This window comes from Miscanthus floridulus, chromosome 2 (assembly GCF_019320115.1).
Source record: "Miscanthus floridulus cultivar M001 chromosome 2, ASM1932011v1, whole genome shotgun sequence".
NCBI classification, from domain to species: Eukaryota; Viridiplantae; Streptophyta; class Magnoliopsida; order Poales; family Poaceae; genus Miscanthus; species Miscanthus floridulus.
Window position 1 is genome coordinate 18,528,286 of NC_089581.1, and position 69,575 is coordinate 18,597,860.

The 69,575-nt window shown below is 50.1% G+C and overlaps 6 protein-coding genes across 8 annotated transcripts; 3 read left to right on the forward strand and 3 right to left on the reverse strand.

Annotated features, from left to right (window-relative positions):
- Positions 1-1,360: 1,360 nt before the first annotated feature.
- On the forward strand, positions 1,361-6,321 carry LOC136518932 (CBS domain-containing protein CBSX3, mitochondrial-like). Of its 3 annotated transcripts, none has more exons than XM_066512625.1 (6): positions 1,361-1,553; positions 3,770-4,030; positions 4,136-4,217; positions 5,528-5,601; positions 5,758-5,818; positions 5,904-6,321. In XM_066512625.1, the coding sequence occupies exons 2-6, from the start codon at positions 3,773-3,775 to the stop codon at positions 6,044-6,046; spliced, it is 618 nt and encodes a 205-aa protein (XP_066368722.1). In that variant the 5' UTR covers positions 1,361-1,553; positions 3,770-3,772; the 3' UTR covers positions 6,047-6,321. The 3 variants fall into 3 exon arrangements, with proteins under 3 accessions (XP_066368722.1, XP_066368717.1, XP_066368727.1); XM_066512620.1 differs by having other exon boundaries at positions 1,362-1,553; positions 3,767-4,030; XM_066512630.1 differs by lacking the exon at positions 1,361-1,553 and adding an exon at positions 1,575-2,772 and having other exon boundaries at positions 3,767-4,030.
- A 1,403-nt stretch (positions 6,322-7,724) lies between these two features.
- On the reverse strand, positions 7,725-8,863 carry LOC136538084 (uncharacterized). The gene has a single exon (XM_066530076.1). The coding sequence runs from the start codon at positions 8,750-8,752 to the stop codon at positions 8,024-8,026; it is 729 nt and encodes a 242-aa protein (XP_066386173.1). The 5' UTR covers positions 8,753-8,863; the 3' UTR covers positions 7,725-8,023.
- A 19,506-nt stretch (positions 8,864-28,369) lies between these two features.
- On the forward strand, positions 28,370-30,337 carry LOC136518964 (GEM-like protein 1). The gene is made up of 4 exons (XM_066512643.1): positions 28,370-29,289; positions 29,396-29,485; positions 29,606-29,883; positions 30,022-30,337. Exons 1-4 carry the CDS (start codon positions 29,040-29,042, stop codon positions 30,217-30,219), a joined length of 816 nt encoding a protein of 271 aa, XP_066368740.1. The 5' UTR covers positions 28,370-29,039; the 3' UTR covers positions 30,220-30,337.
- A 317-nt stretch (positions 30,338-30,654) lies between these two features.
- Positions 30,655-32,089, reverse strand: LOC136518975 (uncharacterized). The gene is made up of 2 exons (XM_066512651.1): positions 31,771-32,089; positions 30,655-31,474 (listed from the first exon to the last, which is right to left on the reverse strand). The coding sequence occupies exon 2, from the start codon at positions 31,465-31,467 to the stop codon at positions 30,817-30,819; it is 651 nt and encodes a 216-aa protein (XP_066368748.1). The 5' UTR covers positions 31,468-31,474; positions 31,771-32,089; the 3' UTR covers positions 30,655-30,816.
- Positions 32,090-34,581: 2,492 nt separating this feature from the next.
- LOC136518956 (syntaxin-111-like) lies at positions 34,582-35,905 on the reverse strand. The gene has a single exon (XM_066512637.1). It carries the CDS (start codon positions 35,807-35,809, stop codon positions 34,865-34,867), a length of 945 nt encoding a protein of 314 aa, XP_066368734.1. The 5' UTR covers positions 35,810-35,905; the 3' UTR covers positions 34,582-34,864.
- Positions 35,906-36,396: 491 nt separating this feature from the next.
- On the forward strand, positions 36,397-43,246 carry LOC136538085 (uncharacterized). Its single transcript, XM_066530077.1, has 9 exons — positions 36,397-36,712; positions 36,798-36,914; positions 39,677-39,781; positions 39,865-39,969; positions 41,248-41,386; positions 41,907-42,022; positions 42,096-42,152; positions 42,278-42,391; positions 42,501-43,246. Exons 1-8 carry the CDS (start codon positions 36,476-36,478, stop codon positions 42,362-42,364), a joined length of 963 nt encoding a protein of 320 aa, XP_066386174.1. The 5' UTR covers positions 36,397-36,475; the 3' UTR covers positions 42,365-42,391; positions 42,501-43,246.
- Positions 43,247-69,575: the final 26,329 nt, after the last annotated feature.

Genomic DNA, 69,575 nt, shown 5'->3' on the forward strand with positions numbered 1-69,575 from the left:
GGTCTAGCGTTGGGTCCTTCGGTTGGCACGGCCGGCGGCCATGCATGTTCTTCGTCACCCGGGACCGGGACTCCTCCCTACATGCAATCGCGCAACAAACAATATTTCCAGTAACAAACCAAAAAATAGATGGATAATAATCGAGCGCTGGCCTGGCCTGTCGTGCTGCTCATAACAAACAATATTTCCAGTTTCTCGAAAAAAATATTTCCATTCTTTAAAAAGACAATATCTCTCATAACAAACAACTTGCATTATAAAGCAAAAAATAAAACAGAAATGCTACAGACCGGGGCCGCTAGATGCACCGTTCTACAGACCGCTCTGTACACACACTTCACTTCCCCCACTCCGCCCGTTGCCTCCACTCGCTCTCTCCTGCACTCACTCCGCCCGCTCCCCCACACTCGATCTCTCCTGCGCCGCTCCTCCGCCCGCTTTCATGACGGCTCTCCGGGCCGTCCTCAGGACGGGGACACCGCGCCCTCTGCGACCTCCATGCACCCCACTCTCCCTGCGACCCCGCTCCCGCACCCCCACCGTAGACGAGGATGATAGCGGCGGCTCCGACGAGGTAGCTCACGGAGGGATCTGGATCTGAGGCCTGCTCCTCCTCCTCTAGATATGGATCTGAGCCCCCCTCCTCTCTCTCTAGATCTGAGCCCTCTTCCTCCTCCTCCTCCACTGGATCTAAGGGATGCGGCGGTGGCTTGGGTTCTGGTGAGCTCTTGGGGTTAGATTTCGTCGTGTTACACTGGTTTTTTGATGTTGCAACAGATGATTTCGAATGTCGTAATAGGATTTTTGTTGTTGTTGCAACAGATATTTTTGCGATGTTGCAGTACTACTGCTTGAGATGTTGCAACACATTTTTTTTTAATGTTGCAGCATAATTTTTTGATGTTGCAGTACACATTTTTTCGATGTTGCAGTATATGTTTTTTCGATGTTGCAGTATATGTTTTTCAATATTACAGTACACATTTTTTCGTCGTTGCAGTAGATATTTTTCATTGTTGCATCAGATTTTTTTTAGATGTTGCAGTGCATGTTTTTCAATGTTGCAGTAGATATTTTTTATTATTGTAGTAGATATTTTTCGATATTGTAGTGTATGTTTATCAATATTACACTACATATTTTTTCCGATGTTACAGCTAGAGAAGAGGTGCGTTGGGGAAGAAGAGACAGGAGCGTGTTGGGGAGCGGAGCATGGGGGATCAGAATGGCGATGGAGATGGGGACGAGGTGCGGATGTGTCGGGCGTCCGCGGGGACATCCGATGGAAGCGGGCTCGGTTAGGACTTAGGAGCGATGGGGATAAAAGCAAAAGAGCGGGCCGTGTGGATAAGACCGACGGCACATGACTTCACCACTCCCGATCCCCACCCGCAGAGAGACGTCGCTTTAATTAGCGCTCATCACCCTCGCCTCCCAGCGTAACAAGTGTCCTTCCTCCTTCGTCCTCCTCTGACCTCCTCCACTCCCACCACCCCCAACTCCGTCTTCAGTTCACTGCGGCGCGGGGCTTCGCTTCGGATCGGCTCGAGCAGGTAAAGCAGCGGCCGAACCCACCCCACTTTGCTTAAGCCTAGGCTAATCGGATCGATGCCCCAACCGTGAACTGCCTGCTCTGCAAGCAGCAAGCCTAGAGGCGTCATGATAGGTGTTTCTTATGGAACTAGTGTTACATCGCTTTGGATCGGTAAAGCTAGCCGTGCGTTCTTTCTTGTTCTAGATTTCTACACACGGGCTGATCTGTTCCTCTTAAGCTGTAAAGGAATGCAAGCATCTCTGCTCGCCCGTTTCGTACCAAAAGAAAAAAAAGAGAGGAGTTTTTGGGCAAGTAAAGCTAGCTCGACGTTTACTGTGGTCTCACTTTGTGAGAAGACAGAAGAGTATTCTCTTCTTTTTGTTCCTCCCCTTGATTTCTGCACGATCTGCTCTGTTCCTCTGCAAGCAACTCTGCTCGTGGTTAATATAGCAAAAGGTGATAGTTTTTTTTAGGCAAAGAAAATAAGTGGTTTATATAGCAAAAGGTGATAGTTTTTTTTAGGCAAAGAAAAGAAGAGAACACCGCTCTCTAGCAAATGGGATGAAAGACTACGGAAGAGCTTGTTTTACTTCGTTTATCTGGCTATTCAGTGCCTGATATGTCCCTTCTCTGCTACGGGTTTCCAGGTTTTCATTTGTTAGGCTATTTATAGGTGAGGCACCGTATCTATGCCTTCCATTTGTTATTTTATCGGTGCACATAGACTGCTTATTCGTTTTTAACTTTTTACCCCTTGCAGTAGATATAGTTCGAGTTTTTATCTAAAGCCTCTCATGGAGAGATGGAGTTTACCTTCTTTCTTTTGTTTTTCGTTGGTTCTGTTTAGTTCTTGTCGTTTCGAGATTTCAGCTTTGTATCGATGAGGCCTGCTGCATTAATTATTTTTTAACCTTTTTTTCTTCTGTACAAGTTAAAACGAAAAAACTCTACTTGGCTCAGTTTTTTTTTTTCCCGAGGCGGGCATGGCACCTAGATTTTCACTTTATGATTCGATTGTTCGTTTGATTCTTGTATCTGCAATGATTTCATAAACCCGAATTAAATGTCATGGAGGCAGTCGAGTGCATGGGAGGAGTTCAGTGTCCTGAGTGGAGACGCCATTATTCGGATTCTCTGTTTGGTGGTGATTCCTTATTGGTTTGATTGTGACATAAAACCGAATCCAATGTCATGGTGGGCTCAATTATCAGAAATCCAGAATACAGGCCTGCCAAAAGGTGTCTACGCATACTACCTCTCTGCGCCCAAGCTGAATATATATAGTTTTTCTGAGTGGCACTGTGGCTGGCTGAATATCGCTAACATATTCCTAATAGTATTTCAGCACAGATGCTGATTTATAGATAGAATATGGCATGTCGTCATGTTGCTAGCAAGATGAAGTATTTGTTCTGTTCTCTACTAGTGGTGTGTGTAAATGTTTTCTTCTTCCACTATTTATTGGTCAGAAAACAAAGTGATATGCTAGACATCCCTTTCATGGTGGCAGCAACTTGAAAAACTAACTGCCTTTAGTATTGTGTTCCCAATAAGATCAGGATAGGATTTTCCACTCTGATTAAGATAGGATTTGTTTGTTTATGCAGAACAGTACAATGACTGCATTATTGATGAAATGCTTTCAATTATCCAATCATTGTTGTTGCTTCCTTCCCAATTCTTAGTCTAGACCAGCTCATGGCAACAACCTTATTTTAACCAAGCTCACCTCATCGTTGTTAAATTGAGATCAAGCAATAAGTATTTGCTCATTTCCCTGTCTCTGTTTTCCTTTGTACCGGACTCCCCCTACTTCTGATAAGGTGAATTATTTGGCGCAAATTAATCAATGACCTTGACTGCCTGCTTGCTCCTTAATGATATATGTTGGTAAAAACTTACATTAATATATATGACATGCTAATATCTCTCCATTTGTTTTACTTCTACTATGAAATGTTTAGAGTTGGTTGTAGTTTTGAGGCTGATGTCTCCAAGTTCTAATATTCTTGGAAAGCAGTTTGTGGCATTGTCTTGTAGTTTTGAGGATAATGTTGTTTGTCACGGATTCTACGCTGAACATCTGTTGTCTGAGATTTGGTTTAGCGCACTATTCATAAGTTGAGCATTTAAGGCAGGAAGCAAATTGATATGATGCATAAAAATCATATTTGAAATCATTTATAGTTCAAAATGAAGTGATTGCTGCTTTTGATTTATGATATGACACAGAAGAAAATGCAACGGGCAGTGCAAGCCGTCAGGTCACATGGCAATGTGCTTAAATATGCTGTTCTACAACACATCAGCGCTCCCAAACCAGCAATGCTTCCTGCTGTCTTTTCTCGTTTCATGTCAGTTTCATCTGCTCGCCTAGAGAATAGTGGATTTGAAACTGCCACTGTATCAGATGTCTTGAAGTCTAAAGGGAAGAGTGCTGATGGATCTTGGCTCTGGTGCACCACAGAGGATACTGTCTATGATGCTGTCAAATCGGTATGTGTTCACTTCCTGATGGTCATATTAACTCCTTTATAGTCAATGGTTATGCATCAAAGATAAACAACCTACCTTTTGGTACCTTACTTAAACCTTTTACAGATGACGCAGCACAACGTGGGAGCTTTGGTGGTTGTCCAACCTGGAGAGGATAAATCAATTGCTGGCATTGTCACTGAGAGAGGTAATGAACAAATTTCTGTACTCTTGGCATCTAACTCGTGACCTGTGGGTATGATGGGAAAATACAAAATCATATACAACTGCCTGCATTTTCAATTAACTGGCACCCTTGACCAAAATTTTCTGTTTATAAATACTTGATTTACTATTTTCAATGCATATCTTCAAAGAGTGTCCCTTAACTTTTACCTCATTGTGCTTTAGATGGTAGAGGTGCACTGTAGTAGTATTCTGTGAAAATTATGACCGCCAAGAGTCAATTATCAGAAACTTGAGGAGAAAATTATTGTACTAATAAGATAGAGCTAGTCAGCTAGTGCTTGTAGCTTGCTATTTGAAACAATGGCGTAAGGTGTTTCCCAATTCTTTCTCTCTGTCTACATATTGAGAGGTGTTGCCTTTTCCTGTTCTTTTTATTGGAAAATAACATTAGATGCAAAGCCTTATTACTGCCCCTTTATGGTGATATAACATATAAGAAATTAACACATTGGAAAGGAAAGTATTAAAAGTTCTACTGGTAGGTTGTGAATGTATAACTGCACTTTGTTTTTGCTTCAGCAGTGCATCATAGTCCTTTTGGCATTCAAAGAGTCTTAAGTCTTAACTCTTCAGAGCACTTTATAGTTGATACAACAGAAAATACAGCAAGTTAAAACATATGTGGTAAGTAACATAGGATTTTATTCACATGGCACAACAATAGCCGCCACTTTACACTGAATTTCCTATTAGAGATGTATAAATAACTACCCTGAATTGTTGTATTCTTGTATCACAAGATGTACTCGGCTATATATATGAAGCTCACCGCCCACTGTGGGCGTGAGGGTGTTTCCCGATTCTCCTGTCTACATTTCCGTCAGAAAGTTATGCATGGCGATTTAGTTTCATGTGCAGAGAAATTTCAGGGGTAAAAACTAATAAGAAAGTGTAAACTTCAAGCCATTTATTTGCATGCCATAAACTTCTGATCCTTGACTTCTATATACCATTGGAAATCATTGTGAAGTTCTTTGCATATGATTTTCAAACTGAGCCAACTTCAGGCACACCACATGATGCTTTCTTTTTCATGTACACTATGCCTTACTAGTTACTGCACTGTTCACCACATTACATCTTGGACGTGAATGTAACCAAATGGTATCCATATACAGTCGATCAGCATACATAGATGGTGTTTTTGAGGATAGAACCAGTACTTGACAGATTTTACATTCTGAAAACGGAAATGGAAGCATGGCAATCTTTTAAGACATGCATAAGATCATAACCATGAGACTAACATCTGAAACCTCGTGTTTTCAGATTACCTCCGGAAAATCATAGTGCAGGGAAGATCTTCCAAGTCAACTAAGGTTGGCGACATCATGACTGAAGAGGTATTATCCCTTGTGATACGCTAATCTTGTTTTTTGTGGTTTGCATGATACCTAGAATCCGATTAGCACAGGACCTATACTTGGTGACCATTTGACTATATAAGTACTGAAAGGGTGTTTGGACACAACTTAACTGATGAACCATTATGATGCCAGAACAAACTGATCACAGTGAATCCCAACACCAAAGTCCTGCAAGCAATGCAGCTCATGACAGGTAACCAGCATGTGTTCTTCTGTCAGAAAATACTACTAGAATCGTGACAGCACTGGAATTGATTACGATCCATTGCGTCGTGCAGACAACCGCATCAGACACATCCCGGTGATTGACGGCACAGGGATGTTGGGGATGGTCTCCATCGGCGACGTCGTGCGCGCGGTGGTCGCCGAGTACAGGGAGGAGCTGAACCGGCTCAACGACTACATCCAGGGAGGCTACTAGGACGACGAGTGCAGCGACACTCCCCCAGTGAAGTCCGCCTTTGTGAAATCCAATAACTCGGAACAATGACGATGACGAAATAGGCCGTGTTTTCGTGGACAATGCTGTTAAGTTGGGCACGATTTTCCTTTCTTTTTTTCCCCGCGTGTTCTATGTGTATAATATTGCCAAAGGCATGCGTGAGCAATGCGCCCGGTGCTGTGCTGGGGCGCAAAGACGATCTGATGGTGGAAACACCGGAAATAAAAAGCGTGCCGCCGTGTGCTTCCCTCCAAGGAATGAAGGATGTTCGTGTTGTGAATTGTTTATTTTTTTAAGCCTCTTTTCTGGGTAGAGTTGTAGTATCATGTCCATACACGAACGTACGCTCATACTACCCACGCATACTACACACTTACACCCACCACGCGTGTACAGGCTGTAGAAGAAAACGGGGAGAAAATCTCCGAGGTGCGGCCCCTGGTCGATTCTGAGAATCGAACCCCGGACCGGTTGTTCCGACCACAGGGAACGACCGAACCGAGCTACTCTCGGTCTTCGTGAATTGTTTATTGTTGTATATGTTGTCTGCGCGCTGCAGTTGTTGCGGAGTCCGTAAAGGCGTCTGGTATGGATTTCTGGAGACTGAATTGATGGTACATAGTCACGCCGACGAAGACAGAAGGTGAAACGGAATTGGAGTAGCCTTTGCGTCAGTTCCTCCCTTGGGGAGACGGTCGTCCTAGCCTCGTAGGCGTTCTGCGCGTGCCAATGTTTGCCTGGTTGACCCTCAAGTTGAATAGTTCAGCTTGTTCAGGGCTTTGCCTGGTTGACCCTCAAGTTGAATAGTTCAGGGCTTCAGGCGTTTGATGACTTGTTTTGCTGTTGCAATTAGTCTATAAAAGTTGATGGGTCTTCGTAGCCAAGTTTATTTGTTCGTGGTCTAAACCGACGCCTGATGGGAGGTGCCGAAAATTCATCGTGTTCGTCAAATTGGCTTCTCCAGTGTCTCAGTCTCAGGATGCGAGCAAGTCATCGCAACGACACTGTCAGCTGTCAAAAGGCATTGTTCATGCATCCCACACGTGTGCAGAGCAACACGTGACCAGAGCTGATTAGTACAAGGCAACTTCGTTGGTGCACTTGTTCTAACATCGTACAGCTGCTAGCACTTCAGGCGGCCAGAGCTGATTTTGCTGTCAATTGACAGCCTCATTGTCATGTCATCAAGGGGAAAAAAAACATCCCTTAAATGCTTGGGTCATGCTGATGCCGAACTGGATCGCAAATTAGGGATGGTATTAAATGGCCGAAACTGATAGGCAACAGGCCACTAGCTGCTGTTCTGCTGCAAACGCTGGAGCCACAAAAAAGATCTCGCAGAGCAATGGGGCCGACAAGTACTGTTAGCCCACGTTCTTGCCACTGATTATGTCTCCAAGTCATTATCTTACACTCAAAACGATTTGTTAAATAAAATCACACTAAGTCTCACACAAGTCAAAAAGAGGAGGAAAAAAACTACAGTAATAAAGAACTAAGTCAAAAAGAGGAGGGAAAAAAACCAATAAAGAACTAAAGAGGCGTAATCCCGTAACTTTACGGCGCGATCCAAATCGATGGAATCGTAACCATGTCGTCACTTGCCGTGCAACGAAAGCAAGAGGTTGCAATAATAGATCAAGTGCTCGGAAAAAATTGACTAGCAATTAGCCAATGAATTGTAATTTGCCTCGATGAATCGCTTCTTGATTGAATAAGCAAGAAAGCTAGCAAGAATTACAACCAATAATCTGTACAATTTATATCCAATTCAGGGAGAAACCGAACTGAACGAAAAGATTTGATGGATTCTGTTCGCCTCCCCTGCTCCCAATCTGCATGCTTCTCTTCCTCGTTCTTGCCAGCGAAGAGGAGGCATCATTGCATTTGGTCCTTGGCGCATCGAATCGAATACTATTAGTAGTAGAATCAGTAGTAGCAGCGGCCAACGGGCGGCTATCGGCGGCCGGCGAGGCGGTTGAGCCAGGCGTTGCGGAGCTGGAGCTCGACGGGGTCGCCGAAGCACTGCACCCGCGCGAGGCAGAAGTGCGTACAGAACCCGGCCGGCGAGCGGACGCGGCAGGTGTCGAGCACGTAGCAAGACGCGCACTCCATGCCGCGCGCCTGCACAGCCAGCCCCCACACCTGCCGCGCCGCCTGCGAGGCGGAGGCACCGCCGTCCGAGGCGGCGGCGGCGGCCACCTGCTCGACCAGGATGATCCCGTCGGGCCTCCGCTGCCCGCCCGGTCCCCACCGGCGCCGCACGTCCGGCCAGCTCTCCGGCACCGCGGGCTCCCGCCGCACCGTAATGCGCTCGCCCTCGCCGTCGTCGCTGCTGAACAGGTGCACCAGGAACGGCGCCTCCCCGATGTGCCGCACGATCTCCGCGATCGACGCCCGCATCCACCCCTCCACCTTCTCCTCCCCGACCTTCTCCAACACCTCGTCCTCCTCTCCTCTGCCGAACACGGTCCCCGACAGCCCCTCCTCCTCCTCCCGCCGCTGGAGCTGCAGGCCGCCGCGGGGCGCGTCCGCGACCGCCGCGCGCAGGCGCACCGACGACGACGCCCGCCGCGTCGTCACGGGCGCGAGCGACGCAGGCGACCGCGATCGCGGCCGAGGCCGAGCCACCGACGACGACGGCGACGCTGGCCCGTAGCCCCGCACGGTAGCCGCCGCCGCCATCGCGCGCTGCACCACCGATCGGACCGCCCGCGCCGGTGTATGGGTGGAGAGACCGGTGGGCAATTCCGAAGTAGAAGTAGCACAAGCCGAGACGAGTCACCGGCGACGAACGGGTGGTGCGCGTAGAAATAGGTTGGGCGGGGGGAGCGATGCGGATTGGGGGAGCCGGCACGGCAGAGGTCTCCGACGCGCAACCGCCCTGTTGCTTCCTGGAACGGCTCTGCAGCGCGCGTGGCGTCCTACGTGGAAGCAATTTCGAGATCCCGTGCGGGCGAGGAGGGCCTGTGGGGTGGGGTTGTGGCCGGTCGGTGGGCTGCGATTGATGCGGATCCGTGCGCGGTGTGATGCGGGGGCGAGGGCGCGGCACGCTCCGGCACGCAGCGGGCGGGAGGCGGGAAGGGGTTTGCTCCAGCCACGGTGGACGGGGCGGACAGGTCAGCGCGCCGCGACACGGACACGTCGGACGGGTTGCGGGGTTTCGGCGTTCCGCTTTGCACCACCGACCCGTGTGGGCCTGAACCGGCCAGCGAGCGAACGCGCGCGGCGTGGGGATCTCGTTTTGCTCGTGATCCTGATTCCTGGCGCGCCCGCGGCGTGAGACACACGGGCCCTCTGGCGTGGGGTTTTGGTCCCCGTGGCCGTGGTGACTGGTGACCGGGTTGTGATACGAAGTAGTCGAGTATGATTCTTCTGTTCCAAATCTTTTTCTAGGGTTGCGTTGGAAAACATCTTCTTCCAAGGCAATCGGTGATACACAAACTCCATACCATCTCAAGTACTATTTTTAACGTGTGTTTATAGCAGTATGGACCATACTGTATGGTGCACGTTTGCGCTAGTATGCATGCCATGACAAACAATTTGAAATGAAGTCAGACCCGCGAACACATACTCATACTAGTATGAAGTTTGGAGTGATGTCACCTAGTTTCACTGGTACACGAAGCTAGAAAAAAATTTAGGAGAGACTGAACAAAGGAATAGAGGGTTTTTTTTATCTTTTTTTAACCTTAGTTCATCCTACCTGATACATATATGTATAAAATTTTAAGAGATGGCTTAGAGGAGCTCCACGTGACCAGGATCGGTAGGGGGGCTACGTCACTGTGGATGCATCCAGACAATAACAAAGTTAGAACAAATTAGAAGAGTGTGCTCTTCCTTTGTGAATGCATAGGCATGTGCCAAAGAAGGTAAGTATATATAGTAAAAACTTAGTTACGATATTTGATTTAACATTTTTAGGAGGTTGCATTTGCACCTCATAGTTACAACGTAGCTTTGCCTCTGTGTCCAGATCTTCAAAATGCCAAATGTCGGGTACCTTAGAACGGGGTACCCCGAGCGAACAATCAAAGGGGTCACTTAAGTCCCATCAAAAAACAAAGCTAGAAGGTAAGCCATGGGCCCCTCACCCGCCACGTCCGAGCCCACTAGGCCCTCCGCCTCGCCTCGAGCCTCGCGCAGGAGGTGTCGGCGTCCTGACGCAATCTCCGCCTCGCGCGAAGGCCTCGGCAGGGAACACGATCTCCGCTTCGCGCGAGGCTCTCCACGGAAGGCCTCGGCAGGGGGTGCCCTCTCCGTATCGCGCGAGGCTTCTCACGAAAGGCCTCAGCAAGGAGTCCGATCTCCGTCCCGCGCGAGGCTCCGCCCTCTGTCTCGCGCGAGGCCTCATTCCCCGTATTGCGCGAGACCAGCTTATCCATAGTCCATCGCCCCCGCCTCGGCCGGTCTTCCCAACAGCACGTCATGTCTCATTAATACTTCAACCACTCCCGCAATCTCAGTCGGACGATGGCTCGACGCCACAGAATGGCCGACGGGACCTGAGGTCGCATCAACGCCATACCGGCTAGGACAGGGCACGGCAGGGATTACCGGCCACTGTGTTCTGACGCTGTGTCCACGATCAGCGCCCACACTACACTGTGCCCCGCGATCCCCGCCTCGAAAACAACGCGACATGGACAACTTGGCCTGGGTTATCATCGCCTCCAAGCCGGCGCACCAGGTCAGCCGCCTACTCGGGGCCTCGGCACTGTGCACCAAGGTCTTGGCTATCTCGGGGTTTGTGCCTGTCGAGACCCCCCACTGCGGTGCAGCCTCGGCACCGACCAAGCCTCGGCCTCGCGCACAGTCCGTCCACACCGGCTTGCACGTCCACCGCCGCACCCACTCCGATGCAGTCCCAGGGCTCTCACGACGCGGAGGATCAGATGGGACTGGCACGCCGCCCTAGTGCTCCAAGGATGGACCACTCCGACGACCATGCTGCCATAGGAACAGGCCACAGGGTTCGGACATACCGCCCCTATTGGCACGACGTCGCATAGTTAATATATGTACTGTCCTTGTCTTCCCTTCAACTATAAAGGAGAGGACTTGGGCCACTTAGAGACGGGGGAACACATTGTAACACACACACACATCCTAGCCGCCTGAGAGCAATGTCTCAGACGACCCACACGACACCTTGCCGAGACCTGGGACTAGCTCCCTCTCTCCCCTAGCTTATAACCCCCTACTACGAGCACTTCGGTGTAAGGAATACAAGATCGATCTCTCAGACTGGACGTAGGGCATCGATTGCCTGAACCAGTATAAACCTTGTGTCTCTTTGCATCACCATCCGGAATCGGGAGCACGCAGTTCAAATTCACTAGTTAGTTGAGGACCCCCCGGTCCGAAACACCGACAGTTGGCGCGCCAGGTAGGGGCCTCTGCGTGTCAGTTTAGTCATCCCAACATGTTCCGGATGGCAGACCCCATACGACCATTGCGTCTCGGCACGGTGGTTTGGTTTGGGAGCCTAGAGTTCATGTCCCTAGGGCATGAGTATGACATGGTACTCCTCACTCCTCGAGCCCCACCAACCGACGATGAAGCCGCACACCGGCAGCCCAGGCGCAGGCGGTGTCTGGGCGGCCGCTCTCGCCGCGCCCGCCAGGCACGACGCGAGCAAGACCACCTTGACACTACGCGAATTCAGGACGGCACGCCGCTCCCCGCCGATATCCTACGACCAGCTGTTGGCACGAGGTCCCTGGCTGGGGACCTGTCTAGCCTGAGCTTGGACAAAGGAAAATCGTCGATGGCACACGGCGATGCCCCATCATCAAGCCTCGCTCCACCGCTCCCTGAGGAGCTGATCCCGGTGGCGCAGAGTCTGGCGATGGCACCATCCCCATACCCCTTTGGGTTGAGAAATGCCGTTGCCTCCTATGCCTACGCTTACACTGCCGCTCACGAGGATCCCTCAGAACGCCGCTAGTGCTTCATTCTCGACCTAAGCACCCACACCGACTCCTCGGAGGAGGACGAGGCATGGCCTGGAGTGGATTTCTCCGAACTCCATGACCCTGGGGCTATGCACCAGTTCTTGGCCGTAAGCGACTACTGCTTAGGCTACTCCAACTCCGACGACGAAGGCACCTACGACCCCACTCGTGAGTGTTTTCACGTCGGGCTCGGGATGCCGAGAGCGGGCGAGGAGGACGAGGGGGCAGGTAGCCATTCCCCGCTTCACCCAGGTACAGGCACTGCCACACCTCCATGCATTGTCCTACCGGCTGCACGAAACGAGCCCCCCGCCCTTGCGCGACCTCAACGCCCAGACCTGGAACAACTCCGTGAGCTCCAGGCCAAGGTCAAACAAGACCAACTCCTCCTGCAGCAGCTTTAAGATACTCTCGAACAGGAATAGCGAGGTCGCGGCGAAGGCGGGGGAGCCCGACGGAGGGCCCACGATGTGCACCACCGCATCCATGACGACGAAGGGAGTGAGCAGCCCCTAGTCTTCAATCACGCTAGCTAGAATGTTGTGGCTGCGGCAATGCTGGTCCGCACAATGCCTGAGCCTTCTACCACGGAGGGACGGCGGGTCCACGGCGAGCTCCGGGATCTCCTAGAGACCACCGCGGTTCAGTAGGCTGAGAGTTCCGCCTCCCGACAGCATGGGGGTGTCTCGAACCTGCCCGCGACACCGCCTCGGTAGGACAGGGAAGCCTCGGCTCGTCTCGAACCTACTTGAGCGCCGATAGCCCACAGGGTTCCCATGCTTCTAGACTGCCTCGGCAATCGACGCGAGGTGCAGGGAGACCATGAGGTGGTCAGCAGGCGACGACGACACGACAATGAGGGGCCCGCTCGGGGCTACCACCCATACCGAGGCGGTCGCTACGACAGCGAGGAGGACCACAGTCCTTCTCCTAAACCACCAGGCCCTTGGGTCTTCAGCAGGGCCATCCGCGCTGCCCTTTTCCCGACCCGGTTTTGGCAACCAGCCAATCTCGCAAAATATAGCAGCGAGACCAACCCCGAACTCTGGCTTACCGATTACCGCCTGGCCTACCAGCTAGGTGGCATGAATGATGACCTGCTCATCATCCGCAACCTCCCCTTGCTCTTGTCTGACTCAGCGCGAGCCTGGCTCGAGCACCTTCCTCCCTCACAAATCCATGACTAGCGCGACTTGGTTAGGATCTTTGTCGGGAACTTCCAAGGCACATACGTGTGCCCTAGGAATTCCTGGGACCTTAAAAGCTGTCGTCAGAAGCCGAACGAGTCTCTCCGAGACTTCATCCGACGCTTCTCCAAACAGTGCACCGAGTTGCCCAGCGTCGGCGACTCGGAGATCGTCCAGGCTTTCCTCTCTGGCACCACCTGCCGAGACCTAGATCGGGAGTTAGGTCAGAACATGCCGCGCACCGCTGCTGCGCTCCTCGACATCGCCACCAACTTCGCCTCGAGCGAGGAGGCTGTCGGAGCCATCTTCCCCGACAGCAACACCAAGGGAAAATGGAGGGACGAGGCCCCTGAGGCCTCGGCCTCCTACCTCCCCAAGAGAAAGAAAAAGGGGCGCCTAGGGAAGTAGGAGGTCCTAGAGGCTGATCTGGTTGGGGCCGTAGAACGCAAGAATCCCCAAGGCCCCAAAGGCCCTAGGCCTTTCGATGACATGCTCAAGAAACCATGCCCTTATCACCAAGGCCCAGTCAAGCATGCCCTCGAGGATTGCTCCATGCTGTGACATTACTACGCTAGGCTCGGGCTCCCCAACGACGACGCCAAGCAGAAGGGCGCCGGTGACTGGGACAAAGACAAGGACGACGGGTTCCCCGAGGTACGCAACGCCTTCATGATCTTCGGTGGCCCCTCGGCGTGCCTTACGACACGGCAGCGCAAGAGGGAACGCCGAGAAGTCTTCTCAATCAAGGTGGCCACCCCCTAGTACCTTGACTGGTCTCGAGAGGTGATCACCTTCGATCGAGATGACCACCCTGACCATGTTCCAAATCCCGGGCAGTACCCGTTGGTCGTCGACCCGATCATCGACAACACCCGACTCTCCAAGGTGTTGATGGACGGAGGCAGCGGCCTCAACATCCTCTACATCAATACCCTGGAGCTCTTGGAGATCGACCAGTCGAGGCTCCAAGGCAGCGTCGCCCCCTTCCACGGCATTGTACTAGGGAAGCGCACGCGACCCATCGGGCGCATCGACCTTCCCGTCTACTTCGGCACCCCCTCCAACTACCACAAGGAAGTCCTTACCTTCGAGGTAGTCAGGTTCGGGGGAGCCTACCATGCCATCCTAGGGCGGCCATGCTACGCCAAGTTCATGGCAGTACCCAACTATACCTACCTCAAGCTCAAGATGCCAGGCCCTAGCGGTGTCATCACGATTGAGTCCACGTACGAACATGCATACGACTGCGACATTGAGTGCATCGAGTACGCTGAGGCTCTAGCGGAGGCCGAGACCCTCATCGCCCACCTCGACCAACTCAGTGGTGAGGCGCTTGACTCCAAGCGTCGTGTGGGGGCATTTGAGCCCACGGAAGCCATCAAACTCATCCCAGTCGACCCTGCCTACCCTGATGACCGAGCGTTGAGGATCAACGCCACCCTCGATATTAAATAGGAAGCCATGCGCGTCGACTTTCTTCGTGCAAACACCAACATATTCGCATGGAGTCCCTCGGACATGCTAGGCATACCGAGGAAGGTCGCCGAGCACGCCCTGGACATCCAGGCCGAATCTAGACCGGCGAGGCAACGCCTGCGCCGCTTCGATGAGGAAAAGCATAGGGCTATCGGTGAGGAGATATAGAAACTCTTGATGGCCAGATTCATCAAAGAAGTGTCCCACCTAGAGTGGTTGGCTAACCCCGTGTTAGTCAAGAAGAAAAATGGGAAATGGAGAATGTGCGTAGACTACACTAGTTTGAACAAAGCCTATCCAAAAGTCCCCTTCCTATTACCTCGAATCGATCAAATCATTGATTCCACTATAGGGTGCGAGACCTTGTCTTTCCTTGATGCGTATTCTGGTTACCATCAAATCAAGATGAAAGAGTCAGACCAGCTTGCGACTTCTTTCATCACACCATTTGGCATGTACTGCTACGTGACTATGCCTTTCGGCCTCAGAAACATAGGTGCCACATACCAGCGGTGCATGACCCAGGTCTTTGGCAACAACATTGGGTGGACCATCAAGGCCTATGTAGACGATATCGTGGTCAAGACTAGAAAAGCCGAGGATCTCATCGATGACTTGAGGATAACCTTCAAATGCCTTAGAGAGAAGGGCATCAAGCTCAATCCCGAGAAGTGTGTGTTCGGGGTCCCCCGAGGCATGCTCTTGGGGTTCATAGTCTCGGAACGCGGTATTGAAGCCAACCCAGAGAAGGTCTCAGCCATAACTAGCATGGGACCAATCAGAGACCTCAAGGGAGTACAGAGGGTCATGGGATGCCTTGCGGCCCTGAGCCGCTTCATCTCGCGCCTCGGAGAAAAAGGTTTGCCTCTGTACCGACTCTTGAGAAAATCTGAGTGTTTTTCTTGGACCCCCGAGGCCAAGGAAGCCCTCGACAGACTCAAGAGGCTGCTCACAAATCCTCCCGTCCTGGTACCCCCGGCCAAGGATGAGGGCCTCCTACTCTACGTCGCCGCAACGACCCAAGTGGTCAGCGCTGCCGTAGTGGTAGAGAGGCAGGAAGAGGGGCATGCTCTACCCACCCAACATCCTGTTTATTTCATCAGCGAGGTGCTCTCCAAGACCAAAGCACGCTACCCTCACATCCAGAAGCTGGTCTACACCGTGGTCCTGGCCCGACGCAAATTACGTCACTACTTCGAGTCGCACCCAGTAACTGTGGTATCATCTTTCCCCCTGGGTGAGATAGTTCATAACCAGGAGGCCTCGGGCAGGATAGCTAAGTGGGCTGTCGAGCTTATGGGGGAAACCTTGACTTTTGTGCCTTGAAAAGCGATCAAGTCTCAGGTCTTGGCCAATTTTGTGGCTGAGTGGACAGACACCCAACTGCCACCTGCTCAAATTCAGACGGAGTGCTAGACCCTGTACTTCGACAGATCCCTGATGAAGACTGGGGCAGGCGCAGGTCTGCTCTTCATTTCGCCCCTTGGAGTACACATGCACTACATGGTGTGGCTCCACTTCGTCGCCTCCAACAATGTGGCTGAGTACGAGGCCCTCATCAACGGCTTGCAAGTCACCATCGAACTTGGGGCACGGCGCCTCGACATCCGAGGCGACTCGTAGCTCGTCATAGATCAAGTGATGAAGGAGTCAAATTGCCTCGACCCCAAAATGGAGGCTTACTGCAAATTGGTACGTCGCCTAGAAGACAAGTTCGACGGCCTCGAACTAAACCATGTCGCGCGAAAGTACAATGAGGCCACTGACAAGCTGGCAAAGATGGCCTCAGCACGGGCCCCGGTCCCCCCGAACGTCTTCGCCAGAGACCTCCACGAACCTTCCATTGGCTACACCTCAACAACAGAGGGGGGCCCACCTGTGGCACCCATGGTAAAGCTCGACGCCCCCTCTACTGCCGAGACCCCCTCGATCGAGCTCGAGGTCATAAAAGTCAACACCGAGCCTCAACAGACTGATCAGGATGTGGATTGGCGAATCCCGTTCCTCGATTGGCTTGAGCGGGGGGAGCTTCCTGATGACAGAACCGAAGCACGATGGCTTACGCGCCGAGCCAAGACCTACTCCCTCTACAATGATGAGTTGTACAGGCGAAGTCCCTCAGGTGTCCTCCAATGATGTATCACTACCGAGGCGGGCTAAGCCCTGCTTTGGTCGGACGCTCGTAGGGAACGCTTTCCGCCAAGGGTTCTACTGGCCGACAGCGGTTGCCGACGCTACCAAGCTAGTACGCTCCTGCGAAGGATGCTAGTACTATGCTCGGTAGACACATCTCTCAGCCCTAGCCCTGCAAACCATCCCCATCACATGGTCATTCGTCGTGTGGAGGCTCGACATGGTCGGGCCTCTACAAAAGGCCCCCGGGGGCTATACCCATCTACTGGTATCAATCGATAAGTTCTCCAAATGGATCGAGGCTCGTCCAATCAATCGAATCAAATCCGAGTAGGCAGTGCTGTTCTTCACTGACATTATCCATAGATTTGGGGTCCCCAACACCATCATCACCGACAACGGGACACAGTTCACCAGCAAAAAGTTCCTGATGTTTTGCGACGACCACCACATCCGTGTGGCCTGGTCGGCCATAGGACACCCAAGGACCAATAGCCAAGTAGAGCGTGCCAATGGCATGATCCTACAAGGCCTCAAGCCAAAAATTCACAACCGGTTGAAAAAGTTTGGCAAGAAATGGCTCGCTGAACTCCCGTCGGTCATCTAGAGCCTGAGGAACACTCCAAGCCAAGCCATGGGGTTCACGCCTTTCTTCCTAGTCTATGGGGCCGAGGCCATCCTCCCCACTGACTTGGAATATGGTTCCCTAAGGCTACAAGCCTATAACGAACAAAGTAACCGCACCACCTGAGAGGACGCCCTCGATCAACTGGAGGAAGCCCGAGACGTCGTGCTACTACACTCGGCCAAATATCAGCAGAGCCTACGGCGCTATCAGGCTCGATGCGTCTGAGGCCAGGACTTGAAGGTAGGCGACCTGGTATTGAGGCTAGCACAGAGCAACAAGGGCCGCCACAAGCTGACCTCGCCATGGGAAGGACCGTACATCATCGCCCAAGTACTGAAGCCCGGGACCTACAAGCTGGCCAACGAGAAGGGCGAAGTCTTCACCAATGCTCGGAACATAGAACAGCTACGTTGCTTTTATCCCTAAATTTCCAAGCCTTGTATATGTCGTTTCTCAAAATATAATTAAAAAGCATTCTTTAGTTGGTCTAATTTTTCGAGAAACCCCCCAAGCCCATCGTAGGTCTTGGCAACTCGATAACACGGCAAGGGAGACTTGGCTCTACCTCGGCAGAACCAAGCCTCCCTCAGGGGCTAAATGGGGGACTCTCCCCTAGGTCCCATGCACCATTCTTCAGTTGTTTTTCACAAAAATTCCTACGCCAAGACTCTAGCAGGCTCTGACAAATCAATTGTAAAAACTCCTCGGACCAAGGTCTGTTTTCTAAGCAAGAGGCCGGTAGAGCCGCGAGACGGCCTACGCCTCTGGGCTACGGCACTCCCTCACTACCTCTCGCCCAAGGGATGGCTTAGGCCCCAAGGGGGTGTTTTGCAAATGAAATCTGACTAGGAGCAACAGAGGGCAGAGGCTCAGAAACATAAGAAAAATAACTAAGAAACACAAATACTTCAGAAATAAAGGCCTCGACGGCCACAAGCGTTATGATACAAAAATAACTCCTACTCTATTTTTACATAAGCCCCTAGGGCCCAGATCAAGGCTCAGAGCCCTCAACACCGACGGGTGGTAGGGGAGGAACCACCTCCCCTTCAAAGAGCGTCGCCAGCGCTGTGCCAGGGCCTTCCGCTGCCTCCATCAGCTTCGTAACCACCGCATCAGCCTCCTCCTCATCATCAGGTAGGACATACCCATCGCTGATGACCGGGAGGTCGACGCCGACGTAGTGAGAAGAGATGATGGCCAGCGCGCGCTTGACACCCGTGTGCAGCGCTCCTCAGAGTCGCTCGTGCATCTGGTTGCTCAGTGCGATCAAACGGCTCCCTAGGGAGCTGCCTGACTAAACCCCTTTAACCTCCAGGGCCTCGCAGGCGGAAAGGGCAGCACACTTCAGCGCCTCGTGCTCCCCGATCTTGGTCTCGAGCACCATCTGCACCGCGCTGGAAGCCTCGGTGGCCCGAGTAACCTCCGCCTCTGACTCTGCACCGTGCAAAATGGAATGAGGTTGAGCGAGGGAGAAAACAACCTAAGTTAGGAGCGGAAACCCATGGAACTTACCCTTGGCTTTCTGCTCCTAGCATCGGGTCTTGACCTGACAGGCCTCGGTTTTCTCCTTCCAGCGCAGGGCCTCGGCCCTAGAAGCCTCAGCCTCCTCCTTCAAGCACTGGGCCTCGACCCGAGAAGCCTCGGCCGCCCTAGAAGCTTCACTCCCCAGCTCTGCGTCACACAAGGGAGTTAGGGAGCGAACATAAGAAAAAGAAAACAAGATGAGGGGACTAAAACTCACCCTCGACCGTCCCCCTCCAAACCACAGCCTCGGTCCACGAGGCCTCAGCTGCAGCAAGGGCCTCATCCAAGGCACCTTTCGTCAGCTAGTGCGCCCTCTGTTCTGCCCGCAGCTGCCCCGCGAGATCCACGGCCGAGGCCATAGCTTCAACGGCTCGGCCCCTGAAGGCATCCCGATCTTTGACCACGCGGGTGAGCTCCTCCTCCAACTCCTTCACCTGCGCTGCCAGAGGGGCGAGCTGCATCTGGGCCATGGCCGCCTTGACCTTCGCATCGGCACAACGAAGGCGAAGGTCCTCTACCTCCGCGCTCCGCGCTGACTGGAGCTCATTGGCACCGGCAAGAAGGCCCTTTTGCCGCTGAAGCTGGTCCCAGACACCCCTCTCCCACCGGAGAAAGACCGACTTCCCAAGGGATTGGGTCTCGAGCTCCTGAGGAAGCAGAACAGGGGTCATTGATTGCAACAAAACCAGAAAAGGACAACGTCGCGCGGGAAAGGAAAACGCGAACCTGGGCGATTCCGGGCAGTTCGTCGGCCACCACGGATAGGGCCATCTGTAGCGACCGCTCCGCCAGCTGGCAGTATTGCTCGAAGGTGCCCCAGCGCCCGCCCTTGGCTGCGTCCTCGAGGGCAAATAGAGGCTCCCCCTCAGGGTCGTCCTGACTCCGCCACATTACCCGCGGGTGATCCCACCCGCGAGGCTCGAGTCGTGCCCACACGAGGGCCGAGTTCCCCTCGTCCAAGACCGACGCCGGCTGTTCCATGACACCGACATCCTCGGTGTCGACCACTTCCCACGCCCAGGAAGTATCGTCGGAGGAGATCCGATAGACCTTCGCCTCTCGGGCGCTCTCTCACAACAACGGCGACCCCTGAACCAAGGGAGCCTCCAAGGCCTCCCCCGCCTTCATCTCCGCCTCCTGGGCAGATGGCCTTGCTGCCATTATGATGGCCTTGGTGGCCTCAGGGGCTCCAACCTCCGCCATCGTGGCCTCGGAGGATGCAGAAACAACGACCGCGACCACTACGGTCTCGGCGGTCTTACGCGCCCTATCCTCCGTCGTCTCAGCCTCGGAGTCCCCGGGGGCCTCGACAACCAAGAGCACGCAGGCCCCATCTGACTTGTGAGCCTCGCCCTCGTGGGGCAGAGGCACTCCCTCCCTCGTCCGTGTAGGGGTCGCCTCGGCGTCGGCAGCCCCTCCTTGGGCGGTCGGCTCCTTCGGGCCAACCCTCGCCGACGCCGCGCCATGTTGGATAGCGGCTTGGGCCTCCGCCACCCAGTGGGCGGAGGAGCCAGGGCTCGCCTTGAGCGCCTTAAGGGGTGCCAAGGGGAGCTCATCCGTAGGCCGCTTTCGACTAAGGAAAAATAACCTACAGGGTCAGCGTGAGACCAAAAATGCGAACGGAATGCACTATGACCCCATCAAAAGTACACTTACCTTGAACGGGGCGGAAACCGTTTCGCCATGGCAAACCTCGTCTGCAACGGCGGAGCCGGCGGCAGAGGCGTCGCCTCTGTATCCATCGGCGCCGGTCGGTCCTCAATGGACCCTGGCGCCCCTTTGGTCCTCTGCAGGGGCGGTGGCGTCGTCTCCACCGCCACTCGCTCCACCATGGCCGCCGAGCCCACCGGGCTGACGACGTGTTTGCCCAACGCCCGCGCCTCGGGCGTGTCGGCCTCGGCCCCAGAGCGAGCGATCACCGGCCCCAGGTCCGCTTCTCCTCCTCCTCCCAGGAGTGCCGGGCTGCTTGCTGACGCCCCGGGTGCCACCTCCACTACGTCCGGAAGGTGGTCCAGGGGACCTCGCCCTATCTCGCCCCCGTCATCCCCGTCCGAGGCCTCCGTCGACAGCGACGTCGACGGGGATTCCTCCAGTGGGAGACCCTCCTTCCTTTGTTGACGGCGGTGCTTATCCAGCTCCTCGCGCACGAGGAGTTGCTTCGTGCGCTTCGCCGCCTTGGCGTCTTTCTGCTTTTTCTACGCGTCGACGTGTGCATGGTTGATCGCCCGCCGCCTCACGTCCTCGGGAACAGGTGGAGGAGAGGAGCGCACGTCCCTCATCCCCTGTAGGAACGATGGACGCGCATAAGGAAACAAGGGGTAAGGGGAGATTGAGGAGGCTCGGAGGCTACAACAGCACATGACTTACCAGCGAGAGAAACCCCCGTGATGGCCGCATCGCGATAGAGGTCAAGTTGCCGCCCCTCTGCTTCGCCTCGACCGTCTCCCCCACCCAACGAAGAATCTCCTCATCGAAAAGGGCAGAGGAGGACATCCGGGTGCCCTCAATGGGCTCACCCGGCTTCATCTCAAACAGCCGCCGCTGCTGAGCCATCAGTGGCAGCACCCTCCGACGGTGGAAGGTGGCCACGACCATAGCCACGGTAAGACCGTGGCCCCGCAGCCTCGCCAACCTGTCCAGAAGCGGCTGTAGCTTGGGCTGGTTGTCCTTCGGGACGCCGTACTTCCATCTCTCTGGGCAACTCTCCACAATTCGCCCAGTGTAAGGGGGAAGTCCTCCATCATCGTTGCAGAGGTAGAACCAACTCATGTACCACCGGTGATTGGAGGATGCGAGTTGGGCTAGGATATAGAGGTGCAGACGGTCCTGACGCACTTGGAGAGTACAGCCACTGGCCCTCGTTGCCTTCCTCTTACTCGACATGCCCGTCGACTTGGTAGTATGCCCCGCCCAGAATAGGTGGAGCCATAACTCCCAATGGGGAGCAATCCCCAAATACACCTCATAGATGGCAACGAAGATAGCCGCCTGAGCGATGGAATTGGGATTGAAGTTGTGGAGCTCCACGCCGTAGTAGTGCGGGAGCGCCCACATGAACCGGTCCGCCGGGACGCTGAGGCCGCGCTCGTGAAAGGAGATGAAGCTCACGACGTAGCCATCGCGAGGCCTCGGCTCTGGCTCGCCGTATGGAGCAATCCACTCTGGCCTGGTGGGGTCTGTCACCGGGCGAAGGAGTCCACCGTCGACAAGCGACTGAAGCATCTCCTCGGTGACGTCCGACAGGTCCTAGGGGTTCGCCTCGACAACGATGATGTCGCCGGCCATGGGTGCGATGGAGGAATCAGGTGCGGCGGTGAGTTTTTTCTCTCTCTCCCACGCTCTCGCTTTTTTCTCGCTTTCTCCCTAGGCTCGCTCTTCTCTCCTCTTCTTCCTAGCACTCGCTGCTCTAGCGATGGCTCGACGGAGGTGGTGCTAATGCAGGCAAGGTAAGACGAGGAGGGGCGAGACTCTTTGGGTATTTATGCGGGGAGGAGGCGAAACGAATGGGCGATGAAATCGGGGAGATTTTCCCCCCGATCCGGCGCAGTTAACCACGAGCCAATTTCGCCGGCCCACGCGCCCATGTCCCCCACATTAAATGCGAGGACAGTTATGTTCCATCCACCACATCACGCTCGGCCGCTACGGCAGTAGGCGTCGTTTCGTCTCCCCATGAAAATCGCCTCAAAAGGCGCACCACCCGTTGCCGAGCCAATAGGGAAGATATCCCCCGCGGCCTATTCCTTTCGTATGAAGGAACCAGGCTCTGAGCCTATTACGATCTAGGGGTTCGAAGGCTGGGCCCCAAAGGGTTTCGATAGCCGCCCCAGGATAACAGAGTCAGGGACGACCGCGGGCGAGCCTATATGGGGCCGAGGCCCAAGCAAGTGAAACGCTTGGGACGCCCAAAGTCGTGTCAGAGACCGGCAGGAAAGTCTCCAAATGGGATCCCACCATAGGGAGGCACCGAGCCACCGAGGCCCAGTGAACAGCCTCGGAACCCACTAGAGACATCCTCTAGTACTCTTGGAGTGTGTCTCTGGACCGCTAGCCGTCCCCTAGCGAACGAGGTTCGGGCCTCCACTCGGACTACCCGATAACAGCTCACCGGAAGTGCCACCGCTCGTGCCCACCGAGGGTAGCGAGGCACATTCTACCCCTCCTTCTGAGCGAAAAGGAAGCGTGAGGGTCGCACAAAAAGTCAGGGGAACCCCCGACGGCCTTCTCACTCTATGCAGAGGCTAAGGGGCTCTTCCTGCAACCTTGCCGAGACCCAGCGACCCCAGCTCGCACTCAAAGGGGCTCGGTAAAACAAACCCTCCTTCTGAGCGAAAAGAAAGCGTGAGGGTCGTACAAAAAGATAGGGGAGCTCCTGATGGCCCTCTCACCCTGTGCAGAGGCTAGGAGGCTCTTCCTACAAATACACCGAGACCCCACAACCCGGGCTCATGCCCAAAAGGGGCCTCGGCAAACAAACCCTCACGTGTGAGGGGCGTATAAAAAGCCAGGGGAACTCCCGACGGCCCTCTCGCTCCATGCAGAGGCTAGGGGCTCTTCCTGCAACCTTGCCGAGACCAGAATGGGCTCGACAAACAAACCCTCCGTCCAAATGAAAAGGATATGTGAGGGTCAGATGAAAAAGTCAGGAGACCCCCAACCGCCCTCTTGCTCCAGGTGGAGGCTCGGGGGCTCCTCTTGCACCCAAGACCAAGACAAACGGTCTAAGCCCACGCTAGAGGTTTCATTACAAAACACGATAAAGGGCGCCGAGCCCGTTACGGTCCAAGGGTTCGAAGGCTGGGCCTCCAAGAGGTTTCAACAGCCGCCTTAGGGCAACAGAGTCAGGGACGACTTCGGGGCAAGCCTACGAATGGCTGAGGCCCAAGCAAACAGTCGCTCAGGGTGTCCTAAGTCATGTCCGAGACCAGTAGGGAAGTCTCCGAATGGGATCCCACCATAGAGAGGCACCGAGCCACCAAGGCCCAGCGAACGGCCTCGGCACCCACTAGAGAAACCCTCTGGTACTCTTGGAGTGCGTCTCTGGACCACTAGCCGTCCCCTAGCGAATGGGGTACGGGCCTCTACTCAGACTCACCCGATAATAGCTCACCAGAAGTGTCCACGCTCATGCCCATCGAGGGTAGCCTGGCACATTCCACCCCTCCTTCTGAGCGAAAAGGAAGCGTGAGGGACGTAACCAAAGTCAGGGGGACCCCTGACGGACCTCTCGTTCCGTGCGGAGGCTAGAGGGCTTTTCCTGCAGCCTCGCCGAGACCCCCGCAACCTGAACTTGCGCTTATGGGCTCGGCAAATGCGATAAAAAACTACTCGCTTAAACGCAAAAATGAAAAAGCCCCTGGAGGAGTAACTCCACTCCTCCAGGGCCTTGGGGGCTACACCCGGCGGGTGCGCTCGCGCGTACCCACTAGAACCTCAAGAAACAAAACCCAACTCCTACGGGGGCGGGTATAAACCAAGCCTCGGCAAACCCTCAGGGAGAGTGCACGCACTCCCCCGGAGGCTCAGGGGCTACTGTCGGGTACCTTAGAACAGGGTACCCTGAGCGAATAATCAAAGGGGTCACTTAAGTCCCATCAAAAAACAAAGCTGGAAGGTAAGCCGTGGACCCCTCACCCGCCACGTCCGAGCCCACCAGGCCCTCCGCCTTGCCTCGAGCCTCGCGCAGGAGGTGTCAGCGTCCTGACGCAATCTTCGCCTCGCGTGAGGATCTCCACGGAAGGCCTCGGTAGGGAACACGATCTCCGCTTCGCACGAGGCTCTCCATGGAAGGCCTCGGTAGGGGGTGGCCTCTTCGTATCACGCGAGGCTTCTCACGAAAGGCCTCAGCAAGGAGTCCGATCTCCGTCCTGCGTGAGGCTCCGCCCTCCGTCTCGCATGAGGCCTCATTCCCCATATCGCGTGAGACCAGCTTATCCATAGTCTGTCGCCCCTGCCTCGGCCGGTCTTCCCGACAGCATGTCATGTCTCATTAATACTTCAACCACTCCTGCAATCTCAGCCGGACGATGGCTCGACGTCACAGAATGGTCGACGGGACCCGAGGTCGCATCAACGCCATACCGGCTGGGATAGGGCATGGCGGGGATTACCGACCACTATGTTCTGACGCTGTGCCCACAATCAGCGCCCACACTGCACTGTGCCCCGTGATCCCCACCTCAAAAACAACGCGACATGGACAACTTGGCCCGGGTTATCATCGCCTCCAAGCCGGCGCACCAGGTCAGCCGCCCACTCGGGGCCTCGGCACTGTGCACCAAGGTCTCAGCTATCTCGGGGTTTGTGCCCACCGAGACCCCCCACTACGGTGCAGCCTTGGCACCAACCAAGCCTCGACCTCGTGCATAGTCCGTCCACACCGGCTTGCACGTCCATCGCCGCACCCACTCCGATGCAGTCCTAGGGCTCTCACGACGCGCAGGATCGGATGGGACTGGCACGTCGCCCCAGTGCTCTAAGGACGGACCACTCCGACGACCACGCCGCCATAGGAACAGGCCACAGGGCTCGGACATACCGCCCCTATTGGCACGACGTTGCATAGTTAACATATGTACTGTCCTTGTCTTCCCTTCAACTATAAAGGAGAGGACTTGGACCACTTAGAGACGGGGGAACACATTGTAACACACACACACACATCCCAGCCGCCTGAGAGCAACGTCTCAGACGACCCACACAACACCTTGCCGAGACCTGGGACTAGCTCCCTCTCTTCCCTAGCTTGTAACCCCCTACTACGAGCACTTTGGTGCAAGGAATACAAGATTGATCTCTCAGACTGGACGTAGGGCATCGATTGCCTGAACTAGTATAAACCTTGTGTCTCTTTGCATCACCATCCGGAATCGAGAGCACGCAGTTCAAATTCACTGGTTGGTTGAGGACCCTCCGGTCCAAAACACCGACACCAAACTTACAGGGCATTAACCATTGGAGCCAGGGGCAGATCTACCAGGGGGGCTGCCGGGGCTCAAGCCCCCCCTACCCTGGCAGCTCCATTGGAGCCCCCTAGCCCCCCTATGAATTTTTTAGCCATTAACAACAGGGAAGAAGGTGTTGGAGTGCTTCCGACGGAGGTTGAAGATGAGTTTCGAGTTGAAGATGAGTTCCCAGCCCCCCCCCCTAAATATATTTTCTAGATCCACCACTGATTTGAGCTACTAAGGGTATGCTTGATTTCTTAGTGAGCCCGTCTTGCCTAACTAACGTTGGTTTCTCAAGCTTACGGAGAAAGCCTAGCCTGGTCTGGCTGGCACAAGTAACGAGAACCTTGCCTAGAGGGACGAGACAATTTGGCTCTCTCAGGCTATCTCCAACAACAATACCTAAAATATAAGATCTATTTGTCCTCTTGGTAGCGTTACAGGTAAAAGGTTCAATACCTATTCGGCATCTTCTCCAACAACAAAATCCAAAAGAGAATCCTTTCTACAAATGGGTTTCCAGGAGAGAGGATACTCATATTTGGGTTGTGCCTCTCAGACAACCCAAAATAGATCTCCCGTATAGGTACTTTGTTGGAGACTGATTTTAGGTCTTTTGCTATCTATTTTGGGTTTGGGTGTCCTTGTTGGAGACAGTCTCATGTTGATAAGAAAAAATTTGACTGCACAAGCCCCGAGGTACTCAGATAAAGCATCCAAGGTCCAGTTTAGTTTTCTCCCAAAATACCAAATTTTTTAAGATTCCCCATCACATCAAATCTTTGGACGCATGCATGATGTATTAAATATAAATAAAAAATAAAACTAATTACACAGTTTAGACGAAATCCACGAGACGAATCTTTTAAGCCTAATTAGACTATGATTGGACACTAATTACTAAATAACAACGAAAATACTACAATGTTATTTTACCAAAAATTTCGACATCTAAACAGACCCCAAGCAAGCAAGCTTGCTCTATATTCCCGCCTAGTAAGGTTACACAATAATAAGTAAGGAAACTAAACAGCCCCACAAAACTCTAGGAGCTCACCATGAGAGACGAGCCAATTTGGTTGTATGAGTAGCATAGAAAAAATGTTGACGGCACATGTCAGCACATGCGTCAAGACCAACTAGCTAGCTACCAAGCACTTCTCTTTAACGTCCTAAGAGTCCAGAATGGTAGTGTGTTAGCAAAATCTCTCTACAGTTAAGTTTAGGTGACTTATGGCACTGACAGGTGGTCCAATTTCACCTGGTGGGTAGCCTCTCACTGCAGCGGCGGGCCTAGAATTTTTGCTCGTGCCACTATAATTTTTTCATACAGCTCAGTATAATCATATTATAATCTAGTAAACATTCTCATAATATTTGCGGCATCTAATACTATCTAAGGGGGAACTTTCAATGAATTTGCTGGTGTGTGCCAGAAGACTTTCGCATTCTCAAACAAAAATTTGTAGGATGTGTGCCCCTAAAACCATTTGAACGCTGAGGAGTACTATTATATGTGGTCAGAGCCTCTGAGCCTCAGACTCTCCAGGTTTTACCAGTGATCAATATTCTAATAGAATTAGTTTTAGCACTCCATGCGTTAGCTTGCAGATCCAATTTTTAAGTCTCACATCCATGCGCTAGCTTGCAGATGACTAACTAAAAGGACCATGAAGAAAAGCGATAAATAAGCAGCACATGAAGAGAGAGATCACCGGAACGTTCTCGGCGGCGGTTCGGCACCACTATGGTGAGCCGGTGACGGCAAGGGCACATTTGGCTGGTATTAAAATTGGCTGATAAGCCGATTGAAACTGTTTTGTTATGAGAAAAAAATACTATAGATTTTAACTGTGATTTCAAACGAAAAGGCCCGAAGGGTTGGATTGCCGTGGGAATCTATGATTAGCGGCGGCCATGGCGTAGATCGAGACGTCGACTCGCCCTGATTGTCGGTGCTTGCGGCCTGCTATCGACTGTGTGTATACGCGGTCCGGCGAAACGTCCTCGGCGGCGGCCGCTCGCAGGATTGAATAGGTAAGTTTTTTTTCCCGTACGTACATAGTATACATATACTTACGGCCGGATCCCAGGGTATGGCGTGGACCCACGGGCAGTCCGCCACTGTCTCATTGAGTCATTGGACAGAACAGCACCATTGGACCACAGGCCTATTCGTAACTAGCGCACTCTTTGAATACATAGAGTTGGCAGCCCTAAGGCCGTCTTTAGTTCAAAAACTTTTTTAAAAAAATGCTACAATAGCCATCACATCGAATCTTGCGATACGTGCATGGAGCATTAAATATAAACGAAAAAAACTAATTGCACAGTTTGGTTGGAAATCGCGAGACGAACGTTTTGAGCCTAATTAGTCTATGATTGAACACTAATTGCCAAATAAAAACGAAAGTGCTACGGTAGCTAAATTCCTAAAATTTCGCAGAACTAAACGAGGCCTAAATAGGGTGGTTCCCTACTTCCCTGTTTTTTTTTTAAAACATCCTACTTCCCCCTGTTTCAGCAGCAGTAAGCATGACAAGGCTCAACTCTCCTGGGTCAGAACTCAGAAGGCCACAACCATCAGACCAGGGCTGACCAAAACCCGATGCCGCTCTTGGGCCCGGTCAGCCCTCAGCCGTTCCTTTTCCTTGCCCATGAAGGCGCCGCGCCGGCGTGGCTATCGTATCCATCGCCGCGCCGGTGATTCGGTGCGGCAGACGTACGCGCACGGCGCACGGCCCGGACGCTGCGAACCCCCAAAATATTCCACTTGTCTTCCTCACCTCGTCGACCGAGCTGGAGTGCACGCTCCGCACCCCCCACCCCTTTTTTTCCCTTTCCTGCCTTCCTCGGGTGGAGCCGTTACAGCCGTGGAGTAAAGGAATCGCGCCGCAGAACCTTCGACTCCTCGCCACTGGCTGGAGAGTGGAGATGCCTGGAGACTGGAGTGGACCTCCGATTCCGCACGAAAAGAAAGCAAACCACCCGCAGTTCCGTTCCGCAAGACCAGATCGCCCGCCGCTCTCCTCCCTCCCCTGAGCCCTGATCAAATCCAGTGCCGGCGGACGCCTCGACCCCTCCCGTTCCATCCGATCCTCCAGTGAACAGATGGCGTCGCAGTGGGCTGCTCCGCCGCCGGGCTACCCGGTCGGGCACGGGCAGGCGTACGGCAACCAGCAGCCGGCCATGCCGCCGCCGGGCTACCCGGCTGGGCACGGGCAGGCGTACGGCAACCAGCAGCTGGCCACGCCGCCGCCTCAGGCCGCCACGGCCGTGGCCGTGTCGGCGACGAGCAACGGCGTGGGCAACCCCTACGTGGTCGTCACCCCCGCGTCCGCGACACCTTCCACCGGCCAGAGTACGCGCCTGAATCTGCTCTTGCTCATCTTTTGCGCCCCCTTCAAGTTGAGAGAAATCCGTCGGCCGGCTTACGTGTTTGTTCGCTTGGATTGGATGCGTTGCAGCCGTCAGGAAGGCGCTGTGCCGCTACGGCAAGCTGCTCGAGGACGGGACCCGCAAGGCCGCCGACGCCACCGGCAACATCTGGCACCACCGTGCGTGCCTCATGCTTTGATACTCTCTCTTTCTCTCTCTGATCGATTAGTCAATCGTCATCATACACTGATACGCGATGTGGCTTCCGATGTGTGATTTGCTGCTTCCTTGATCGATAGTCCGGACGGCGCCGAACATGGCAGACGCGGCGGTGGCGCGGCTGTCGCAGGGAACCAAGGTGTACGCGGAGGGTGGCCACGACAGGGTGTTCTTCCAGACGTTCGGCGCCATGCCCGGGGAGCAGCTCCGCAAGGCCTACGCCTGCTACCTCTCCACCTCCTCGGGCCCCGTCATCGGCATGCTCTACCTCTCCACGGCGCGCCTCGCCTTCTGCAGCGACAGCCCGCTCTGCTACCAGGGCCCTGCCGGCCAGCAGCAAGAGTGCATGTACTACAAGGTAAGTGGAACTGTGGAAGCCTGCCTTTCAGTCGCCTTCAGAAGTTCAGTTCAGTTCAGTTACCTGCAACTGCAAGTTCTTCGGTTCCATGAGACTGACAGAACAAAAAATGGTATTGTGTGCGAAATTTGCCTGCAGGTGGTGCTTCCCCTAAGCCAAGTGATGTCAGTGAACCCTTCTTCCAGCATGCGCAACCGGGCGGAGAGGTACATTCAGATCACGACCACGGATAACCACGAGTTCTGGTTCATGGGGTTCGTGAACTACGACAAGGCCCTCAAGAATCTCTACGAGGCCCTTCAGCACCGCGATGTCAACGGCCACCAGCGCAGCTGATGCTGATCAGGCTTCGGTTCGGTCCTACTGCTGCTGTACTTTGTTCATGATGAACTGTGCCCTCCTTTTACCTCGATCTGATGTTCTTGAATAAGAGGAACAACGAAAAATACTGCCATCCTAGTGTGTTTGTGTCGCTAATCTGATCGGCGCAGAGAAAATAGAGATAAAAGCTTTAGCTGCGTCTCTCAAAATACTATTTCTTTCATCCTTGATAAGGTAGCATTTAGCCATCTTTCTCATGGAGTACATTACAGTGCTCCAACCCTGTATGCAAACTGCAACCTTGCAACAGCATATAAGACTTTACACCATAGAAGCCGCTGTTTCCGCATCGGTCATATGTGTACAATAACGTTTGTTTTTTTAGCAATAGAACACATATAGGCTCAGCAAGAAGGTAGCAGCTAAGAATTCTCGCGATTTACAACAACATTAGATGGGAAAACTGTTGTTGCCACGGCGTTCGGTTCTGTATATAGTAGTCTCATATAATCATAATCATGGAGATAGGATTGTATAGTAAGCTGTAGCACGGCGTAGCGATGGCGTGCCTTGCTCCAGTGCATCAGGTGTTGGATTGGATCAATCAGCAATTCAGCAGTGGTGTGGGTGCCCGTGGGCGTGGACGGTCTGGTCGATGGAGTCGACGCGGTTCTTGAGCGCGGCGAGCTGGGCCTTGACGCTGAGGTCGATGACGTGCGAGTCGTCGGTACCGTAGCAGACGACGAATCCGGCGATCAGGGACGTGTCCACGACGTTCTCGACCTTGAGGTTGACGAACCCGGTGAGGCGGCGCATCTTGCGCGCGATGAGCTCGGTCTGCCGCGCGTCCAGTTCCACGGCGGAGGTCACCACAACGCGGAGCGCGACCATCTGCGGCGGCGGCGGGGCGCTGGCCTCGGCGTCCGGGGCGACGGGGGTCATGCTGCAGTTCGTGTCCACGAGCGACCGCAGGAAGTCGAGCGTGATCGGCTTGAACGGGACCGGCGCCAGGGCCGCGACCGGGACCGGGATGGACGCGGTGGTCCCGTCGTGCTCGGCGCCGACGTAGCTGCTGGCCCGGCGCAGCGTCTGCGCCTGCCACCTCGGGCAGTGCGCGTGGGACCGCCCCGCGGCCGCCGTGCTCGGCTGCGGCGCCGGCACGCCGTCGAAGCGCACCGACGCCGGCATGAGATGCCCGCTCTCCTTGGCCGCCGGGAACACCGGGTGGCCGCCTGGATTGATGGGCTGGTTCAAGATGTTCATCGCTGCCCTGCACGGACGCATTCCAGTAATCATTAGACTGCGTCGATCGAACTAGGCCTCTTTAAGCATTCGAGCTACTTGGCATCAGCACAAACGTGCTAGCAACTTGCAATTGCCCACGAAGGTTCGGCAAGAACAATCGGATTTGCTCATTTATACACGGTAATCCAGCTACGAATGAATGAACTAGTTACACATCTAGAGTTCTACTATTCCTATATATGATACAACAGCAAGCACAAGAACAGGAACATATACGATAGCAAGAACTCGAACAGTGAAGCGCGATGGCACAGAGCTAACCTTGGCTCAGCAGCAGCACAAGCAGCTGGTGATCAGAGGGATCGGCAGGGAAGCTGAGGCGAGGGTGGGGAGAAGAAGCAGCCAACGTGGGTAGAGCAGAAGAAGGGGGTAATATCTGCCAGAGTGCCAGCGGGAGGATAAGGTAGCAGCTGCTGCGTAGGCTCGCTAGCTGGCGTCGAGGAGGGGAAGAGAACGGGAGAATTTGGCGTGCACACGATGCGGCCCCGGCAGCCGCACACGCCCCATCCGGGGAAATCTGCGTGCCGGTGCCGCGTCCGCCAATCCCCGAGTGGTTACCGGTCATTCTTCCATCACGAGCCCCGCCTCCTATCCGCTCTGTGTTCCACGCGCGCGACGGGGCGTCACGGTTTTGGACGGCCGCGCCTCGCGTCGGGCCCAGACTTCCGGGTCCGGGCCGCCTCATGGAATGGAATGCAGGAACGATCCATGTGGCCACCACATGGAGCTCTGCGTGTTGCGGCCGGGACATGTGATTTTTATGGCTCGCCTTGTTATTGTTGGCGAGTACGATGGAGTGTTGTTCCCTGGCGTCGTAGCCAGCCTGCCGGTTGTAGATTCGGATCGTTTTGCGAAAGAGTCCTTTCAACATATGATTTTTTTTTTCACTTTAAGATTAAGATCCAACAGCTTCATTTTTCTTCTACCTCTAGGATTCTTCTATCTTAAGACAATTACAAGATCACAGATCTACATATCACATAAAACATTTTTTTTCTATCCCCCTGCCCGTTCGTGAATAAGAAATACACGTGTGCTGGACTGCTGGTGCACTGCTGCGTCGCAAATACATGTGTGCTGCCCGTTCGCGTCGCGTCATGGGTCCCCTGGCCGGTGCTGGTGCACTGCTGTGCGATAAGAAAGCGCACTGGCTGGATGCAGACAAACCGAGGCAATAATCCGGTGGACTAAAATTCATGTGTTTTTTTTATAAAACACACGTGTATTGTATAACATTTTTGTTTGCGAAAAAAATCTCCGTCTTGTTTTTGAGGGGCAAAGATTAGATTCTGATTTCATCTTTTTTTTAAAAAAAAATCAGTTGTTCTCCAACTGTGCTCGCAAAATTTCAGAAGGCTTTTTCTTTCCGTGCATAAAGGAGAAGTGCCCTAAATATTAATGAATGAATGTGTAATGTTTCGCCTTTTGTCAGCAACAATTCTCAGCCATTGGGCCATGATTGTGATATTACTGACACTTTCTTTCTTTTTCTTCCTTGAGGTCCTGTTCGTTTGTCTTATAATCCGTACTTTTTAGCTTGTTTTTTCAGTTGGAACAATATTTTTCTTTCACAACTAATCAGCCGGAACAGTGTTTCGGGGTTTTTTTTCCAGCGAAGCGAACGAAGCCTTTTACTAAACTTTGTACTCCTACCATAGCAATTGAACTCGCGCTCCATCTCCCACCTCTTCTCAGTCGCTAGCGAATTCATTTTATCCGCATGATTAAAGGTTCGTGGGTGAACAACCATCCCTCACCGTCCCAGCATCCTCTAAACCTGGCGCCAAGTGAACAACCTTGGAAGCTGAATTCCCTCCCCCAACCTCGCCCTTGGCCTCTATTCTTCTCCGGTGTACTAGTTAACATGAGTTCAATGAGTTTGAGACTTCGGTCATTTAATTTCCAGGCACTGTGAAAGAACAGAGGCCTGGTTAGTTTCGCTGAAATGGCGAAAAATAGGGCCAGAGACCCGTTCCCTTGTCCGCTGGCCAGTGGCCGCTACGGTGGAAACGACATTCGTGTCCAGTTTTTCACGTGGTCCAAACATCAGCAGCATTTTTCACTTTCTTCCAACCTATATAAACGCGTCCACCCACATCACTGTTGTTGTGTAAGGCCCTGTTTGTTTATCTAGTCCATGGACTAAAAGTTTTAGTCCACTTTAGTCTATGAACTAAAAGTGAATTAAAGTGGTGTTAGGTTCCTTAAATTAAAATGGGCTAAAGTGGAGAGAGAGGACAATAAATAAGAGACATGAGTGTCTCCAACACCTTTTAGTCTATTTTAGTTCAGTTTTGTGGACTAAAGGATTTTAGTCCACTTTTAGTTCAAGTGTTTAGCTGTTTAGTCGCAGATTTTAGTCAAAAAAAAAAAAAAACTTTAACACCGCCTAAGTTTGCCACCGGCGGTAATGCATCCAGTAAATCATCAAGTACAGCTGCAGATCATGGGCTTTTGGCCTACACTCTTGCATTTGGCAGGCTGCTTTACTCCTCCACCTCGCACTGGAACCCAATCGGCACTTTGCATTAGGTCACCTCGAGTCTTCAGAGAGCGGAATGGACTGTGTCACTGTATGAGGAAACGGCCGAGATGCAGGGCCGAGCCGTCTGGGCTTCTGGAATCTGTTGATGGACTTATGGGCCAAAAACAAATTGTTTGTTTCTTTCAGGGCTGTGTGTGGGCGTGTGGCTGATGAATTGGAGTGTAGTGAACACTGGAGCATGAATACTGCTGTCTCCTAGTGGATTATTAGGACAGAGTCACATAGCGGTTAACACTTAACAGGGCAGCTCCAGATTATCTGCCACAGTAGATCATACTCCGTATATAACAGCATCACCGGAGGTTTCTCAGATTCAGATGCGAGGAATCAGCCAATAATGTTGATTTCCTAGTGATGAGAATTAACAACAGGACAAAACAGAGCAACGGAAAATTTCCTTACTTTGGGGTCAAGGAGCAAATGACAAGAGCGTACCAGCAACGATTTGGCACAGATATTGGGAACCCAAACAGTAACAAGCACCATATATATAATCTCATGGTAATGTGATTTTTAAATTTGAACTGTCAAGTGCTTAGTTGATTCACCAAATCTCATATCATACAATACAACCCAGTAATAAGAGTCTACGAGATAGGAATTGCAATTAACGGTGGTATCATCAGCTAAATGTGATGCATACAGAAACATTCAGGCTCAAATTAACGAATACGAAATCAAACAACGAGACACAACCGCAGAGTGTCCTGATCATTAGAACCCCAACCGACCCAATGGATCGAATTCGAACCCCTCATTTTTTTTTCACAATTCACAACCCCGGGCGTTGTTCCTCCAATCACAACTCGATCAAGACCTCCTGAGGCTGGCGGCGATGGGCACGATGACGAGCAGGACGAGGAGCAGCAGGATGATGATGCCGATGCAGAGACACTTGCGGCTGCTCCGCTGGTACTCCTTGGCCTTGCCCAGCTCCTTGTTGCCGCCCTGCACGTAGTGGGAGGCGTTGGCGACGTGGCTCTCGATGTCGTCGAGCTTCTCCCCCTGCATCTCCACCATGACGGCCATGTCGAGGAACACCTGGTGGAGCTCCAGGAGGCTGCGCTCCACCTCGCGCGCCGCGTCGTGGCGGTCCTGGATCTCGTGCACCGCGGCGAGCACGGCGCCCTTGCCGTGCTCCGAGACGGCGGCGCCCAGGAGCTCCTCGCCGCGGCCGTCGGAGATGATGCGCTCGATCACCTCCTCCTCGGGGACCTCCCCGGTGAGCGTGTAGTAGCGCCGCTCCACGGTCTCCTTGTACTCGGACATCATCCGCTGCCGCAGCGCCTGGAAGTCGAGCATGAGGTCCTTGAGCTTCTTCCGGAGCCCCGCGGTGACGGCGGTGCGCGTGCGGTCTAGCGGCGTGCCCTCGCGGCACCCCGCGGAGAGCCTCCGCTGCGCGGCGTTGGCGCGGTCCAGGGACTCGAGCCTGGCGCGGATGTCGCGGGCGCGGCGGAGCACGGCGACGATGTCGGCGTTGACGCGGCCGTGGTGCGCGCGGAGGGCGTCCGCCTGGTGCAGCGACTTGCCCTCCTCGTTGGCGGCGTGCAGGCGGTCGAGCGCGTCGCGGATGGCCGCCATCTCCGCCTTCACCGCCTCCGCCTCCTCGAAAAACCCGCGCAGGCGCTCGTCCGTGACGCCGCCGGCGCCCGACTCCGGGAGCTCGATCCCGTCGCCCCCCGCCTCCAGGTCCTTCATCGCCGCCTTCTTCAGGTCGACGTAGCTCATGAAGGACTTGGTCATGAGGTCGTTCATGGCGCCGATCTCTGGATTGCCTCTCCCGCTTTCTCTGTGTATGGCTAGGGTTTCGCGGTGGTGGAACGAATCGGCGGGCAAAAGGAAGAGCGATCGGGGGCCGGGGGATTAGAGGTGAGAGGAAGGGGAGGCTTTAAACTCGCAACGGTCAACGTGGAGCGGGGTGCACGGGAATAGAGCCGTTGGGCGAGGCGGTGGCCGGGGAGGGAGGCGATGCAGGGCAACGGCTATGAGATGATTTTCCCCCTTTTTTTTTGAAAAAAAATTGATTTTTCTCATCGACCTGTTGGATTTACTGAATCTGACTGAAAACTGACTGGAAAAATACTGTTGTAGCTAAATTATTGTGAAAGAAAAATAGTCGAACAACTTGGTAAGCCGAACGGGGCCGATCGTTGCAACGGTTACCGAGCGTGATGCGATCGATACGGGGACAGGACGGGAACGAACGAACGAAAGAGATGGGTACCCTGCTCACTGACATGTATGGCCCACTGTCATTAGGACAGTATCTGGTTTTCTCACCTTGGCCGTCCAGATACGATCGAGCAGCCAAGAACAGATGAACGGTGATTAGTTCTGTTTCCCAGCAAGGAAACCTCTCTTATCCCTTCTGGTCCGGGAGACAAGGAACGGGCGCGTCCGTGCTCGCGCAACTCCTCGCCGATGGCGTCCTCCACTCTGCCAGCCTCCCCTTTCCGTCCGTCTCTTCCCGGACTTCAGGCCCCGGACCCTGCTAAGCTTAAGCACGTATCCGTTCGAACCCCCGTTCGCCGTCTTCCCGTTGCAGCCTCTGCAGCACCGTCGGGCGCCGCGGCGGCGGCGAGGGAGCGCAGGCGCTTCCTGGAGCGCTACGGGCTCAACCCAGATGACTTCGAGGAAGATGCAGGGGAGGATCCAAGGGTTCGTTTCAATTAGTTTGAACTTAATCGTAATGATTGGCGCTGCGGATTGGTGTGATTTTGAGTGGGATTTTTTTCTTTGGCAGGAAGAGAGGAGAGACAGGCGGAGGCGGCGGCAGTCGGGGAGAGGGGAGCAAACTGCGGAAGCGGCAGTGACTCCAGCGAAGGCGGCGGAGCCTCGGGAGACTCACAAAATGCTTCAGGTTTGGACGGAACTGTTCCTTTGCTTTGGTTATGTAATGTAATGTAATGTCAGCAGTTATTATATCAATCTAGTACTCTTCAGAATCACACAAAAATACGATTCCATTTAGTGCAACTGTGCTTATCATTTGGACTTGCATGTCTGTGGCATCCATTTGCACGCAGCCTCCATTGATTCATTAAGGTGCAAGGGGCTTCACTTTTAGACCCAAAACATCTGAAGATCAGTGTGTAGGGCATGTAGTTTAGAGTCCCCTATGAGCTATGTAATTGATCAGCCATTTGTTTTGATGGTGCTAGCGACATGGATTAAGATAGTTTGACTTACAGCCTGCACTGATTGATCTAGGTGGGAGGGATTTTGCTTTTAGACCCGATCCAACTGAAGATCAGTGTGTATTTGTTGTAGTTCAGTGTCCCGCATGAGCTATATAATTGATCAGCCATTTGTTTTAATGGTGCTAGAGACATGGATTAAGCTTTAGAGAAATCTAAAATCTGCTTCAAGTGTCTTCTATGGTGTGATTGATAGACTGGATAAATAGTAATATTGATTAGTATCTCTGTATTTAACTAGCATATATTGCCCCTTTCTTTAAGCAAATAATACTATCAATTTTGAGCTGGTAAAAGTGATGCATCTTGGCTCCTATCACATGCCATGGACCTTATAGTGATTTATACTTATACGTAAGCCATACAAACTGTTGAGCTTGATGCAGGTATGTTGTATTGGCCTGTACACATATTATATTCGTGTACGTGGCTGAAGAAAGCAATTTCTCTCCCATCTTGTCATTCCGTTAAGCAGTGACGAAGCCAGAAAAAAATTTAGGAGGGGCTGAAACAAAAGAATAGAGTTTTTTTTATCTTCTCTTAACCTTAGCCCCTCCTACCTAATACATATATGCATAAAATTTTAAGGGAGGGCTTAAGGGGGCTCCACGTGCGCAGGATGGGTAGGGGGGGCTAGAGCCCCCCTAGCCCCACCGCTGGCTTCGTGCCTGCCGTTAAGTATGTAAAAAGTTGCAGCTTCTGAGAAAAGGGTGTTGTCGGGTACCATGAAACGGGGTACCCCGAACGTTTACCGAAAGAATCACTTAATCCCTATCAAAGACAAAGCCAAAAGGTAAACCATCGGTTGACCTCCGGCATTGTCCGAGCCCACCGGCTCTCCGCCTCGCACGAGGCCTCGACGGCCTGCCAAATCTCCGCCTCGCGCGAGGCCTCGACGAGGAACCAACTCTCCGTCTCGCCCGAGGCCCCGCGCGTGAAGCCTCGAACGAGACAGCGATTCTCCGTATCGCTCGAGGCCGGCTCGGCAACAACCCGTCGCTTCCGCCTCAACCAGTCTCCCCGACAGCGCGTCGCGTCCCATTAATGCGCCAACTACTCCCGCGATATCAGCCGAACGACGGCTCGACACTGCAGAGTGGCCGATGAGACAAGAAGTCGCATCAGCGCCATACCGACCTGGACAGGGCGCGGCGGGGATTACCGGCCACTGTGCTCTGGTGCTGTGCCCACGATCAGCGCCTGCACTACACTGTGCCACCTAACCCCCGTCCCAGAGACAACGCGGCATGGGGAGTCAAGTCCGGGCCACCATAGCCTCGGAATCAGCGTATGAGACCAGCTACTCCCTCCAAGCCTCGGCAATCTACTTCAGGGTCTCGGCAACCCCGGGATTCACGTCTGCCGAGCCTCCCACGATGGCTCGGCCTCGGCACCAATTGAGCCTCGGCTTCTCATGCAGTCAACACACAGTGACCAGCACGCCGACCGCCACGCCCGCTTCGAGATAACACTGGAGCTCCCACGACGCAAAGGATCGGATGTGACCGGCGCGTCGCCCCAGTACTTCAAGGACGAGACCACTCCGTTGCCCACGCCGCCACAGTAACAGGCTACAGGGCTCGGACATGCCGCCTCCGTCCGCACGACGCCGTGTAGCTAGCGCGTGTATCACCCTAGTCTCCCCTTCAACTATAAAAGGGAGGGATCAGGGCCGTTTCTAGGATTGGACACTTACGATTAGGCCTACGCCCACGCGACGAACTCACGCATAAACGCGCGGACGAACACACGAGCTTCCCTGCTGCTTGAGATCAACATCTCAAGCAGTCCACGCCGCTCCACACGGAGACCTGGGACAAGCTCCCTCTCTCGCCCTGCTTGTAACCCCCTACTACGAGCATTTCGGTGCAAGGAATACAAGATCGAACTCTCAGACTAGACGTAGGGCACCCATTGCCCGAACCAGTATAAACCTTGTGTCTCTTTGCATCACCATCCGGGATTGGGAACACGCAGTACAAATTTACTAGTTGGTTGAGGGCCCGCCGGTCCGAAACACCGACAGGTGTCCACCTGTGGATGTGCTATTGTGCTTGTCCAAATAAAAAGGTTCTGCTTGTTTCCGTTCCAACAAACCTGAAATGCTTTTCTTAATAAAAAGGATCTGCTTGTTGCTTGTCCTAGTTATATGCATCCATATCTTACAGTAACCTGTAATGCCAGATTTGTGGAGCAACATTTTTATTGTCTAAACAAGTAAACAGGTTTGTGTGCTGGAATCATTCTTTAATTGTTTGAGTTTAGGTGCATATGCTTTCCACAGAAAAAAGTCCCTGATATGCATGATTTTCTAAGAATTAGAACTGGCATAGGAGCCTCTTCTGCATCTATTTTTGAAACTTAGTTAAGTGGTTATTTCGAAATGAGCTACTTTTGGTACTCAAAGTATGTATGTTTCTTTCAGGTGCTAAGTGGAAAAGTCCGCAGAAGGAAATTACTTTCACCCAAAGATAGGAATGTCCGTCCAATGATGGAAGTTGTCCGAGGAGCAGCCTTTGACATTTTACAAGTAATTTGTTGATGTCACTTTAATCATTGTTTCCCTTTTGATTTACTCATAGACCTTGACTGATTCATGATCATAACTTGCAGTCAGCTGGTGGTTCTCCTGCTTCACTTAGACCAGGTCGGTGGCTAGACTTGTATAGTGGTACTGGATCTGTTGGAATTGAAGCTATGAGCCGAGGATGTTCAGAGGTTGTCCAAAAACTCATGTTGAAACTTCAGTCATGATAGTCTAGACACGAATGCAGATAATCCCACAAAACACCCATTCATCTAATTACCTCTTCTAGTTTTATCACTTTTATTACAAGTGTTAGATAATCTGCTGCTCTCCCCAAATCTCTCTTTTGTCATAGGAGTATAGGATCAGGGACTGCTCCTTTGTTTCTTTTCATCTCTGCCTGTCTATATGACAGTAGCAAGTAGTATAATTGGTTGCCCAAGTAGTATGGGCAGCATGTCCCTTAGTTGGTAGATGACCTCATGTAGTTTTGCCTAAAACCACTGTATATGAAAGGTAGAGGCATAGCTGCAACACCATTCACTAGTGTTGATGTGTGTGTATGCTCTGATCTCCTCTTCTTCAATTTCCAGTGTGTGAGTGTGAGTGAGGGGTGTGACAATACACACCTGAGTAACAAACTAGGCTAACAATAACCTCATGGAATCTGTCTATGGTCATTTCGTTTTGGGGGGGGGGGGGGGGGGGGGGGGGGGGGGCTCTAGTGGAAAATAAGAGCTGGTGTGCAAAATGCTACCGATCTGTGCATGTTACATAAATATTTCTTCAGTCACCTCATTTTTAACATCTTTATGGGCCCTTACACTGTACTCATCATTGATGGTAGCATGTAAAATTACAATATTTTCTTATGAAGCAATGAGCATATGCAGATTCTGAACAACCAATATGGTGGTTAAGACAAATTACTTATGTTGTTTTTATATATCCAAGCAAGGGCTACTGCATATGTGCCAACTGTTCATCATTCATGCACACAAGCACATCAAGTGCAGTGTATTTTTATGTTAAGAAACCGAGCTAGGACTACTGCATACATGCCAACTGTTCATGAATATTCATGATGATCTTTTCAAGGGTTGTCTAGTCTAATAGTCGAGAAACCGAGCTAGGTGTGTGTAGGCGGAAGTCTTCTTCCATGGATTTTCCCATGATTGTTGCATGAGGATCTATTTTAGGAAATGGGCTTAGTCTTCCTCGTTAGTAACTCCGACAACCCCCACCACTTTGGTTGCCTATTCTTCTTATTTACGATGACACTTAGTTCCTCCTAGGTTGGTCAATTTTTTATCTAGTATTATAGCTATGGGATTGATTTCAAATGCTGACAAATAAAGTGTATAAAACCTTCATGAAGCTGCTAATTCTGAAATTGGATTTGGTGAGTGATGTGAACGAGAAGTAATGCAATATATCCATTGATTTTTTGGTCATTTTTTTTTATCTAGGCACATTTTGTTGAGATGGATCCTTGGGTCATATCTGAGGTCCTCAAACCAAATCTGGAGTGTACTGGATTTACTGATGTATCACACATACATATGCTCCGTGTTGAAAAATTCTTGGCCAATGCAGAAAAATCCCAAGGTAGGAATCTTCTTAGGTAACACATATGACTATTGTGGTATGACCAATGACATTAACAGACAGCTGTGAGTGAACAAATGTACAATAAAATTCTATGATCAAATATCGTACAAAAACTAATATACTGATATTTGTTAGGAAAATTGTGGATTGTTTTATTCAGATTGATATTTGATGTGAAAACTGCATTTTATGTAAACATTGTTCTTAGATGGAATTCAGTGATTCATGGATGAATGTCAAAAGCTCAGTAGAATGAAGATGTGCAGAAAATGCAAATGCGGAAATACCTTGATTATTAGCAGTGATCTGCATATCGTATTGTAAGGGGTAGAATGTCTGCTTAGCATCCAAGAAACAATTGCACCTTTATATTTTAATCATAATGACTTAAAATAATCAGGTTTGTAATGGGTTAAACTGATAAAATTCGTATAATAAGTCATAGCAGCGGGGTGATTTGGATTCTTTTAACATATTTTTTCTCTCTTCCCTAACACTTTCTCTTTATATCTCTCAGGTAAATATCCTTCCTTTGATTATATTAGTGTAACACCACCATATCTGGAGGTCAACTACAGCACACTACTCGCCCAACTTGCAAGGTTACCATTGGTTGGAAAAGATTGCTTCATCGTGAGTTCCTCATGCTACATAAACCAAACTACTTTTCCCCTATGCACATTTCTGACTTCATCTATGTTATTAGCTAGTTGAGTACCCATTGAAAACAGATATGGCTGAATCCTGCGGAAACCTTATAAAGGTGGGTTTGCCTTCTGCCTTGACTCCATTCAAGTCCTGATATGATGTAATGCTAAGCATGGATCCTGTAGTGCTTAGCTCTCTTGACGGTTGTTGCAGTTGCTCATGTATTCTCAAACGCTGCAGATAGCTGACAGGAGGTTTGGTAGGACCAACTTGCTAATATATGGGCCAACTTGGTCAGAGAAAAAGAGAAGAAGAGTTGATTTCTGAAGGGTTCAGGCAAAGCTTGCATACAAGGTGTACTATCTTATTTTCATGGTGCACATTTTAGGTCTTCGTCGCAGTAATACACTGACGTTTTATGCACATTTTTTTTATATCTTAACTCTTCACAATCTCTATGCAGGTGTAATGACAAAGAGGGCTTTCTGTACCATAACATCACTCGTGAAGAAGTGTAAATCACGGTTGGCCGGTTGGGCAAGGTTAAGGTTTGAACATTTGTACCAGAAATACTTGACCTACCAAGGCACAGGAAGGCGGTTGATCTTGGTTCTCTGGGTCTATCTCTGAATAACTTGCACAACACAGGGAGCTCACATTTCCCTTTGCTTTCTGGTCAGAGATCCACATCCAAGAAGAGGAAAAAAAGGTCCTCTACCTTCCAAGCATCAACATCAAAGTCACATTTCATGCACACCTTGGAAAAGAAAAGAGATACGCATGTCCTACATTGCAATTCTAATTGATACCCTGTCTAGTATTCTTCGAGAGGGGCTTGTACACTTCTATCACTCTATCTACCCCATGTTTTCTGGGAGGTATGATAGCAAGAGTACCCAGATGTATCCGGTACTACGCTGGTTCAGCTTTTAGGCTGTTAACAATAATTTAACGCACTCATTCGCAGTACGTATGCCAGTGATGTAGCCAATTAACAATCCCTCTCACGGTTTCACCTTTTGGTATTTAACAACAGCCTTGCGCTTCAGCCTTCCATGATATCGCTGGCAGGATAAAGACATGCAAACAGCATGCGCGAGTGCAGCGATCCGAAGCAAGCAATCTCCTGATCCTTTCTTGCATTTCACGGTACGGTACGAGTCCGGCTGTCCCGGCATCTGTATATTAGTCGATTTTTTTTCCTTCCATTTGCAGCAACTGGACCTGCACACGTGCCATTTCATATTTCCTTTTGGTTAGCTATTCAGTTTAGTTGAGGCTAGAGAATGGAGAGCCTGTTCCTGCTGTACCAGCACTGAACTGTCAAATGATTCGGCCGATTGGTCTGCTGCATCGTAGTCCAGCTATCCACCCAGTCCCTGCATCTTTGGAGCGAGTCCCTGATCAGTTGGTTAATTAATCTCCCAGGACCGTTGTCTCGGTATGACCTTGCCGCGGATCAAGTCGAGACGTTTAGATTGATCACATGCTCTGCGTGTACTGTACATGTTAGCCTGGCGTCGTGGCGCAGCAACTCGTTTGTCTCTTTCTCTGGATGCTACATTGGTGTTCGAACTTGAACGCGTGAGAGCTTTGTGCTTTGTGGTGGCTGCTCCTTTACGGCGGTAAAACAGCTTGCGGCTTATAGTTGTCCTGTGAGTGAGAGAGAGAGAGTGTTTATTGTAGCACTTGTTTTGCTTTGCTTGTTTTGTGGTTCTATCGCTTCTCCGATTGATTGTGTTGGAACTTGTAGGTTGCTCGTGGTAGTTATTGTTGTCTTTCCATTGTTTTCTTTTAGTTACCCTAAAATCTTAGGGCCTGTTTAACTCGGCTTATGGTTGTCCCAGCATAGCAGGTCTCAAACTTTAGTAAAGGAGGATGGTTGTGTTAGGCGCGGTGAGCCAATGTAAAAACTTAGCCACTTTTATGGAGATGAAACCCAAAAGAATCCTGTTGGGGTGTAACCCTCTTTGTGACGCGCCATGTCGGAACCCGGGTATAGTGTTAAATGAGCAAGGGCCGGGTCGTCACCCCCGTGACGCGCCGTGTCGCGATCTAGACACGGTGTCAAGTGAGCAAGGATCGGGTCGTCGCATCCTTAGTGGCGGGTGTGGTGCAAAAGGAGCAAGGGTCTTCACACCTACCTCGGCGGGTGTGAAGGGTAAGAAAGCTAGTCGAGCCAACTAGAATCTGTTTAGGTAGCTGGAATGTAGGGTCCCTTACGGGTAAGTTAAGAGAGTTAGTGGACACAGCGGTTAGGAGACGTGTAAATATCTTATGCGTCCAAGAGACTAAATGGAAGGGGCGGAAGGCGAAGGAGGTGGACAATACCGGCTTCAAGCTCTGGTACACAGGGACAACTTTAAAAAAAATGGAGTATGAGTTTTGATTGATAAGAGCCTCAAGGATGGTGTGGTGGAGGTGAGAAGGCAAGGGGATAGGATCATCTTAGTTTAACTTGTCATTAGTGATATGGTCTTAACATAATTAGTGTGTATGCCCCCAAGTAGGCCATGATGAGAGTGCTAAGCGGCTTTTCTGGAAAGACTTAGATCGCTTGGTTTGAGCTGTCCCTAGTAGCGAGAAGCTCTTTATAGGAGATGATCTTAATGGCCATGTAGGTACCTCAAGTGCAGGTTTCGAGGCGGTTCATGGGGATTTCAGATATGGTAGTAGGAACCAGGAGGGGAGAGGAAGTCTTAGACTTCGCCATAGCTTTTGATCTAATGATAGCTAACACTTTCTTTCGTAAGAGACAGTCCCATTTAGTGACCTTTAGTAGCGGCTAGTACTCTAGTCAAATCGACTTTGCCCTTATAAGAAGGAGGGATAAACGAACATGTGTGGACTGTAAGTGATACCTGAAGAATGTGTGGTCGCTCAACACAAGTTGGTGGTGGCCGACTTCCGCTTTCTGGTGCAAGCTCGTGGGAACAAATAAGCTAGGGTTGCTAGAACAAAGTGGTGGAAATTAGAATGGGAGGCATCAAAGGTCTTTAAGGAAAATGTCATTGAAGAGGGCCCTTGGAAGGATGAAGGCGATGCAAACAACATGTGAGAGAAGATAGCAACATGTGTTTCAAAGGTTGCTTCAGAGATGCTTGAGTGACCAAAGGGAGCGGATGCGACTCGAAAGACACTTAGTGGTGGAATGAAGATGTGCAAAAGGCTATTAAGGAAAAGGAGTGCTATAAACGCTTGTATCATGACAAGTGTGCAGACAATATAGAGAAGTATAAGGTGGCAAAGAAGACTGCAAAACGAGCGGTGAGTGAGGCAAAGGGGCGGTCCTATGTGGACCTTTACCAACGTTTGAGTATGAAGGAAGGAGAGAAGGATATTTATAGGATAGCTAGGGCTCGCGATAGGAAGACAAAGGACTTCAACCAAGTCAAGTGCATAAAGGATGAGAGGGAGCAACTCTTGGTGAAGGAGGATGAGATCAGACATAGATGGCAAGAGTATTTTGATAAATTGTTCAATGGTGAGAACGAGAACACCACCGTTCAGTTCGATGACTCGTTTGATGACACTAACATGCGCTTTGTGCGGAGGATTTAAGAATCGGAGGTCAGAGAAACCTTGAAAAGGATGAAAGGGGGCAAAGCGATGGGCCCTGATGGTATCCCAATTAAGGTGTGGAAATGTCTTGGGGATATAGCTATAGCATGGCTAACCAAGATGTTCAACAATATCTTTTGATCGAACAAGATGCCTAAGGAGTGGAGAAGAAGCATATTGGTACCAATATAAAAGAACAAGGGAGATATCCAAAGTTGTACTAATTATCAGGGAATTAAGTTGATGAGCCACATTATGAAGTTATGGGAGAGAGTCATCGAGCAGCACCTGTTAGGAACGACACAGATATCAATAAACCAATTTGGTTTCATGCTCGGAAGGTCAACCATAGAAACAATCTTATTAATAAGACAAGTTATGGAGCGGTTTAGAGAGCAGAAGAAGGACCTTCACATGGTTTTCATTGACTTGGAGAAGGCTTATGATAAGATACCAAGAAATATTATGTGATGGGCTTTGGACAAACATAAAGTCCCATCAAAGTATCTGACCCTCATCAAGGACATGTACAACAATGTTGTGACTAATGTTTGAACAAACGATAGTAACACAGATTACTTCTCGATTAAAATTAGACTTCATCAAGGATCAGCCTTAAGCCCGTATCTCTTTGCCTTGGTAATGGACGAGGCTACCAGGAACATACAAGGGGATATCCCTTGGTGTATGTTGTTCACTGATGATGTAGTATTAGTGTACAAAAGCCAGACAGGAGTAAATAGGAAACTAGAGTTATGACGGTAGACCCTTGAGTCTAAAGGTTTTAGATTGAGCAGAACTAAAACCGAATACATGATATACGACTTTTGTGGAGCTATATAAGAGGAGGGAGATGTGAGTTTGGAAGGTCAAGTAGTGCCTAAGAAGGATACTATAACACCTCTAGTGTTATGAGCTTGCTTAGCACCAAGATTAAGACCTAAAAGAGATTAACAAAACAAGTTCGCTTGGTTTAAGAATTTAAAACTTACCTGAAATGATAAACAAATTCTATGTGACTCACTTTTGTGGTTGAGAAAAATCAAAATAAATATTGTTAACTAGTGCTCTTGGGAGCTCAAAAATCAAATTTGAAGTTAAGATAAGCTCTTTTCGTTAAGACAGCAAACACTTGAACTTATGTTTAAAGTACTATTTTTGGCGGTTTATTATGGGCGAAATAATTAATTAATGCTTAAATATTTTGTTCCTATGGGTTAGTATGAAGTATGGACCATTGTATGAATACTTGTGGGTTGGAGTTAATAGGGTTTAGGCCTTTTAAAAATTGTAACAAAAGTGTTAATGGTTGTAAGTTCGAACTGAACCTTAACTTTTCTAAGTATTGGAAAAGTAGTAAGACAATGCTATGTTGACATTTAATTTCTATCAAAAATGTTTAAACACTAGCTGCATGTTTTAGTATTGTTGATTGCATCAAAGTGAGTACTTGAGCATGGCATAGGTGGTTGTTGTGTTGGGTGTCACGTTGTTCTCATAAAAATTGCCCAAAATTCGTTAAAACACGCTGTGAACTATATCGTTGACGTTCTGTTCTTGAATTGGCACTTCGGGGATGAGCTCAGGTTGTCATTCGTTTATCTCCCTCCCTATCTGCTCTTTGATCTTGACAATTGCTTCATTAGATAATCGGTAGTGTGGACTTTAGAGTAGTGAAATTGGTTGAGTTCCAGACATGAGGATCAACAACTCTTGAGTCGCTTAAAAATGTGTATGCGACACTGGTGGCGGTCGGTTGGCCTAAGTCTACAGTCACCACACGCACATGTTGTCGATGCCTGGCCGCTCCTAGCCACGATCATGCTCATGGCTGGCCTTACTGGCTATCGGCCATGCATCAGGCTAGGGGTTGGCCGCGGTCTTCTTCCGCGGCAGTGGGCTACTGCTGCACGGCCGTCGCGTCTGCGCTACCGTCCTAGACATGAGCGGGCCAGACCCATGTCATGGCGGCCTTCATCTAGCCGACGTGGCACTCTTTCCGCCACTCAAACCACCAACTCGCCGAGTTGCTGCCTGCCTCTATAGTCACGTCGCACTAATGCCCTTGTCATGGTGTCACTGCCCTCCCCTACATTGTTTTGTTGCGCCGGCCCTGCAAGACAGCCCCGTGCGCGATCGCTGCTTCACTACTGCCACCCACATCCCACCATGGATGAGTAGTCCCATCACAATGCTCCATGACACTCTCTCTCTGAGTCTTCTCCGTGCGAACGCCTCGCTTCATTAACGCAGCCTCAACCAAAGCAGGTATAGCCTTAAAGAGCTATCGCCCCTGCCTACCCTTGTCGTCGATAGAATCGCCCTGCTTCGCATGACAAATACGCGCGGTTCGGGGCACCACACCTCAATTTGGCGTTCCAGCAGTTAGACAGGAAAGCCAGCTAGCAGCCCGACCCTCACCTTGGCGCAACCGAGCACTACTGGCCGCCAATTTGGCATTTTTCTCACTGCCGGCTAGGTGCACCACCATGCCAATGAAACTGGGGCAAGGTCCAAATGGGTTCAATTGTTTGTATCCACGAGCTCGCTTTGACCTCCTCTATCTGGTGCTCATGCCATTTGGCCAGGGCGCTTGTCGAAGACATGGTGACGCATGGGTGTCCATCCCGGAGCACCGCCGCCCCAATGGCTCATACGTGGCCAGGCCACCCCCGCACTCCTCCGCCTCAACCATCACTGCAGCATGAATTCCTATGAGCTACTGGTGCTTACCCGCTATCTCTACCACCCTGATAGTATCTTAGGTCATCGAAAAAGTCACGCTGCCACATGGTTCTGTCTGTCGTCGAGACCAGGCCTCGGTAGTGCACCGTTAAGCTCCCAACCATCGCCATCCTTGCATGTTTGGCCATAGAGCTCAGTTGCCCCCTTGGTCTTACCGGAGCGCCACTAGGTTGCCCAGCGTAACCGCCGTATGCCATTGGTGAGCCACGCCGTCGCGTGCACGCGCCCAGGGGCATGTCATTGCAGAGATGAGTTTTTACAGGGTGTTAGGTACGAAGCGTGTCTCTTTTGCAATAGTGCGCATAGTGCCACGTAATAACTTGTTAGATTGAGGACTCTTTTGCAAATGCGTCAGAGTGCTCGCGCAGTGAGCCAGTTGGGCCGGCCTGCTGGCGCGCGGCCACGCTCCATGCTGGTCGCAATGGGCTGTTGGGCCAAATGCTTGCCGCCGGCCCTTTTTGTTTTCTAAAGCATTTTTCTAATTTAGTTTCTAAGCAAACTTGTAATTTCAATATCAATTTATGTACCTGCCCAAAAATTTTGAAACTAATTTGTTAGGTTCCTAAAATCATGATCTATCTGCTGGTATGTGTTGTTCACATAGTTTTATAGTATTTTTAGGGGCTATCTAATTAAATTGAGATGCTTAATATTATTAAGATATAAACTTGTAGGGATTTTCGTGATAAATTGGTAATAGTGTTGGCTCTAAAACTTTCACAGCGAATTCCTATCATTATTAGGTGCTCACTGTAATTTTTATAGCTCCATAATAATTAGTTTGCTATGGTAGCTAAATGAGCCCTAGTTCAAATGTCAGTGCAAAAAGTGACCAATATATAAATATTTATAGTTTTGTCGTACGTTGTGATCAGATGTGGCCTATCACTCAATGACACCATGTTTATACTGGTTCAGTCAATGTGCCCTACGCTCAGTTTGAGTCGGTCGGTGACTTTATTCCTGAGCTTAGGTGCTCGAAGTTTGTTGTGGGGTTACAAACGAGAGGGAGTAAGATGGGGGATATCAGAGGTTCGGTCGGACTCCGGAACGAAGGGCCAAGAGTGATGGGAGCTCCGACGTGCGCTAAGTGTTGCTCCTTTCGGCTTTAGAGTTCTAGAGCCAAACAGAGAGAATCAGAATGATCCATATGTTGTTCGTTGGAAGCGTTGGTTGTTCGACTCTGTGAATCGACCCCCTCCTTTTGGAGAGAGTGCATCCCCTTTTATAGATGAAGGAGACGGCTTTACAAGAGAGAGAGTGCAAGAGAAAGAGTGTGTGTGCTACCTAGTCTTGTTGCCCACACCGTTAGGTACAAGGCATTTTTCGGCGCCTATAACACTGTTGATGTTTAGATGCATGTGGTAGGTTCCATCATCTTCTTCTGGTATGGCAGATGTCGACGCCTACCATACTGTAGAATAAATGTCGATGCCCACAACATTGTTCATGTTCTAACATATCTGGAAGGTTATAAAGTATCCTCCTTACATGACCTGACAGTACTGTCCTACAGATGTGCAGGGTACGACCCTTGATATTGTGGTTGACTAAAGCGCCCTGCCTTACTTGCTCTGTCCATTTCCTGGGTCTTCACTGAGCGGGCGTCCCCGGTCGGTCGTTCCCCAGTTGGCTCTGGCCTCTCAGTCGGAGAAGAGATGTAAGCAGAGGTTCGATGTACTCCCGGTCAGAGAAGTGAGTCAAAGTCGGAGGTGAGCGTCGTCCTCTCTTCTTAGCCAGGCCTTCTGGTTGGAGAAGCGGGCCGAAGTCAAAGGTGAGCGTCGTTCCTCTTTGGCTAGGCCTTTCAGTCAGAGAGGCGGGCCAGAGTCGGAGGTGAGTGCCATCCTCCTCAGCCAGGCCTTCTAGTCTATGAGGCGGGCCAGCATCGGAGTCGAAGAGGCGGGTCAGAGTCAGAGGCGAGCGTCTATCCTTCTCGGCCAGTCCTTCCGGTTGGAGAGGCGGGTCGGAGTCGGAGGTGAGCATCGTTCCTCTTTGGCTAGGCCTTTCGGTCGGAGACTAGATCGCCCTTCTGGCCTATCGTTAGGCTTTTGGGCCAGCCCAGGAGTTGTGTGTTGTTCGCAACATCGTCTGCTGGCTAAGCTTTTGTTGGGAAGCAGGTCCATGAGGGACCCTAGGTTTATGAACGCGATAGAAGCCCCCGAGCCCTCGGGTGATTAGGGTAGAATCATCTAGGATTTTTTCATCTTGACAGTGGGTGCACATGAGCACACTAGCGAATGTAGCCCTCGAGCCCTCGGGCGATTCAGGTAGAATCATCTAGGGGGTTTTTGTTTTGCCAGTGGGGGAATTTTTGTTTCGACAGCGGGTGTGCGCGAGCGCATCGGTGGGTGTAGCCCCTGAGCCTGTGTCCGACTAGCAAGTCGGTTGGAGGCTGAGCATCTTGGTACTCTTTCCTAGGGCCGTAGACTGCCGTTCGGGGTGTTCATTCGTGTTTGTCCCGCCCGTGACCTACGCGGTCGGTTGATTTCCCGAGTCAGTGTCGGGCGACCTGAGCCCCAAGCCCTGTTGGGCTTGGTAGGGGTTGGTCTAGTTCTGTGTGTTATCCCATCCGTGGTTTTTGCAACCGGAGGGGCTGAGCTAACATTGCTTGCCTCGATGGCTCGAGCGATGCGCTCGGTGAGCTCACTAACGGGCATGTTCGAGTGGAATCTGGGTCCATCGTTCATGACAGGGTCAGTATAGCCCTCATGTGGCATTCCACTGCTCCTTAACCCACGTCCCGATAGATGCCTGAGTCATTCTAGAGACCGACCCAGGTGGCCCACTGGCCTCCCCTCGATGGAAATTCTGTGGGCATGGCTCGAGGTTAGGATCGAACAAGAAGATTGAGATGACCCAATCTGCTTTGGAGCAAAGTGGGTGAGGTCTGCTGGGGCTCATCTGTGTTTTCTCCCCTAGCTCTATTTGACACGAGGCGGCCTCGAGTCCTTCGTGGGCTGGCCTTCGAACCCCGATCGATCGTTGCTCATGTGGAATGATGCAACTTCCGCTTTGTGACACAACATAGAGCGTTGTGATGCATTTAATTGCATATGCGATGCTTTGGATGTATGGGATGAATGAATGACTATATAAATGCATGGATGCATTGATGAGTATGGATGAATGAATGATCAAGTTTTGGAAAAATAAAGTAGGAGGGATTGGTAGAGTTACCTTGACGACCCGAGTGATAGGTCTGAGGAGTTTTTATCGGATATGTCCGAATGGGATCCATGCTCGTCATTCATGATAGAGTCGGCGTGGTCCACATAGGGCGTCCCTCTGCTCCTTACCTGTCTCTTGGTGTTCGCCTAAGCCATCCGATCGACTCAGGAAGCACGTTGGTCTCTCCTAGGTGGAGATCCTATTGTTGGGCCCTTCTAGGTCCTGCCTAGGAAGGCGGAGGACCGCCTGCGCATGGTTGTGCCTTGTTTCCTGCACCCAGGGTGCAGTAGTGGTGGGCCATGCCTAGGCCATGTCCTGTCTAACCAGGCGTCGTCTCGTCGGGCAGGGTGCATCCTATCAGTCAGGACATGTCCCATTGCGTTCCATCCGCATTGAATGGGGGAAGGGAGAGGGTTTTTCACCCCAATCCTTTGTCTTTTCCCAACTATTGTGCCTCCTCCTTAAATAGGGGAAGGGAGAGGGCTTTTGTCCCGTTCTTTCGCCTATTCTCCATCCGCCGCCTCTCCTTCTTCTTTCTTGCCAAGTGTGTTCATGCCGTGGCGGTTCCCAAGTGAGAGAGAGGGTAAAGCGAGGGAGAGGAAAACTCATAGGTCTATTTGCGAGTCCAAAGCGAGATGTCGAGCTGGAGGCCATCCAATGTGGATGAGACGGTGCTGGCCACCTTCGCCGAGAAGGGGCTGCTACCACCGAAGGAGGTGGCGCACTAGAGGGCTCCGGTGGGGGAGTCTTTTCTACGCCCTTAGGCCAGCGAGGTCGTCTCCTTCCTCGCCTTCCATGAGTGCGGGCTGGGATACCCCGCACACTAGTTCCTGCGTGGGCTCCTCAATGAGTGGGGCCTAGAGCTACAGCACCTCAATCCGACTAGGGTGCTGCACGTCGTTGGATTCATCACCGTGTGTAAGGCCTTCCTCGGGATGGAACCACACATGGACTTCTTCCGGCGAATCTTCACCGGGCGAGCTTTGTCGGAGGGGAAGCTGGCCAGGACCGCACCGGTTGGTGGCTTTGCCCTATAGAAGAAGTCGAGCTCATTGGGCTCGTACCCCATGTACACCCCCTGCGACTCCAATCGGGGTGGCATAGGGAATGGTTCTACATTAGGAACCTAGAGGAGGCGCCAATCCCACTGTTCATCGGTAGGTGGCCAAAGAGTCAGGAGAGCTGGTTGTGGGGCCCCTCTAGCTAGTAGAACAAGCTAGAGATCATCGGGGTGGAGCTCTAGAAGCTGTTGTAGCCTGGCCTCAACGGGGTGTGGGTGTTCCACACCTTCTTCCACCATCGGGTCGCCTCGCTAGCAAAAAGGACGAGGACAATGTGGTTGTACTCTGGCCCGACAGACCCCGACCATGCGTCGCCGGTGGAGTTGGTGAAGGACGAAGTCTGGAGCCGACTCAACCGGGTGCTACAACTAAAGGCCCGGGAGACCCTCGAAGGAAAGCTCGAACCTCTCCACGCCGGGAAGCTACCCAATCTGGTATGTTCTCCTTTCCTTATTCTATGTCCCTTTTGATCTTGCTTTCCTATAATTTAACTTCAAGTCATTCATTTCGCAGGGCTCACTAGTTATAAATCACAACCGCACCTTCCAAAGGGGCCGGAGGGCGTGGCCCAGTAGGTGGCCCTGAAGGAGGCGGCGGATGACCGAAAGAAGAAGAGAGCTAAGAAGGCTCGAAGGAGGCACCAGAAGGAGCAGAATATCGCCCAGCGCGTGTGGGCCAGGGAGAATATGAGCGATGTCGAGGCGGAGCTTGACTCAGAGGACCCCACAGAGATGGGTGATGATGTGATCTCCTCTGAGGATGAGGGAGGCCGGGAGGTCATCGTGACCTCGGTGGAGCGACGCAAGCCTACGGAAGCATCTATCGGTGATGGGCGAGAGGCAGAGAGGCGCGACAATGTTCCCGCACCAAGGAAGCGTGCCGCGAGCTTGGACACCATCGGCGAGTGGGAGGCGAAGCAGACGCGGTCACCACGCCCTTCAGAGGAGTCACCGGCCTTGTCCCCACCTGCTCCGGGTGAGGCGGGGCAGGCTAGGTGGTCGAAGGAGCGGGCTTGCACCTGCACATCATCGGTGCTGGCGCCGGCACACGACCCAGAATGGGGGGACGCCCCACCAGTTGCTTCGGTCGACATGCCTTGAGCCGGCGGTCGTGGCGACGCGTGGGATGATCCATAGCCGGTCGGGTCAACTCCCCCCTTGATCGAAGTGAGGGGGCGCGGCTCGTGACCTGCGAGCGACCCTCATTCGGTGGGCCCATCGCCAATGGGTCAAGGCTTCAGAGCCCTGTCGCTTATGTCTCAGTATACTTTCTTTGCTTTTTTTGATCTCATAGTTGAGTTTTTAGGGTGCAACTGACCTGTATTTTTTTATAGTGGCCAGATACTAATGGGGTTGAGCATCGTCCCGCCTCCCATGCGGGAGGAGTGGAGGCCCACCTTGCAGTGCATTGCGATGAGCGGCGGCAAGAGTAGGGTGGCAGTGGTTTGTCCTTCCCCTCCGGGGGTGGTGCCTTCCCGACCGGTCGCAAGTATGGCGGCGGCGGTGGCGGAGGTGATGGCGGCAATCTCGGTGCTGACGGCAGAGGCCTGGTCGGAGGTGACCCTTGCGATCCCTCCTGCACTGGCAACGATGGAAGAGAGGGGGAGACCAGGCTCCCTACCTCACCCAGTGAAGGGACATGTGGCTCACCCTCGTAGTCGAAGCTATCGAGGTCGGGAGGAGACGTAGCCAGACCAGAGGCGGAACAATCATCGGTGGGCCACGAGGTCGAGGAGGTGGAGATCCCCTACCCTAGCATGGTGGGCACCAGGGTGGAGCCACCAGCCATCCTGTCATCGCAGGAGCTAGCGGTGGTCCGATCATCGGTGGGGCCTTCCAACAGGTTGGGGGTGACCACCGACCTGAGGAAGGTGTGCTTCATCCTTCGAGATGAGGAGGACGTGCAGCATTGGGACGTACTTGGGGGAGAGGACTCTCCATGGAGTCTGTTCTTGGCCAAATTAGGGTGAAGCTAGAGGAGGCCTTGGAGCTAGTCAAGGTCTTCCATCAGGCGATCACGATCGACTTGCCTTGTGTCATAGAGGTAAGTTTTCTGCATTTGTCCTTGACTCCTTGGTCTTTTGTGGTTGTCTTAGTTTGCTTGCTTCTCTTTTTGTAGGGTCCAGAGGAGATGTCGAGCCGCAACTCTCATTTCCTTTGGGAGGAGCACGCCCAGGAGGCCATGATGTCGTGGTGGGTTGTCGAGATCGAGCGCCAGCTAGAGTTCGCCCGCCATGAATCTCAAGACCGGAGGGCCGAGGCAACGGAGGCGTGGGTGGTAGAACTACTCATGGTGGGGCAGGCTACCACCGTTGAGCGGGGCTTGAGGCAACGAAGGTCCACCAGGCAGAGACTAAGGCGGTGCTCTAGAAGTCCCTGGTGGAGACCGAGGCAACGCTCCAGAGTTCCCTGGAGGCCCTAGAGTCAGAGCGGAAGGCCCGATCAGAGGTCGACCAGGAAGTGCTTGTGCTCCGGGCCTAGGTACTAGGGACAGAGGAGTCAAACGCTCGGCTACACGAGCAGGTGACTCGACAGGACACCCACCTTGGTATGTACCTATTCTACTTTTGATGTCTTGGTTTTTTCCTTTAGCCTGCTTCTAAGCTTGTCATCCTTCTTCCAGAGCTGGGCGGAAAGGTTGGTTCTCTAGAGCAGGACCTAGAGACGGCCAAGGCAATGATCGGTCGAAGCACGGAGGCACTGGCCCAAGTCCTTTGAAGAGCGATGTGCTCTCAAGGGGGAGCTTGACTAGATCCATAATGTCACCCAGGTCGTCTTCTCGGAGATGTTTGGGTTGGCACCAAGCACAAGCACGCCCGCCATCCGACTAGCGAAGGTCCTAGATGAAGTTCAGGCACTCATCACCGATGGGATGTTCTATGGGACATCACGGTGCTGACTTCAGTGGCGATGCACCACCCAGACCTGAACTTCGCTGCCTGCTGTAGCGGGTTTGCCGATGGCTGGAGCCCAAACGCCATCCATGCGCTCAGGAAGATCTTGCTTCCACATGCACAATTGGTGGCAGAGCAAGTCTCTGCGCAATGGGTGATGGAGGCTCGCCGTGCGAACGCGACCGAAGGCATGGGCTAGGAGGACATCGCCCAGCCTATAGATGGAGTAGAGCCTAGGTCGAAAGTGAACGTCGCCTCGCCTTGGACCGAGCCAAACATCGTCAAGCTAGAGAGCGAGCATCCCCTATCTTCGCCGGTCGCGCCGACAGCCGATGCCGCCGGGCAACCACAATAGTATGTAAAGTAGAAACAAGCAATATGTGTAAGGGATAAGTTCATGGGAGAGTCCCTGTGTAAACGTTTTTGTGTATCCTTGAATACAACAACTTTGTTTTTGTGATGAATCACTTCGTTCGGGGAAGCTTGTCCCATCTGTTCCTTGTTTTTACCCTAGCATAGCTCTGTTTTTATTCTTTCTTTTTTGCACATGCCCATTTGTCCCGTAGGTTATAACCTTAAGAGCCCGGGCATGGCCCGTGAGGCTTAGCTGCTCGTAACCGTAGGTAGTGGTGGGGTGTGATCGGTCAGAATGTTTAAAGCAAAGTCACATAAGGTAATTAAAGGAACGGACTACCCTTTCATTTGGGTAAAAAAGCATTTACCATATGATAGTAAAAAAGAGGGGTGGTACAACACCCCCATGGAGCCCTCGAGCGACCCAGGCCAAAAGTGTTCAGGCCAGGGTGCTTTATAGAAGCGAAGTGGATGACAGTTGTCTCATGGGCCTCCTCTAGCAGGTCAACTGCATCTTGCTGAGCCTCCACGGCTTGGTTGCAGTCAAAGGCCTTTACTCTTGGGGGGACGTGGTCGAGGTTGGAGGGCGGCACTGCTTTAGCTCCATAGGCTAGGAAGAAGGGTGTGAGCCCTATGGATCGGTTTGGGGTCATTCTCAGGCTCTAGAGGATCGCTAGGACCTCTGCAACCCATCGCTTAGCGTACTTGTTGAGTCAGTCGAAGATGTGTGGCTTAAGTCCTTAGAGGACCATGCCATTGGCACGCTCAACCTAACTGTTAGTACGTGGATGTCTAACCAAGGCCCAGTCGATCCTGATGCCATATCCATCATTGAAGTCCAGGAACTTCTTCCTGGTGAAGTTAGTTCTGTGGTCAGTGATGATATAGTTAGGAACAACGAACCGGTAGATGATGTCGAGGAAGAACTTGACTACCTCTTTCGAGCGGATGTTGGTGATAGGCTTGACCTCTATCCACTTGGTGAATTTGTCGACTGCTATGAGTAGGTGAGTGAAGCCACCTGGGCCCTTTTTGAGGGGTCCAACCATGTCGAGATCCCAGATCGCGAACGGCCAGGTGATGGGGATGGTTTGAAGCTCCTGTGCCGATAAGTGCGTTTGACGAGCATAGAACTGGCATCCCTCACACCTACAGATGACCTCCTCTACATCTCGTAGCATGGTGGGCCAGTAAAAACCTTGGCAAAAGACTTTTCTGACCAGCGACCTCGGGGCCACGAGATGTCCGTAGATGCCGGCATGGACCTCGAGGAGGAGCTATTTTCCTTGGTCGTCAGGGACGCACTTCATGAGTACTCCCGACAGACTTCGTTTGTAGAGTTCGTTATCGATCATGGCGAATGTCTTGGCGTGTCGAGTGATCCATCATGCTTCAGTCCTTTTGGGTGGGAGAACCTCTGATGAGTACAGGCCCGATCTTCTGAGAGGTAGCCGGTAAGTTCGATTTTGTGGAGATCTCGACGTTGGCGATCCGGCTTCAAATCAGACGCGATTCGAACCCTGCAACCATTACACCACTGCTCCGTTGGTTATCAACCAAGCTGTTGACACAAAATGTGACGCACTATGCCTCACACATAGCAAGCCGAAAAGCGTGGCTTCAATCGGGTTCCCGGGTGCTTCGTGATCCGGAAGCGTGCCAGTCAGTTTGACCTAAAAACTAATAAGGGATAAAACAATTAAATATCAAACCAGAACATGTCGGGTGAGACCAGACAGTTCCACATATACAGCCCTGAAGCCACTTACAACGACATACGGCTATAGAGAGCCATCTGCCAACAAGTTCATAAACCATTCAGCTAATCGTAAGATGAATGCACGTAAAGACCTGATTGCCGAATGCACGTGCATGGGAAGACATGTTTGAACAAGTGAAATTAATTATGAGTTAATGCATAACCAAGCTCGGCAGTCCAGCCGAATTGGGGTCCATGAAGAAGGAACGTGCAAATAAACACGATTAAACTAATCTAAAACCTGCATCTGCCGCACGACACCTGGTTTCGTTAAAGCTTAAACGTGATTAACATGCATGAACCCGCGACATGTGACAATCTAGATTAAAATAATTCAGCCATTATGAGCGCATTATCTATTTGCAAAGGTAATATGAAAAGCAATGATCGTTGAAGCATGAATAAAACCATAAGAGAGGGCCGAACAATATCAATCTAGATTGGGCAAAAGTGTGTTACAAATATATAAAATACTTAAAACATGCAACACTGGATAACTTAATGAATCTACTTAGATTTGCCGTATCTAATAGAGCCGATAACTATCTTGCTTTCACTAAGCATATTGAGCAAACGCCTGCCGCACGGTGTCTACTCATAAACAAAGCGTAAGCAAAGACTTCTTGATTGTCAAGCAAAGATCCGCCGCACGATCATTGAAAACAAACAAGACTACTTGCATCACGTCTAAATCCACCGCATGATACTAAACATGATAACAAGGTTGTCGGAACTTACGGAGGTCAACGGATCGATGACTCCTCTCGAAGAACTCGATGACATGACAAAAGGACTCGAAAGTTGGCACGGGGCCAGTTGTATTGATTTGGTTGTGTACCCGTATTACAATGGTCGAGGGTCAATATTTATACCCTAGACAAAACACGAGTCCTAGAAGACTACGATTTACAAAGGAACTTTTAAACAAACTTGGAAACTTATGATTCCTTACTCTAAACTCTTAGAGTCTTTTATTATTACAACTTTCATCTTTTCGATCGGCCTCGCCTGCCATCTTCTGCTTTCCTGAATGGAGTCACCGCCTTCTGGAGTAACCGACCGCACAAGCATTTAGCCGACCGCTTGTTTTGTTTGCCGAACACCCTTCTTCCCGCATGTGGGTCCACCTATCATCCTCCAGAATTGACCAAAATCCAGTGTTAACACATGCCCCCTCAATTTCGGGATAAAAGTTGTTTTATTCTGAAATTGACCACAAGCTCCTTCTTCCTCCTAGGTCAGCACCGTTCATCACCGCAGCCGTTGCCCAAGAATTCAAGTTTTTAGCGCAACCTCGGACCTACTTTGAATCTTCAATGACGACCCAGGATGAAATCCCAGAGGTAAACTTTACTTATATTCGGCAATTTTCATTTGATCCTCCCGTTCCTCTTTTGGCTTATTCCTCTTTGATTTCAATCACCTTTTAAAGGAATACAAGAACCAGATTTTGATCCCCTATGCTGCCAACCTCGACTCCTATTTCCTCAGTCCAATGGGAAATCCTGACCCTTCCGAAATTATCGAGATGGAAACCCAAAGAATCCCTTTCAAATCTGGGATCACCTCGCCAAACCGATGGCCCAACACATTCAAGAATTGGCCATTTCCCCCAATCATAGGATGGCGGAATTGGTACAGGAGAATGCTAAAGAAAAGCAGCAGCCACTAGGAAAGCCAAGACATCAGTCATTGTCTGGAATTATCCTTAGCAGAAACACCCAGAAACGACTCCCTTTTGATAGCAGCTTCCCATTTTTGGTCTGACACCATTAATGCCTTCATCTTCGGTCATGGTATGATGACCATCACTCTAGCCGATGTGTTCATGATGACTGGCTTGAACGTGTCACTACCAGTATACCCCTATAAGTACAAGAGCAAAAGCAACCAAAGAGCTATCAGCTCTGGAGGTGGATGGGTCAAGCACATCCAGAACTACATGAATGCATCTGGCACCATCTCTGACAAAGAGTTAAAAGCCTTCATGAATATGTGGCTATGCAGATTCATCTTTTGTGGAAAATCTAATGAACCAACCCTGAATCATATGGTGATGGCTGAAGACTTAGCTGCAGGCACTCAGATCCCACTAGGCAAATATCTCTTAGGGTCTGTTTATCATATGATGCATCAGGTTACTCTTCAGATGCGCCAAGGTGGAGAAATCTCTTGTGTGAATGGTCCATGGTGGCTAATTCAAATATGGCTCTAGCTATACATGCATCAGATAACCTCTGTGAGCCTTTTCAATCTGAGTTTTCCTTCGGTCAACTATGCTGAAGGTAGCACAGCAAAGGTTAAGGCTTGTCAGACTTATGGGGAAGCAGCATCATCTATTAGTATTGACATAGATATCGGTCATTTCTTCAAGCTGTTTTTTAAAGGATTCGGCAACGTGCTCTGGTTCCCTTACAGAGAAAATGAAAATTTGACTCTACCCTGCAAGTTTAGCTATGAAATTGGTTGTTCAGGTCAAGAATCTACGGATATCTTCAACTCCTTTATCAAACCTTGCACTCTGCCAGCCGAATTTCATCATGGGAGATTAGTGCAGTCCACCTATGAATTCTACTATCCAAATACGGTGGCCAGACAATTAGGATGTGGCTAGCTGCCTCCAAGATTCCTCTTCTCAACAATCATGAAGTCAAGGGAAGTAATAACAGAAAGAATGGAAGCCAAGCAAATCTTTGAATTAGGATGGGAATTGCCAACATATGAACCATCTCCATTTGGGCTAATAGATGTTGCTCATCCCTTCTTTGTTTCTTGGTGGCAAGAATGGCATGCTCATATCTTCAATATATTAGTTCATTCTTTATGCAAAAACTTACAACCCGATTATGATTCTGATAGCGAGGTAATTTCATTATGCTCATCATTTCTTGCTCTTGAATCCACTTCTTATTTTTAACATCTGGTCATGCACAGGATCTTGAGTTTACTCTCCCAGCCAAAGCAATCCAATACTACTTGGCTGGTCCCAAGCCTGCTCTGGGGTTTGATGCTCCAAAATTAAAGGAATTCATGAAAACTCCTGTGACTTTGGATTCAGTACCTTTAAAAGTACTCATGAGAGCTCCTGCTGCTTCAGCTGCTGCATCTTCAAGAGGAAAAGGCAAAAGGAAAACACCTGACAATTTTCTCCTACCCAAGAAACCAAGGACCAAGAAAGCCAAATTATCTCTTAAGGTATGAACCTTTTACTCTCTATCAGGTTAACAACCCCACTTAGCAGTAAACCTAACCACCTCTACATTCATTACTTCCATTGCAGCCACAAGTCGAAATTCCCATACTAGGCAATATCTCAGCACCTGTAGAACCAACCCCTGAAGCTTCTACCAAAAATGAAGAAATCCATGATAGTGAAACTTTAGAGACTCATGAAGCTAAAGATTCAAAGGCTCATAAATCTGATGAGACTATAGGTAACATCGTTCAACCAATTCTCTTCTTTTCTCCTTTTTCTAAATAACATCTATCTCTTATACTCATTATCATTTACTTCATTGAGAATAGATGAAATCTTAGATGAACTGGCAAGGGAAACTTCTCCTGATCAAGCTCCAAACCCATCCCTTCTGAACCTTCAACCAAGTCCTCCAACAAGCCAGGGTATAATCCATCCTGATGATCAATCAGTTCAGCAGGTAATGCCTTGTCTCACACTATATTTTTAGCAAATTCACACAATCGGTTAACACCTCCCTTCTTCTCTCTTTTTTTTAGAAGAACATCACTAAACCGACCACCAGCTACTCCTTCTCTATCAAGGATTACATCATTGAGAAAGGTGAAGAGACTACTTCTCAACAATCCTTATCGCTGGAAAATCAGGCTAGGCTAAAAGAGGTGATCATTCTGCTAAATAAGGATACCATTAGTCTGGTTCAGGATGCAGACCAGATAAAAGATCTCCTTAAGCTCATTGATCAAGATATCCCCTCTGCTCTCAAGGCCCCCCTAGAATCTGCAGCCCATCTTGATGACCACTTTGCTATGGTGAGAAGGGCCACCAAGAACATATCTTCGAGGGCTACTCTGTAGAAGGATAGATCTTTGAAAAAACTAGAGATTAAAGATCTTCACTCTCATATCCAGACTACAAGAAATTCCTTGACAACCTTGGAGCCTGAACTGAAAGCCATGGAGGATGAAAAAGCATACTAGAAGCTCAACTAGCCGAACTGAATGCCAAAATTCAGTCTCACAGGGCCCATATAGCTAATTTGTCGAAGGACATAGAAGCAGCTTCACTAAAGATAACTTCAACCATCAAAGAAGACCAGCAAATCAAAGCCAAGCTATCCAACATCCAGAGTTCTGAAGATGAAGATCAAAAAGTGCTAGATAATGTTAGCTGAATCAGGACTGAAGCCATAGAGGCAATCAATCATCTTCTGAATAAATAGACATTGGGTTTGTAATAAACTTAAGTGTGATATCCTCTTTCCCTTGATCAACCAACTTTATGTTTACTTATTTTTATTCATTCGACAAAAGCAATCGGCCATTTTCCCTTAAATTACTCGATTAGAATGTAGCCGATTGTCTCCGTTCTTCCAATAGCCGAACGAATCCTAATTTAAATGTTGTGAGGGTATAACCGAACAATGCTGGCTCCAACAAATCAGGGAGATAGTCAAGCGGCGTTCGATTTAACCCATGCCTGGCCCAGCCCAGTAGTGGCCCAGCTGAAAGGGAAAAATCCCACTCCACCGTTCGGCATTCTCGCCCCACGATTCCGTAGAATTCGCCACGACTCTTCGCTCCAGCTTATAAATAGACCCTTCTGTTAGCCTTCATCGCTATCCTCGCTTTAGCGTTCTCACATCTGTCTCCTCCACTTCCTTCATTCGATTCATTCCAGAAGAAAACCCTAACCTCCACCAAAGCAAATGACGAACAGTGGTGACCGTGGCAAGTGTCCTGCCGACGGGGAGGCTGAAGGAAGCAGAGCATCGCGCTGCCGGCATCGTGGGTACGATTTGGCTTTTTGCCCCCTTGCAACTTTCTTGTTCATCCCTTAGTTTCGATTTTTCTTCCTCATTCATCAGGATAAGGGTCATCAGCTCCAGCCAATATCATCTTCTTCCTCCGGCGACAGTAGCTCAACCGGGAACTCCATCATCCGGCTCTTCCAGCTCTTCAAGCTCCTATCATTCCAATCCTTGGGGCCCAGCGGAACCAGCAGATGCACATCATCCATACTCTCATGAGGAGGCTCTCAAGTTTCGCCAGGAGAGGGACGAAGCCCGGGAGGAGCTAGGCGACGTCTCCAAGAAATTCGGCATCGATCAAGCCGAATGGGAGGACCAGCGGAAGCAACTCTGCGACGCCATCACCGGTCTGATATCTTCATTTGGTTTTATCATTCTGGCTTCCCTTGCTCACTGACCCATTTTTTTTTCTTTTCTGCCCAGCTCTTTCTGCGGAGAACAACCGTCTGAAGGCAGCGGCGAACAAGATTGCCGACAAGGTGAATGCCTAGGGGGAGACATCCGAGGCACGCCTTGATGCTATGGACGGCCGTATTGATCAGGCCGTCATCCAAGGTGTGCACCTTGGCGCTTCTCTCGGGCTGGCGGCAATGACCTCCCAAACCTACGAGGACTACTCCGTCTAGCCAGTTGGCTTCGTTGGAGGACGCCCGGACGAGATCGACGACATCGATGAGCGTCTAGAGGCCTACGATGATCATGCCGCTGCCCTTGCCGAAATCACAAACCCCTAGTCCGTCCTCAACAAGTTATTTGAGGAGTAGTTTGTATTAGGATGGACTTCTATAAATAATCTCGTCTTTTGGAAGAATACTTATTTCTTTGATTCTTTTTGGTAGAATTCTGCCTGCGACTGTCAGAAAAATGCTGAGAACAACCCAGTCTTGAATAAACATTCTTGTGCTAGAGGCGATGCAAACTGCATCGGCTATTTTGTGCTAAAGGCGATATAAACAATATCGGCTATTCTCAGTCTTATATCTGATTTTTAGGCTAAAGGCGATTTTCTCTTCATCGGCTTTTCTGATCTACATTCATGAACCAACCTCAACACTGGGGTAGTATTTCTTAAGAAATCTTCCATTGATAGCTCTGGTAAACTCCTCCCCAAATAAAGTCTTCAATATGTATGCATTGCCAGGTATACATTCTACTATTCGGAAAGGACCTTCCCAATTTGGAGACCATTTGCCGAACGCTCTATCCTTTGTTCCAACTGGCAATATAGTTTTCCAAGCTAAATCTCCTTCTGCGAATTGCTTCAGCCTAACCCTTTTGTTATAATACTTGGCAACGCGTATTTTATTTTTCTCAATATTTTCCAACACCTTGAGACGAATCAAATGTAAATCTTTCAATTCATCCATCATCAAATCCTTATAATCTTCTTCTACCAATTCTTTCTGTAACACAACTCGCCTTGAACCTGACCGTAATTCCTATGGTAAAACAGCATGATGCCCATAAACCAGTTCATAGGGAGACGTTCGAGTGGACCCATGACAAGCCATTCAGTAAGCCCACAATGCTTCATTAAGAACCAAGTGCCATCTCCTTGGTCTTTCATCAATCTTCTTCTGGATGATTTTAATCATAATTTTATTTGATGCTTCTGCCTGACCATTAGCTTGTGCATAATAAGGAGAAGAATTATACAACTTAATCCCCATATCTTTGGCAAAATCACAGAATTCCGAAGAAGTAAACTGAGTTCCTTGATCAGTTGTTATAGTTTGAGGAATCCTGAATCTGTGAATTATATGTTCCTTAACAAAACTAAACATATTTTCTGATGTTACTTTCTTCAAAGGGATAGCTTCAACCCACTTGGTGAAATAATCCATGGCCAAGAGTACAAATTTGTGTCCCTTACTAGAAGAAGGATTGATCTGACCAATTAAATCTATACCCCATCCTCTGAACGGCCAAGGTTTGATTATAGGATTCATAGCAGATGCTGGAACTTTTTGAATATTGTCGAATTTTTGATAATTGTGACACCCTTTGTAATATTCAAAACAATCCTCCAACATAGTCGGCCAAAAATAACCAGTTCTCCTAATTATCCACTTCATCCGATAAGCTGACTGGTGTGCACCACACAATCCTTCGTGAACCTCATACATCATTTTCTTAGCCTCTTCTTGACTTAAACATTTTAGCAATACTCCATCGATGGACTTGTAATATAATTGATCATTAAGAAACACAAATTTGAGAGCTTTGTACCTGAGTTTTCGAGAAACTTTTTGAGATAGACCTTTCAGATAATTGGCAATTTTGTGTCTCCAATCACCATCTACTTGATCAATATTTAAAACACCTTCTTCTATAGCAAAAACTTCCCGACTCTCTCGATATCCAGAAGCAGCTTGAGCTAACTTATTTGCTTCTTCATTGCACTCTCTAGGGATATGATGCAAGGTTACTACCAGAAAATTCTTCAAAAGTTCTCTACACTCCTCATAATATTCTCTTAACACATTGTTCTTGCATTCATACTGACCATTCAATTGATTAATCACCAACTCAGAATCCCCAAAGATTTCAACAGCAGCGGCCTTCACTTCTATAAGAAGCCGAAGCCCTCTAAGCAACGCTTCATACTCTGCCTGATTATTAGTAACATGAAATTCAATAGGAACCACATACTCAAAAGTTTTCCCTTGTGGGGAAATCAAGAGAATACCAGCACCACCACCTTTATTACAAGATGATCCATTGAAGAACAAGGCCCAAGGCACAATGCTTATCGCCTCAACAGAAAGATCCTGATGTTGGGTAATAAAATCGGCAATAATTTGACCTTTTACCACATTTGCCGATTCGTACCTTAAATTAAATTCTGACAATGCTAAAATCTATTTGCCAATTCTTCCATTCAAAATTGGCATCGATAGCATATGTTTGATTACATCAAAACTAGAAACTACCATGCATTCGGCATTCAACAAATAGTGCCGAGATTTGGTACATGAGTAATACACACACAAGCAAAGTTTTTCTGTAGCCGAATACCTTGTTTCTGAGTCTAGCAGCTTTCGGCTAAGATAAGCTATGACTCTTTCTTTTCCTTGAAATTCTTGCATAAGGGCCGACCCTATCGTTAGGCTATCGACCGCCACATACAACTTAAAAGGCTTGTCAAGTTGTGGAGGTACCAGCACAGGTGGTGCCTTCATATATTGCTTGATCTCATCAAAAGCCTTTTGTTGTATGTCACCCCATACAAATTTTTGATCCTTCTTGAGCTTTAATAAAGGAGAAAAGGGTAAAACTCTCTCTGATAGATTGGATATGAATCTTCTTACAAAGTTGATTTTGCCTAACAATGATTGTAATTCTGTGAGATTGGTTGGCGGCACAACTTTGTCTATTGCTTCCATGCTCTTTTTCCCAAATTCAATTCCTCCTTTATGAACTAAAAATCCCAAAAACTCACCAGCCGAAACTCCAAAGGCACATTTGTTTGGATTCATCTTTCAAGCCATGCTTTCTTGTGCACTCCAGAGTCTTTCTTAAATTGGCTAAATGTCCTTCATGATTTCTAGACTTCCGTGGAGGTTGTTTGTAAGGACGAAATCCAGGTTTAATGGGTAATCGATGCTCAACAATGGAACGATCCAATCCAGGCATTTCCGTGTAATCCCAAGCAAAACATTCTTTAAACTCTTTCAACAGATCTATCAACTTTGATTTATATTCTGGGTCTAACTTTACACTAATATACATCGGCCTTGGCTTAGAATCATCACCAACATCAATTTCTTTCAACTTATCAGCCGACATAAAACCACGTCCCAACTTTCCTTTGTTGCCATCGACAGGATTTCCCATTAAAAATTACTATGAGAGCCGACTGCTTGGATCGGCTGTTGGCCCTCGCTGAAAACATTTACAGGACCTTCTTTCCACACTTTTCCGGAGAAACAATCAATGCCTTTATATTCCCAGTAGGTAGACTCTGTGGCAGCAACACTTACCGAATCGTCAGCATGTACAATTTCAACATCATCTCCAATCCATTGAATGAGAATTTGATGCATAGTTGAAGGAATGCAGCAATTAGCATGGATCCAATCTCTGCCCAAGAGTAGACTATATGCCCCCTTGCCATCAATGACAAAAAAGGTAGTAATCAAAGTTTTCGACCCAATAGTCAGCTCGACATGGATAGCACCTCGGGTATCGGAAGGATTGCCAGCAAAGTCCCTAAGCACCATGTCAGTTTTCAACAATTCTTCATTAGCCATCCCAAGCTTTCTGAAGGTAGTATAAGGCATGATATTGATAGCAGCCCCTCCATCAACAAACATCTTGGTTAAAGGCTTGCCATTGACATATCCTTTTAAATAGAGTGGTCTCAAGTGATGATTCTTGATTGGTTTGTCAAAAACAGTCTGCTGCGTTAATACAAGCTGAGCCATCAAATCCTGACATTCACTTTCATCAAAATCAGAGTACACCTCTTCTTAGACATCTTGGCTTTTGGGAGCTATAAACTCTGATGGGAGGAAGAAAGCCATGCAAGCATCAGCCGAAGGACCACATCCATCAGGCTTCTTCTTAGGACGCCATATTTGCTTTGTCTCAGTAACTTCCTGTTCCAACTCCCTATTTCTCAACCGTTGAACTCTTCTTTTCTGACTTTTCTTCAGGCCTGGAGGACACCACTGTTCTTTTTGTCATACGTATCTATAGGAATTAGCTTCTTCATCATGCACCCTATCATATATCCAACCTTGACCTACAAATCTTTTCCTTTGCTGATTCTCAAAATCATCTATTTTTAGGCGCCGATCATCTTCAGGAACCTTCATTCTAAGTCTTTCATAGACGGGACGACGGTTGACTCGAGATTGTCTATATTCGGAGTATTGAGCACTACACTCTGGACAATTATTTCTTACAGGCAACCTCAAGCCTTCATTCCAACAATGCCTAAAGAACGAACAACCCCAATGAGACTGCTCCTGTTCTATCATGTATTCTTCTTGCTCCCTTCGGTATACTTCTTTTTCATACCTCCGGCATTCTTCCATAAACCATTGCTTCTTATAGCATTCCTTCTCTTGCTCTCTCTGCCACTTGTTTAGCAAAATACGTGATGTAACTCTGGGTTTGGAAGTTTGACCTTTCTCGGTTCGGCTATTTTGAAACCGAACTCGTTGCTGCAGCTCTCTACTGGTGACTTGCTGATCCGGGTCAACAGCACCACTTCCCTTTGCTCTATCAGAAGTCAACACCTTTACCTTGCCTTTACCTTTGAGATCATTGGCAGAAACCATATTCATAGAGAAAGAAATCATATTTTGTGGAAAAGGCTGATCATCAATTTTCATCTTGCCATCAAACTTCAAATGTCCCTCTTGGATAGCTTTCTGGATTCGTATTCTGAACACTCGGCAATCATTGATAGAGTGAGAATTAGTGTTATGGAAGCCACAATACTTTTTGTCTTTCACTCCTTCAGGACGTAGCATAGGATGTCCTTCTGGCAACTTGATGCGTCCTTCCTTTATCAACAATGCAAAAAGCCTATCTGCCTTAGTAACATCAAAATCATAGGTTCCCTTTTGTTGTTTCAACCAACGTTGACTAACTTGAGTAGGCTCCTTTGCCCAATTCAACTCAGCTGCAGCTATCTCATCTTCATCAATATACTCAGTCGCTTCATCCAGAAAACCTTGATACACCTCATTAGTAGCATTGTTCTTCTGAAAGCAATTATCTCTCCTGAATCCTTGGGCCTGATTACTCATAGCTGCTAAACGCTGTGCAAGTTGGCCAAGATCATCAAACTCCATGTCGAATAACTTCTCCCTGATATTCGGTAGCATTCCTGCTATAGCTATTCTAGGTAGTTGATCATCTGGTAAATTCAGAGAATAACACATATTCTTGGTCTCCTTAAACCTGCGAAGATATTCCAATGGTGTCTCATTTGTTCTTATCCTCAGATTCATGAGGTCGACCAACTTCTTCTCATTAGTACCCATGTAGAAATATGAATGAAACTTCTGCTCTAGCTCTACCCATGTACCAATGGAATGAGCTGGTAAAGATGTGAACCACGTGAAAGCTGGTCTTGTAAGAGACAAAGGAAAATATTGAATCCTCCAAGCTTCATCTGAAGCAGCTTCTCCAAGCTGCATCAAGTACCGACTGACGTGCTCTATGGTACTAGTATCATCTTGACCAGAAAACTTGGTCAAATCTGTTGGAGGCTTCACCCTTGGAGGTAACGCTACTCTGTTGTACCACTCTAGATAAGGAGACTTGTATGAATAGGATTGATTTTTTGGCTTCAAACCGAACTAATTCTGCATCATATTAGCCATCCTGCGCATCAAAACATCAATGTCTGAATCCTGATTTCCTTATACTTGCACTCCAGAAGGCAATCCTGAAACACTCCTATACCCTAGATTTGGTATAGCATTGATAGCATTGTAATCAGTAAATTCTTGATACCCATCTCCATACATATTCTTCTGCAATCTGTTTGATGCTGGAGAAACTCTATAAGCTGACGGTGGCACTTCTCCTGTGGTACCAAATGTCACATGGCCATAGGTGGGATGTGATTGCTTTTCAGTGTGGGTCAATCCACCTATATTTGAAGTCGATGCTATTTCTTTTCCAATAGGCTTCTCTTGATGCTTTGGAACATTGAAAAGTGTCGGTCCGCTGAGTGGGCCAACATTTTCTTCAAAGTATTTATCAACCATTGGACCAAAAGTACTGATCATGATTGCCCGAAAGGTATTCAGAAAAGCTGTGTGATGGTTTATCATGGTTTCTCCCATAGCTTTATAAACCAGGGCTGCCATCTTCTGAGCATCCTCCTCTTCAGTGTAATCAGTCTGATACGGAAGAAGAACCCTTGGCATTGACTGCTTTTGAAACACTTTATTGCTCTTGTTTTTGGAAAAAGACATCAAACACTTCCGTTGGTATTGCTCACATGCTTGTAGCACTAAATCCCTGT

Excerpts from the sequence above, each read along its gene's own strand:
- LOC136538084 (XM_066530076.1), bottom strand. The coding sequence starts at position 8,752 with ATGGCGGCGGCGGCTACCGTGCGGGGCTACGGGCCAGCGTCGCCGTCG.
- LOC136518964 (XM_066512643.1), top strand. The coding sequence starts at position 29,040 with ATGGCGTCGCAGTGGGCTGCTCCGCCGCCGGGCTACCCGGTCGGGCAC. Across the intron at positions 29,486-29,605 it reads CGGCAACATCTGGCACCACC|TCCGGACGGCGCCGAACATG; the intron begins GTGCGTGCCTCA and ends CTTGATCGATAG. Across the intron at positions 29,884-30,021 it reads AAGAGTGCATGTACTACAAG|GTGGTGCTTCCCCTAAGCCA; the intron begins GTAAGTGGAACT and ends ATTTGCCTGCAG.
- LOC136518932 (XM_066512625.1), top strand. The coding sequence starts at position 3,773 with ATGCAACGGGCAGTGCAAGCCGTCAGGTCACATGGCAATGTGCTTAAA. Across the intron at positions 4,031-4,135 it reads TCTATGATGCTGTCAAATCG|ATGACGCAGCACAACGTGGG; the intron begins GTATGTGTTCAC and ends AACCTTTTACAG. Across the intron at positions 5,819-5,903 it reads AGCAATGCAGCTCATGACAG|ACAACCGCATCAGACACATC; the intron begins GTAACCAGCATG and ends TGCGTCGTGCAG.
- LOC136538085 (XM_066530077.1), top strand. The coding sequence starts at position 36,476 with ATGGCGTCCTCCACTCTGCCAGCCTCCCCTTTCCGTCCGTCTCTTCCC. Across the intron at positions 39,970-41,247 it reads TGAGCCGAGGATGTTCAGAG|GCACATTTTGTTGAGATGGA; the intron begins GTTGTCCAAAAA and ends TTTTTTATCTAG. Across the intron at positions 41,387-41,906 it reads CAATGCAGAAAAATCCCAAG|GTAAATATCCTTCCTTTGAT; the intron begins GTAGGAATCTTC and ends TATATCTCTCAG.
- LOC136518956 (XM_066512637.1), bottom strand. The coding sequence starts at position 35,809 with ATGAACGACCTCATGACCAAGTCCTTCATGAGCTACGTCGACCTGAAG.
- LOC136518975 (XM_066512651.1), bottom strand. The coding sequence starts at position 31,467 with ATGAACATCTTGAACCAGCCCATCAATCCAGGCGGCCACCCGGTGTTC.